Source organism: Pelodiscus sinensis, chromosome 1 (genome assembly GCF_049634645.1).
Source record: "Pelodiscus sinensis isolate JC-2024 chromosome 1, ASM4963464v1, whole genome shotgun sequence".
Taxonomy (NCBI): Eukaryota; Metazoa; Chordata; order Testudines; family Trionychidae; genus Pelodiscus; species Pelodiscus sinensis.
This window is the reverse complement of record NC_134711.1, coordinates 15,745,668-15,817,756: the sequence shown is the minus strand read 5'-3', so window position 1 is coordinate 15,817,756 and position 72,089 is coordinate 15,745,668. Positions and strand designations below refer to the sequence as shown.

General features: G+C 44.7%; 1 long non-coding RNA gene across 1 annotated transcript; it reads right to left on the bottom strand.

Moving 5' to 3' along the window:
• Nucleotides 1-28,523: 28,523 nt before the first annotated feature.
• Nucleotides 28,524-47,258, bottom strand: LOC112544805 (uncharacterized). Its single transcript, XR_003088138.2, has 5 exons — nucleotides 44,918-47,258; nucleotides 44,124-44,285; nucleotides 41,726-41,962; nucleotides 40,541-41,165; nucleotides 28,524-31,729 (listed from the first exon to the last, which is right to left on the bottom strand). It is a non-coding gene; the product is annotated as an uncharacterized LOC112544805 (long non-coding RNA).
• Nucleotides 47,259-72,089: the final 24,831 nt, after the last annotated feature.

Genomic DNA, 72,089 nt, shown 5'->3' with positions numbered 1-72,089 from the left:
GGACACGTGTTCAAAAATAGAAACTCTCTTTATATAACAAAACTGGGGGGGGAGGGGGAATTAACCTCTGGGGAGACTGGGAAAAGGAGGTGGGAGAGGGGAAGAGAGAGGGTGGGAGAGGGGAGGGGGAAACCTGGGAGGAGGGAGCTGGAAGGGGAAAGCCAGGGGAAGAAGGAGGAGGGGAAGTATAAAACTATGGTATGCCATATCTTCAGTACTGTGTACAGATGTGGGCTCCTCACCTCAAAAAAGATATTTTGGCCTTGGAAAGGGTTCATAAAAGCATGAGTGGTGTGGAGAGGGTGAATAAAGAAAAGTTCTTCATTAGTTCCCATAATATAAGGACTAGAGGACACCAAATGAAATGAATGGACAGCAGGTTTAAAACTAATAAAAGAAAGTTCTTCTTCACACAGCGCATAGTCAACCTGTGGAACTCCTTGCCACAGGAGGCTGTGAAGGCTAGAACTATAACAGAGTTTAAAGAAATTAGATAAATTCATGGAGGTTGGGTCCATGGAGTGCTATTAGCCAGGAGGTAGGAACGGTGTCCCTGGCCTCTGTTTGTGGAAGTCTGGAGATGGATGGCACGAGACAAATCGCTTGGTCATTGTCTTTGGTCCATCCCCCCCGGGGTACCTGGTATTGGCCGCTGTCGGCAGACAGGCTACTGGGCTAGATGGACCTTTGGTCTGACCCAGTATGGCCATTCTTATGTTCTTATGTTCTAAGCTCAGGGCTCAGGGTCAGGGGTCTCACTGGACCAACATGATTTTCATGCAAACCTGCTTCTTTCGAACTGCCAGGCTTGCAACTGGCACAAGCACTTTCATGCAAACCTGTGGCCTTTGGTGGCCAATCTGGCAGTTATCCTGCCCTAGATGGCCGCATTCCTGTGCCTAGTGTGGAGGTCCTGGACGCCTCCCCCCAAACCTCGATGAGGTCCACGATCTCTGCACTAGACCAGGTGGGTGCCCGCCTCTTGCAGCCCTGGGCAGGCTCCTGGGAGCTGCCAGCCTGGTCCTGGGAAGAGGCTGAGGGCTGGGTGGCAGTGGGTGGCTGACTGGGTGCTGGCAGGCTTGCAACTGGCACAAGCACTGTAGCCAGACCATGCCCCTTTAAGGGCTTCGGGGCCGGGAGGGGGGCAGAAAAGTTTCCCTGGTTTGGCCCAAAGTGGCCACCAGGGCAACCTGGGAAGGGCTAGCCTCCAACTAGTTTGAATTAAGTGGCTACACAGCCCTTAACTCGAACTAGACGTTAGTCCTCGTAGAATGAGGTTTACCTAGTTCGAATTAAGCGCTCCGCTAGTTCAAATTAAGTTTGAACTAGCGGTTTGTATGTATAGATGCTGTTAAAGTTAATTTGAACTAACGACTGTTAGTTCGAATTAATTTTGTAGTGTAGACATACCCTAGATGAGCTGATAAGCCTCCTAGAAGACCTCTGTGTACTCCCATTGATACATACTGGTTGACTATTGTGACTGACTTCCTATAATTACTATGGATGGATAATTATATCAAAATTAAAGAAAAAAGAAAAAAGATGATGTAACTCAGAGTTGCACATATACGTTTCAGACTCAAATATGTAACATCATGGCACAAGTTGTACCCTGTAACTGCATTTTACCCCGATCTAGATAAACTGAATGTAATGGTGATCCTATTTGTGATATAGGAAAATCCCCATGCAAATGTCCCTCTTTTATAGGTTTCTTATGCAGTTAGGACTAGGCCCAAATGCCCCATTTTCCACTGTACATCTGTATGAATTGTGCATAATTACATTATAGCATTTAAAAAGAAGAGCAATATAATTACCGCCCACACATTCTCCTTCCCTCTCTTGGAGACTGAGGGCGGAGGGTCACAAAGAATACGGAGGTAAGCTTTGCAACCCAGCAGTCGCACTGCAGTCCCGCTTCACATGTTGGGAGGAAAGAACACTTTAAAAACCTCTGGCTCTGCAGTTTGTCTTTTTAACAGCACCAACAAACCAAACCACAAAGGAAGAACGGAGGCATCACATTTACCTTTTGCTGCTGATTAAATATTAGCTTATTAGCAGGGAGCATTTATTTTGTGACGGAGTTTGTTGCCCTTTAATAAGCAGAAGGACAGCAGTGTTTTTCCATTAGTGACTTATTCCTTATTTTTAACATTTCCATCTTATATAATTTTCTTGTGAAATGGCATGGATCTCCTAAGGAAATGCAATCTGCATTTAGGCATGAGCCGTGCAATCTCTTTGCAGTATATTGATCCAACAGATGGTAAAAACTAGGGCTAAATTGGGGCTTTAACCCACAGTCTTGGGAATAAAACTGATCATGAATGCTCTTGGGAGCTTTATTGCTTAGACAGAAGCAGTGTGTGCAGAATGGGAAGCGTAGCACGGCTATGCCTTTTGCTGCGGACAAACACACAAGTACTAAGTAAAATACCCACAGACAGGGAGCTGGGACTACACCACTAATCCTTCTTTTTACAAACAAACAAACAAACAAACAAACAAACAAACAAACAAACAAACAGATATTTACCACATGAACCAATGGAAAATGCTCGGCCCTAGCCCTAACAGGGTACCCTTTATCTGTACTGTGAGCCATCTTCTAGAGGCAGCAAGGCCAATAGAATTGCCGGGTCCCTGGGCAAAGTTGTTGGGGGGGAAGCTCACTCTGTCCTCCCAAAGGGGCAGGCAGGGCCTTGGGCAGAAGGGGTGGGGCCGAGGGCAGCCAGTCTTTAGCACCGCCCAGAGTGTGCCGCCCAGACTCCAGTGGCAATTTAAAGGGCCAGGAGTCCTGGGCTCTTTTGAATCACAGGACCACAGAGCAACTGTTGCCTTTGCCCCTGCCCCCATTGGCCGGCCTGGCTAGAGGGCTCTGTCAGTCACACATACTTACAAAAAGAAAGTAAGTAGAGCTAACACTGTCCACAGCCAACAGGATTACTGGGCCCCTGGGCAATGGGGGGGGGGGGGAGGAGGGAGTTCCATGCTTCTGAAAAGGGCAGGGCCTTGGGTGCAAGGTGTGGGGTTGGGGCATCAACACCTCCCAGAGCATGCTGCGCTGAGCCCCCTGCCCCCAGACTCCCCTCAGAGCTGCCCTGAGTACACTGCCTGGGGCTCCAGCACTGATTTTAAGGACAGCAGCAGCCAGGAGCACGAGTCCCCTTTGAATTGCTGAGCCGGGGGCAATTGCCTTCTTTGCCCCCTCTATCAGCAGGCCTGTCCATGGCCAGTTTAGCTACAGCCTCTCGTTACTCCCTGGTTTCTCCCAACTGTCATGGAACCTCCTATAATAGTTCAACAGGTTTTGCACACTTTGTGTGCAGGATTCCCACTTCCCACACTTCCCACTTATCTCAGAAATACCAAAACACTATTGGCAGACCAAAAGCTGTTTGCAGTTAAGATTGAGAGGATACATCAGTGATTTAGGGTTAAAAGCAATCCAAAAAATGTAGAGTCTCAATAGTCTATGCCACAGTCAAGATCATTCATGACTAAAGAAGGTAGCTGAAAGCTGCAATTAACTCCCCCCCCCCCCCCCCCACACACTATTCTCTCCGGGTATGTCTACACTACCCCGCTAGTTCGAACTAGGAGGGTAATGTAGGCATACCGCACTTGCAAATGAAGCCCGGGATTTGAATTTCCTGGGCTTCATTTGCATAAGCGGGGCGCCGCCATTTTTAAAACTCCGCTGGTTCGAACCCCGTGCAGCGCGGCTACATGGGGCACGAACTAGGTAGTTCGAACTAGGCTTCCTAGTTCGAACTACCGTTACTCCTCGTGGAATGAGGGCTTCATTTGCAAGTGCGGTATGCCTACATTACCCTCCTAGTTCGAACTAGCGGGGTAGTGTAGACATGCCCTCCTTCAGACGAAACAAGGCCAGTTCCCTCAGCTTCTTCTCATATGCTGTATGCTCCAGCCCCTTCATCATTTTCATTGCCCTGCACTGGACTTTCTTCAATTTTTCCACATCCTTTCCACAGTGGGGGGACCAAAACTGGATGCAATACTCCAGATCTGGGCTCACCCACATGGAGGGAAATAATCACTCACCTCAGTCTGCTGGTAATGCTTCTACTAATGCAGCCCAATATGCCATTAGCCTTCTTGGCTACAAGGGCGCACTGTTGACCAGTATCCAGCTTCTCATCTACCATAATCCCTGGGTCCTTTTCTGCAGGACTGCCACTTAGTCAGTTGTTCCCAGCCTTTATCAGTGCTTGGGTTTCTTCCATCCTAACTGTCCTTGTCTGCACTTGTCCTTGTTGAAACTCATCAGATTTCTTTTGGCCCAGTCCTCCAATTTGTCTAGGTTACTCTGGATCTTATCCCTAGCCTCCAGCACATCTACCTCTTCCCCCATCTTAGTGTCATCCATGAACTTGCTGAGCATTCAATCCATCCCATCATGCAGATCATTAATGAAGAATTTGAACAAAACAGGCCCCAGGACCGACCCCTGCAGATCTCTGCTTGATACCAGCTGCCAACTAGACATTGAACCATTGATTGCTACCTGTTGAACCTAACAATCTAGCCAGCTTTCTATCCAATCTTGGGAGGATCCCTTGCATTCTTTTAAATGAATAATTGGGATTTTTTTTCCACATGTGCTTTGCTTTGCATTTATTATATTTAATCTGCCTTTATTACTCTCCACAATCCACTTTGGACTTACCTTTCTTAATTTTGTATTGTCTGCCAGTTTTGTTACTTTATTGTTCATCCCCTTTTTCAGATCATGTCTGAATATGTGAAACAGCAGAGTCCTAAGATCTGTAGTAGGATCAGTGCTATTTACTTCTGTCCATTGTGAGAACTGACCATTTATCCCTACCCTTTGTTTAACTGCCCATGAGAAGATCATGAGCCTGGCCTCATGACTGCTTTTCTCACTGAAACTGGACCTCACCTAAAAAATGTTCCGCTGGTTAAAGGTGCCTATTGTATCTTGCATGACATCAGTCATGCCAAGTGGAAAAGCTGATGTCTGGGTGGATAGCTGAGGTACAATGCTCATATAATGGCAAACCTTGGCTTTGGCCAGCATAGCTTATTGTAGCCCCATCCAAATGAACCAAAGCACAGGATTAGCTGTATCTATATTATGGCCTTTTAACAGCACAAATGTGTTGGTTAAGGATCACATCTCTTCACTCCCCTGACTGGGATAGCTATGCTGGCAGAAACCAGTCATATAGACCTGGCTTATGTGGATTCATGGGGTGCATGAGTAACATTACCATTCAGTGCCAGGGGCAGCAAAGAAAGCCACATAATCTGATCTGTAAGAACCACCACAGGGTTATGTGTAGCGGCAACAGACTGTATTTGTATAATAAAAGGTACATAATTTGGTCCATGTATGTGTTATATGCACCCTCTGAGTCCCATCCACAGATGATAACATTTTACCAGTTGCAGAGGCTGGTAGGAAAAATACAGGAATTTCCTACACTACCTTTGGAAATCTTGTTTAGTTAACTTTAAGTAACTTTATAGTCCATTGTGTTATAAATGCAAACTGTGTGTTTTATGGTGGGATTGTGTGTACCAATGTAAACCCTGGAATACTTTAAGAGCTTCATTGGACTATTTTAAATAATGTGCCAGACAAGAAGGAACTTTTGGGACAAAGCTGAGTGGATTTCCTAAGAAATACTTGGGAGGATGTGAATGCAAATGCCCACTTTTGAACTCAACCATTTGAAGCTATGCGCTGAGGAAAAACCCATTGTCTACTGATTCCCACGTATGCAAGATATGACCTCGCAGTATGTGCAAGGCCATGCTCTTCAGAGGATGGCATTTGGTAGCTACAACATGGAGCCCCCACGTGCATTTGAATGCTGGACGGAATCATCCTGTTGGCACAACCAGTCCTGGGGCATTCAATGCATTCATTTCATATACAGATGTCACAACTCTGTCTCCAGTAAGTTTATTAGCATGAATGGATATTATTTTATTGTTTTTAATATGTTTTCTCTGTAATGCTTTCACCTTAAAAATAAATGTGCTTGCTTAAGAAAGACAGTGTGGTTACTTATGGGCAATTAAGTTCTTTAGAGTCATCTCTTAGAACAAGTACAGCAGTCCAGCTCAGGCAAGCTGATTTACCAGTAACTCACACTGTAGTCAGGGAAGTGTGCATCCTGGAAAACCCCCAGCCAGGAGGGAGAGAAACACAGGTCTCACCTCAAGAAAGGAGACAGCTTAGTAGCCAAGAGCCAAGGTTGTGTGCCCTTGCTGGACCATGAGTGAGAAATACACATGTAGTTGCCCTGAACTGTGACAACTGTCTCTTTAGTTTGTGCTATAGTAGTTCAAGTCTTCAGCTCTGGAGGTTCTTGGTACAATCCCTACTGTTAGACTTTTTAAAAATGCACATAAATGACAATCACCATCTTTTCTATTTCAAATACATGTCCCTCTGTATCAGATGTGCATGCTAATGTCTGCTGATATTTACATGGCTTAGCTGATTGTATATTTGTGCCAATTTGGAGCCACTTTATACATTTGCCTGGAATTTAGAAAATCCTATTTCCTTCGTTGACAAGAGTATCTGACCTTATTTTGTTCCTTGGTGTGTAAAATAGCAGCAGGTTACAAAATAGCTTGCTCCTGGGCATTACTCTTCAAGGAAAAAGGAAAGCAGTTTTTGTGAGTAGGCTGCTAAATGTGAAAGAAAAATTTTCAAGGTTTGAATAATCATTGAAAATCTATCACTTTACAATTGATATTTTGACTGCATTGCTTAATTAAATTCCTTCAAAAACCTACTTTGAAAATAAATTCGAGCCACAAAGGAAATTTCCAAACCAAGCTAATAAATTTTGAGCCACTTTTTCTGATGTCCCTTTTTCAAAAATAAATTCCCACAAGCTGAACAGTGACAAACCTGCCCATTCAGATAAATGAATTTATCATCCCATACCAGCATTATCATCCTGGAGGCTGAACAGAGTTAAATTAAGTGTGAATATTTTTAAATACAAGCTACTAAATAACTGATTTATATCTACAGAATGTAATGTTCTACTCAGAAAATTCTCCTCCCTACCCCAAACCCTACTCTGTTGCCCCCCCCCCCACACCATAAAAATATTTTGCTATTTAGACTGCACTGACAAAGTGTGGTAATACATTTCCATGTTTCTGATAGCAAAAAAAAAATGTGCGTTCTGCAAGGGGATTTTAGCATCTGCAGATTTTGTGCACGTATTTCTATAATGAAAATCACTCCAGGTTTTATGGCTCCTATCCAAAATTAAGGGATGGGTTAGAAACTGAGCACAATAATATTTCCATTTACTCCCCTTCTCTGCGCTCTCCCAAACACCACCACTTGATTTGTCAGAAAGAACAGATGGTTAAGTAATCAACTACGTGTAAAAATATGCAACAACGTTGTTTCACACATCTGATAGCAGTGAAAGCCCTGTTAGAAATATCTCTTGGAAGAAAAGGAAGATGATACTTTTTTTAATTGGATTTATTTTATTGGGAAATATTTGTGGTTTGGATCCATAAGTAATTGGAAATAACCTAATTTATTAATTGTTTCACTGGACTGTCCAAGATAAGTGACCTCATTGTGGTAGGAGCTAGACAAACACATGAAGACATGTGTGCCCTTAAGATTTGATAATTTAAATAGGCAAAGGAAATATTATTATCCTCATTTTGCAGATAAGAAACTGAACCACAGAAATATTAAAGACCACAATTTTTTGGCACTTAGGCCTCTAGTTCCCATAGATTTAGGCACATCAGTACTTTTACAAGTCTGGCTCCCTTATGCCTCATGAAACGAGGTTTACAAGAGCGGTCGACAAAGGCATTCCCTGTCGACCGATCTGCATCTCGACTGCCGCACTGTGCCGATGATCAGCTGAGCCAGCACAGCGCGGCAGCCATTTTTATTTTAATGAAGCCGGGGATATTTAAACCCCGGCTTCATTGACTATGTCGGGTAGTCTAATTTACATGCCTCTGTCAGCAGAGGCATGTAGTCTAGACATACCCTAAAACAAGTAGAAAGATCACTTTGATGCTTAGTAACTTAGGCCAGCTCTACCCTAAAAGGGAAGATCAAATCAATATACGCAACTCCAGCTACCTAATTAATGTAGCTGGAGTTGACGTACTTTGTTTCAAGTTCCCCCATCTTACCCACAGCAGGAGGCAGATGGGAACAAAAGCTCCCGGTCAGCTTCCCTTACTCCTTGCAGAAGTAAGAGTACTGGCCACCAGCAGAAGCACACTGTGAGTTTAATTTAGTGAGTCTTAACTAGACTCACTAAATCGAACTCCGAAAGATCGATCTCAGCAGCATCCATTTAGAGAAGACATGGCCTTAGGTGTAAACCCTGCCCCTTAGCTTTGAAAGCCCAGCATATGTTATTGCCCTGGACCTGGTCGTCACTGGGGTTTAAACTGGGTTGCCACCATTCTAATGGCTGGTAACCAGACCCACATCCTGCCCCCTGCTCTACCTCTTTCCCAAATCCCCCCTCCCACTCCACCTCTTCCCCCAAATCCACACCCCTAATCTGTCACTTCCTTCCATATAAAAAAATGGACATCAGGACTTGTCAAATGGCCAATCAGCCACACAAGCCAAAGCTTGGACAATCTAGGTTAAAATCAGATGGGAGGCAGCCTTCATTGCCACAGTTCAGAACGCCACCTTTTGAACTAAAGTAACAGCTGAATGAATGCTTGCATGGTTGGTGAACAAAGTAGGCTGATTTGTCTATGTGGGATAGCTGCTGGAGGGGATGCCATTCACAGTGTCAGCATAGTTACAGATGTATTTGGTTGGCCTGGTAGGGACCTGCAGCTTGAAAGGCTAAGGAATAAATGCCATGAATCTATCCAAAGGGTACATGGTATATAGCTGGGGTGGGCAATAAAACAGTCCTTGGTATATAGCTGGGGTGGGCAATAAAAGCAGTTCACCACGGTTAGCCCCTGGTGGGCCACTGCCACTATATTTACCTGCACCTCCACAGGTAATGTGGAATGGCAAGCCGTGGCCAACAGGAGCTGTGATCCACCATACTAGTGAAGGCGCAGGTAAATACAGTATTGTGGGGCCCACCAGGGGCTAACCCTGACACACCGGATCCAGTCCACGGGTTGGTATTTGTCCTGCCCACCCCTGGTATATACGTAGCTCCACAGAGGCTATTTCTGCACCATTGTGGAGGAGGGATTTTTTGCTGGGGAAGGGTAAACTGGGGTGTGTTTCTCTTTTTTCATCCTACCCACGCTGGACAGTGCAGGCACTACAGTTTTGAGGCTCAGTTAGCAGCCTCAGCTGCCACTCTCATCCAGGAGAGAGGGTGACCTCTCCCTGACCCTAGCTGACTGCTTACATCTTGCAGCCTCCTCCCACCTTCTCTGATATACCAATGGTGCTTAGGGCACCATCTAGCCCACAGTTTTTACTCACTCTGGGTACGTCTACACTAGCTCATTAGTTCGAGCTAGGTAGGGTAATTAGGGTAAGAGGAGTTGCTAATGAGCTAGTGTAGACGTACCCTCTTTCCTCTGACAAAACCACAAGTGATTTGAATAAGGACAGTGAGATGGCCCCTTGTAGCCCGGTGGAGGGGCGGGGCAGTGGGGGGATGGGGGAAAGGATTTGTGTGCCATAAAATAAGATGTATGCTGCATCAGTTCATATAGCCCATGGGAATTAGAGCGGGTATTAATTGTAGACTAGTAGCTGTCTGATACTTTGTAGGAAACCCTTTCCGTTACGAAGAATGCTTTTAGTCCTACACTCCAAGCTCTCGTTTCCATCACAGTAAATTTAGTTCCTTGCTATACCCCGCCAGACAACCCATTCAGGAAATTAGGATGGGAGGTTTCCTTTGAGAAACAGAAGGCCAGCCAAGCTTCTTTGTCAAGTAATAACCAGCTAATTGGTAACCCCCAGGTTGTTTTAAAACAGACATGGTTTTTGCGTTCCGACAGAAGTGTTTGTAGGAAGTAGGGAGGAGAAGAAGTGGCTCTGCCATTGGCCAGCCAGGTGTCTGTGGGCAATTTTTGTCACTTCTCTGTGCCTCAGTTTTCCCACCTGTAGAATGAGAATAATTACTTCTTTAGCACAATTTCTATAGAGTCTTAGGGTACGTCTAGACTACATGCCTCTGTCGCCAGAGGCATGTAGATTAGGCTAAGAAGACAATCTGAGGGAAATGGGAGAGGGGTCTGAGAGCCAGCTGCAGGGAAGAACACTGAGATTGGATGATTAGCCAGCAAGAGGGTCAGATTATAAATCAGGCTGGATTTACACTTGAACTGTTAACTTGAGTTAAAAGCTGAGTTGTTGCATCTCACCTGCCATTTTAACATGTTAGCTAATGTGGATTAGCAAATCCAAGCAAGGACCACATCCCTTTCTTCTGAGTAAACGTACCCATATATAATGCTAAGTGCTACACCATGCTAGGTAGGTTGTTGGTTTTTTTAATCAGGTCCTCACGTGTTTGGCTACCAAAGTTAGTAAAGTGGTAGAAATGTAGCCGTGTTAATCTGGTGCAGCTGAAACAAAAAATAGGACTGTGTAGCACTTTAAAGACTAACAAGATGGTTTAATAGGTGATGAGCTTTCGTGGGCCAGACCCACTTCCTCAGATCAAATAGTGGAAGAAAATTGTCACAACCATATATACCGAAGGATACAAATAAAAAAAATGAACACATATGAAAAGGACAAATCAATTTCAGAATAGAAGGGGGATGGAAGGGGAGAAAGCGGAGGAGGTAAATGTCTGTGAGCTAATGATATTAGAGGTGATAATTGGGGAACCTACAGGATCTCCTCTCCAGATCCAGGAATGGGGGCATAGATGGCCAGATGGCCAACAGCCTGGCTACAAATGGCCAGACCAGGACCCTGGAGCAGGTCAGCAGTAAAGTTAAGGAGCTGCGGGAGGCCTACACCAAGGTGGGGGTGCAGCCCCTTCCCCATCCCTCGTGGTGGACTCGGGGCTGGAAACGTCCGTTGTCATCCGCTTGGGGGTCCCAGACAAAGAGAAGGAGGACAAGGAGGAGGAGGAAACTGAGCACCGCGGCCACCATCATCCTGGAGCTGGTACCCCATGGCCTGGATGTCTCCCAGGCATCCTCTGAAGCCAGAGAGGGATCATCCATGAATGCTCTTAGTTTTTCACATACACAGGGCAGGAGTGGCGGGTGCTGAGGGACTGTGGTGCAATTGTCACTCGGCCCCTGGGCTCCAGCTCACAGGCTCTCAGGAGGCCCCAGAGTCAGGAGCGGCCCTTGACTATAGAAGGACTCGGCTGCCGCCTAGAGCACCGCCTTCAACAGGGCGCCCGGGGCACCCGATGATGATGTCACAGGGCATCCGGGGCACCCAATGATGATGTCAGTCCATTGACGGCCCTGCAGGCAGGGGCACCGATCGCGCGTTCCGCCTGGGGCACCAGCTGCTGCAGTCCGCTTCGGGCCGCTCCTGACCAGAGTAATGCCCTCCCACCACCAGCCACTGCTGGAAGGAGTCTAGGGACAAGGGCTCATGCCCGCCCACATGCAGACTCTGGAGTGCCACACAGGGAACATGGGCATGCCTCCACACTTGAGGCAGCACCCGCTCCTGGGAACATCGCTACCAGGCGCAGGTGTGTGTGCAGCACCGGTGGAAGCCCTGGCAACTCAAAGCCCCTCTCCCGCCCATTGGATCCCAGTGTGGCCAGACACTTCTCTTGCCTGCTTGTCTGTGAGGGGTGGGGGAAGGGGATCATGGTTCCCTGGGGATCTCTGGGCCCCTGTAGTACAGGGCCTGCTGTCCAGGCCACACATGGCCTTGCTCCCAGGACATCACCTTCCTCTGACCAGAGAACAGTTACTCTCAGCTCACTGATGAGGGCAAGGCCTCAGGGACGGTGTCTCCAGGGATGACTGAGCACCTCTCTTTATTCTCCCCAGCCAGACCAGCCATGACTGACAACTGTCTGTAGCCGAGCCAGCTGCCCAACCTCAGGAGAGCCGCAGGCGTCCGAGGATCCAGGAGGACCTTTTGAGGGAGTAGAAGGACTTTATGAGGGACCATGTTTGTCCTCTGGGACATGCAGCAGACACTGGCCCAGAAGGTCTGGGACAATGCACAGTGGCAGGCACAGATGTGGACTGAGCTGCTGCAGCAGGGATACAACATGTGTGTAACTATCTGGAAGATGATGACATAAATGACACCGGTCCCTGCTCCAGCCCCCACTCCCTCTCCCATGACAATCCCTGACCCCTCCCATGCCTGACCCTGCTCTAGGCTCCCCTCCTGCATATCCCCCTATCTTCCCAGGACCCCTCCACCGCCAAGGTCCCCAAGGTCTATGGACATGAGGCAGATGAAGCACCTGAATCATGCAGCAGTCTCAACCCCAGCTCTGAGCCTCTCCTCCCTCCTCCAAGGTTCTCAGCCCGCCTCCTACCCGGTTACTTCAATCCCAAATAAAAAACCAGTTTTTTCCCCAAACAAAACAGTTGTTTTTATTGTGTCTGTAGTGAAGGGGGGGTGAAGGGTGGGGCTGTTGTGGGAAAGGAAGAGAGGGGCAAGGTACAGGCCCATAATGCAGAGGCCCTGGGGAGAGTTACCGGGGTCCTTCAGAGAAACTCTCCCTCAGGGCCTTTCAGATGCGCACCATCGCTGGATTCTCAAAGTCCTGTCTCTCCCGGACGGTCTCTGCCCCCCACCCCGGAAGGAAGGCCACCCACTATCTCTCCACAGTGTTGTGGAGAATACAACATGCGGAGATCACCTGAGGGATGCTCTGCTCCCCCACATTGAGCCGGGTCAGGAGGGACCTGAACCACACCTTCAAGTGCCCGAAGGCACATTTGGCCTGGATGAGGGCCCTTCCCAGGTGGCCATTGAAGCAGTCTTTGGGCTGGTCCAGCTGGCCGGTGTATGATTTCATCAGACATGGCATGAATGGGTAAGCTGAGTCCCCCACGATGCACAGTGGCATCTCAACATCCCCAACCCTGATATTGTACTCTGGGAAGAATATGCCAGCCTCCAGCTTCTGGTATAGGCTGGAGTTGCGGCATACGCAGGCGTCATGTGCCTTCCCTGACCAGCCAACGAAAATATCTGGGAACTATCCATGGTGGTCGACCAGGGCCTGCACGACCATAGAAAAGAATTCCTTTCAATTAATATAACTGTGCTGCCTGGTGGTCAGGGTATGGATGGGGATATGGGTTCCATCAATAGCCCCCTGCAATTGGAATAAAAGCTTATTCTGAAAGAATCTTGCAGTTTAAACGTACCCTTACTCTTTTCATGCCTCAGCTCCCCACCTGTAAAATGGGGATAATCTCACCCCCATAGCTTTACAGGGGGGTTGTGAAAATAAATTAATTAATGTTTGTGCAGCACTCAGAAGCTGTAGTTTTGAGATCCACAGACTAGCTAATGAAGACATTAAGAATTCTGTCTTCAGAGCAGGATTTGAATAGTGAACAGTAAATAAGGCCTGAGGCCACACACTGAGCCATGATGAGAAAACAAGCTATTGAATAGCTGCTTATTAATTGAGCACCATCCATTCTGACCACTAACTGTGACAGGGGGCCTGTGAAAAAAAAACAACATGGTATTGAAACTAAAGCTTGTATCATAATGCATACACAAAGGGGGCTGTCATTTTGTAAATTGTGAGGCCTTGACATTGCAGTCTTACTAATATTACTCGAAAGTAGCTTTTCTATTCATAATGCATATTATGATAGAGTCCTCAATATATAGGCATTATCCAAACATACAGGCCATTGTTCAGGTTGAACCTCTCTGGTCTGGGACTCTCTGCTCTGGCAACATCTGTGGTTGCTGAGGGCTGGGAGCAGGACCATGGATATTGCTGGATGAGAGAACTCTGAGCCAGAGAGCCCCAGCTGCTGTTGGCTGGGAATCTGGCAAGAGGCCAGCAGTGGAGCCCAGCTGCCAGTTGCTAGGAGCTGGCAGGCTCCGGGGACTGGGAGCAGAACCTGGCCAGCCACCAGGGGACAGGAGCAGGGTGGCAGCCAGGAGGGTAGCCAGCCGGTGGGGGCCGGGGGGGGAGAGGGGAGTAGCACTCCTGGAAGAGCCCTAACCTCCCCTGGTCTGGCAAACTCCCTTATCCGGGAACCCATCAGGTCCCGAGCGCATAGGACCAGGGAGGTCCAACCTATATTCTATGGAACTGCAATAAAAACCTATTATATTCCTGTAGAACCCTGTAGCTTTCATCTCCACTTCATTTGCTAGGACTTTTCTATTAGGGTTTGAGGTAGTTCCTTCAGATCAGGATTGAGGCACGTTATGAATTGCCGTGTGGGGGAGAGCTTGCTTGGTCATTGCCAGCTTTGCTCTTCTTTGTATAAACAGAGGTTATCTTATCCAGAGCTTTCAATCTACTGTCTGTCAAATGGAAGACAGTAGATTGACTGGCAATATATGACTCTCAGCTTGGATGCAGTATAAAGCTGTGGCGTGGCCACTACATTACTCCTTTTGAATATGACACGTGTTCTCTTTTTCCTTGTCTTACTCTGTTGACAGCTTTTCAGTGGATGGTGCTGTCAAGAAAGACGTCACTTGCTTTGCTTGAGAGAAACAATGTCAACCTGATACAGGATAAAGCAGACAGCAGAGGGCAGAATAACAGCTGAGGAAGTTAAACCTCCTTACACACACACACACACACACACACACACACTTGTTGTCTGTCCATGTCTTTATCTTCCCGGGGGACTTCATTTTAAATAGAATATTAGAATATTACAGCTCCAGGAAGGGAATAGGTGCAGTAATACTGACAGCAGGCAGGTAGTCATGGTGAAAGGCAAAGCTCTGCTTTTCCCTAGGAGAGAGAAGTATTTTTATCCTGTCTTTGAAAACAAAGAGGGTATAAGCAGAAGGACAAGTGAGAAAAATGTTTTCTAAGGCAGCGTTCCTCGAAGTGGACTGTGGGCTGGCTTTGGGAAAGCTGCTAGGGAGCCCGCACTGCTTTGTTTACCTAAAGGCTCCATTACCAAGGAGCTTTGTGGCTCCCATTGGCTCTGATTCACCATTTCCAGCCAATGGGAGCCATGAGGCTCCATGACTATGGACCCTTTAGATAAACAAAGCAGCGCAGGCTTGCTAGCCACTTTCCCAAAGCTGGCCTGCAGCCCACTTTGAGAAACACTGTTCTATGTTGGCTGACCTCCTGTATGACACAGGCCAGAGGACTGCCCCAGAATCAGGGCTGGCCTTACCATGAGGCAAACTGAGGTGGTCACCTCAAGTGCCAGACTGTAGGGGGCGCCACTAGGATCCAGAGTATAGAAAATTGTGTCCGCTGCTGGTGCACATGTATTCTCTCTGCTCTAGATGCACAGAGATGGTGGAGTGCTGTGCTGGAGGAAGGAGGGCACAAGACACATAACAGTCAGGCAGGAGAAAAGAGGGCATGGGGGCATCATTTGAGCTCCCCGCCTCAAGTGCCAAAACATTGTGGGCTAGCCCTGCCCAGAATGATTCTTAGATCAGATCCTATTTTGATTTTAAAATGGGCAGTGATGGAAAATCCATCATAACCTTTGATACAGCGTTTCAATGGTTAAGTACAGTATGTACTCTTTACTTCCAGTCTGAATTTGCTTAGTTTCAATTTCCAGGCATTGGATCGTCTTATATCTTCTGCTAGACTGAAGAGCCCATTATTAAATATTTGTTCCCTCTGTAGATGCTTATAGACTGTAATAAAGTCACCTTTTAAATGCTTTCTTAGTAGAGACATATGAATCAAAAACTAATGTCTCTGAATTGACTTAATGCGTGCCCTTAGGCAAGCCATTTAACCTCTTGCTTGTGAGACATAGTTAATGTTTGCCCAGGTATTTTCAGAGGTAAAGTGCTCTGTAAGCATTAAGCAGTGTTGCCAATTCAGCAGGGATGGCCGCTCACTGACCCTGAGGGGGAAGAACCCCTCTTTAAGCCTGGGTGGGCCCTGAGCTCCCAAGCCAGGAGGGCCCTCCGGACCTTACGCAGGCTGAGGACTGGCCTGGACTGCCGGGCCCCTGCTCCAAAGAGGAGACCTTACCCAAGGGTTCAGACTACGATGACCCCCAAGAACTGGCAGCCAGTGAGGAGTCAGGCAGAGGCCAAGGGGAAGTTAAGCAGTAGCCCAGGGGAAGCTGGCAGTGGTCAGGCTGATCTTATAACACGTCAGAGCAGGTCAGTGTGTTGCAGGTTGGATCCCCACGGACCCTAGTTGCAGCCAGGGCTGCCACTGATAGGGCCCTGGGCTAGAACGTGGTAGAATAGGGAGGGCCCATGTTCCCCCTGCCACACTACATACTGGGGTGGCAGTCTCCTCCCCCCATCCCCTCTTGCCTGTGGAGCTGCATTTGTGTTGCTGCCCCACTTTGAACCAGGGCCTAAGCCTTACTGACTGCGGGACTGTGCTTGTGCTGCTGCCTGCTCTTTAACCCCCTGGGACCTGCAGTAAAGGGAGCTGCTGGACATTTAGTTCCAGGTCTGAGCATAAGTCAGGGACCCAGGACCCAAGTGGCCGGCTTACACCAACTATCACAATTTTCTCACAAACTCGTGATATTTGATGGTTTTTTTTAAAGCTTCAGCTCCTAGAGTCATGTGATTAAGTGAGAATTCAGATTTTATTTTTTCTATAAAATAAATGTCTATTCCTCCTTGTTTGAGAGAAAAGCTTGTAAACTTGACTCCAAAGGCAGAAACCACAAAAAAGAACTTAGGGTAATTAGGGCAAATGGAGTTGCAAATGAAGCCCGGGATTTAAATATCCCGGGCTTCATTTGCATGTTCCCGGGCGCTGCCATTTTTAATTCCCCTTTAGTCTGAACTCTGTGCCCGCGGCTAAGGGGGATTTAAAAATGGTGGCGCACGGGAACATGCAAATGAAGCCCGGGATATTTAAATCCCGGGCTTCATTTGCAACTCCGCTTGCCCTAATTACCCTAACTAGCTCGAACTAGCGAGCTAGTGTAGACGTACCCTTACTTTTTAAACCAGGGTCAGATTGTGGGGGGCCTGGTTCACAATGTTGAAACATTTGGAGTTACCACTACCGTAATCTATCTTAATTCATTTGAACAATTTATTTTATTTAAACAAAACTTTATTGCTTTTGAACTTTATAACAAGGCAATACAACTGTCAACCATCTACAGATGAGGGTCGTAATTCAGAATCAGTAATTCTGTGAGAATGTAAGCCCTTTTTCTTCTTGTTCAAAAATTATCCATAAACAAAGTGCAAATCTGTCTGCTTTGTTCAGACAAGTGTCAGGGGACTGCGACCTCTCTCCTTTTTTTATTGTTCTTGGTATTGAATGGGGTAAGAACCTCTACCTTAATGGGTGTGAAAATAACATTCTAGAAATTAGCCAATTCTCTGGTTTAAAATGATTTTGGAATTCAGCTTAGTATGGTTGGCTCTCTACCTCTGTGCTGAATTTAGGAAGATAATAGCCAAGAACATTGTAGTACAGGCAGTCCCCGGGTTACGTACAAGATAGGGACTGTAGGTTTGTTCTTAAGTTGAATTTGTATGTAAGTCGGAACTGGTACATATTGTAGGGGAAACTCTAGCCAAACATTTCTCCAGAGCTCAGTTTTATTCTCCCACACCTCACTTCCCTCAGTCCTTTATTCTCAAGCTGAGGTGTCTGCTGAGAAAAGCCGCTCCGCGTCTCCATGGTCTGCTGGGGGGCGCTAGCTTCGCGTCTCCCTGGTCTGCTGGGGGGAAGCAGCTAGTGCGGGGTTGCCTCACCCCATTTGTAAGTAGGGATCCGATGTAAGTCAGATCCATGTAACCCGGGGACTGCCTGTACATAGGAATAGAATAATATTCCTTTAAATAATTTGTGAGCCCTCTAGTGGCTGTCACTGCATTCTCAGACTTAAAAACAACCAAAACCAGTCAGAGTGGCATTATGCATGCAGCTAAGTTTGATGTGGGTGTCTACAGTTTGTAAACAGTTTGTTTGTGACCCAATTGTGCCCAGGTGGTTTCTTCATACAATGAATAAAGAGCCATCATTGCATGGAACATATTAACTTTAAACCAGCTACACTTTACCAAATGGTTCTTTAAGGTTTCAAGCTGATTTTCCTTTTCTCCCATGCTATTTAGAGAACATGCATATGGCACATCCTTGGAGCAGACACTTTTAATAAGGTATTTTGCACAAAGTGCCACTTCAGCAGGAGAATGGCTTTTGCTCAGTGAGTTCAGGCCAAAATGTTTTTACTTTCCTTTGTTCAGTAAAAACTTTTAAGTTAAAAAAATGTGCAGAGAATTTTCCTGGAAAAAATGCTTCATCAGCGCTGATGTCCTCATGTATCTGCTTGGCCTCATTCAAGGGGTTGGAAGGCAAGCACAGAGATAATAGAATTTTGCCCTCATGCTTGAATGTCAGGCTTCCTCCTTTTCCAAGTATTGGCAGCTGAATTCCAACATTGGATGAGAAACCATCAGCCAGATGCAATTAACAGACATTCACAAGCAAAGGTGTATCATTGTGTGATATCCTTGCAAGTGTTTCTGTCTATGCTATTATCTAGAGAGGCTGTAGGACAAAGAGCTATAAAGCTGTTCCAAGACCTCATAGATTGTAATTTTGTATCCAACCTGCAGACATTGTCACCTTGCTTTGAAGGATGTCACTCGCAGGTGTTGGGTCCCTTTTTATTCCTTTAAACTAAGACAGTATGCTAATGATTGATGAGGTGGCAGAGGAAGGAGCATGTGAGAAGACCAGATATACAATGCTTCCTGCAGGGAAGGCATGTAATGCTAAGGATAAAACAATGCTTTCTAGCTCAGTCTTTAGCATAGCACACGGCAGCTCTGCATGGGAAACAAATGTCTGGGTGTCTCACACCTAATGGTGTAGAGGGAAGAGTGAGAGCAAGGTATAAATCATCAATGGGCAACTTAGGCAAGAGTGTGGGCCACATGACTGGCCCTCCTTCATCTCAGCGAGCCGCAAGATTGTTGTAACCAAGATGGTCTCCTGGAATAGGATAGTTTTGCTAACTGCACTTCCGTACCTAGAATTTCCAATTGAACTCTAACAGCACTTTGGCTATGTCTAGACTGCAGGCTTCTTTCGAAAGAGGCTCTTTCGAAAGCATCTTTCGAAAGAGCCTCTTTAAAAAGATCGCGTCTAGACTGCAGGCGGATCTTTCGAAAGAGAAATCCGCTTTTTCGAAAGAGAGCACCCAGCGAGTCTGGATGCTCTCTTTCGAAGACGGCCTCTTTACATTGAAGAACGCCTTCTTTCGAAAGAGGAACTTTCGAAAGAAGGCGTTCTTCCTCGTGAAATGAGGTTTACCGACATCGAAAGAAAAGCCGCGTTCTTTCGAAATAATTTTGAAAGAACGCGGCTTGAGTCTGGACGCAGGGGAAGTTTTTTCGGGAAAAGGCTACTTTTCCCGAAAAAACCCCTGAGTCTGGACACGGCCTTTGATTGGATGCAGAGGGAGCACTTGGCTGTCACCCTCAGTGTGGGCAATCAGCGTGCACCCAGGGGCGGCCCGGGAGCCTAGGTGAACTAGGCAGTTGTCTAGAGCGCTGCTGGCCCGGGCGCCCGGTGATGACATCTTGGCCACTGATGGCCATGCAGGTGGGGGCGCCGAGGGGGCTCTGATTGCACCACCTGCGTGGGGCGCCAGCTGCTGCAGCCAGCCTCAGGCCGCTCCTGCATGCACCTCACTTCACGTGCCCTTGCTTTACACGCATGTCACTTCCGCAATCCCCGTTGGAAAAAAATGACATGAATGGAAGCCAGTGAAATCGGGCAATCCTACATGTGAGCAATGGTAAACCAAATGTCTCATGGGCCATCCATAGAACCCCGAGGGGCTGCATGTGGCTTTCAGGCCAGAGGTTGCCCACCATGGATATAAATTATTCCCAGAGATGATAGGAAGCTGACTCACCCCTCCCAAGTGGTACTCAACCCTCCATGCTCAAAACTAGTTTAAAATAAAAACACGATGCAAATATTTTACTGTCAGCCATTACAATCTGCTCCCCTTCCTTGTCCCCAGCACATGCTGTGGGCCAAATTCAGTCATACTCACATGTAGTACCTTACGCCACCCTTAGCCATGTTTTCTTTAATGGGACTGCTCTGCAAATTTGAGGCTTCTCAACTTGTTAGTTGAATGTAAATGTCTCCCCGGGGTGGAAATGGTTCTGCTCTTAGATTCAGGAGTCACATTTATTTAATGAGGAGAGACTGCACATCTAGTTTCAATATTTGCTGCTTTGCCATTTTCATGCACCAGCATATTTATTAAGTGCTTGATTTGCAGCTCCTTCTCTTACCTCTCACAGAAAACCACTAGGAGATTTTCTGCAGGGGATGAAACCAGTCCTACTTTTTGCTTTCTCTCCATCGTGCAAAGAGACGAGATAAAGGAGAGGTTACTGCTGGTGAGGCCACTTGTGAATAGCCGTCACTGGAACTCATGAAAATAAAGCATTGTGCTGCATACAATGCTCCTCCTTGCCCTGGTGGCTGCACTCCTCTCTCTAGTCAGCTTGGTTACCTTTGAACCCCCACAGCAGGTGGTTCACCCGACCCTTAAAACAAAAGAGCAAAATTCTGCCCTGGTTCAGATTCCCAGGGAGCCCTGGAGGAACTGGCAGGGCAGAACTCAGCTCAAGATTTACAGGCACAATAAAAACAGAATAAATCTAGCGAGCAATGGCTGGCCTCCGTGGTGGTTTCTGCATGAGTAATCTGTAAAGAAAGAAGTACCGCCATCACTAACCGCAGTGGGAGGGGCTAACTTGATTTCTTGTCATCAGCAATGGGTCACATTGCATTATTAAGTCTATACCAATGTAGTTTCATACACCACCAAGGTAATTCAGATTGGTCCCTGGCCAATGCAGCCATTGTACATCCCCCAGAAAAGTGCAGTATTGGGGCCACCTTCCTCAAGCTCTGTGAGTGGTTCACCCCTGCCCTCAGGTGACAGGACACCCGCACGAGACCTGCCGCCCCCTTGCAGAAGCAGGTCACCATTGCCCTGTGGAGCTTGCCATGCTGGACAGCCACTACTCCATCAGGAACTAGTTCAGTGTGGAGAAATCCACAGTGAGGACCATACTCCTGCATGTAGCCAAGGCCATCAACCAGATGCTGCTACAGAGGGTCATCACTCTGGGCAACATGGACACCATTGTTGATGGCTTTGCTGCCATGGGCTTCCCTAATTGCAGGGGGGCACAGACAGCATACACCTCTCCTTCCTGGGTCCCCGACCACTGTGCCTCAGACTACATAAACGGAAAGGGGTATTTCTTCATGGTACTGCAGGCACTCATGGATCACAAAGGACGCTTCACTAACATCAGCTGCTTGGAGAAGGCACACGACTCCTGCATCTTCTGGAACTCGTTCCTGTTCTGAAAGATGCTTGCTAGCACTTTTTTCCCCAGCTGCACCAACAGAGATGGAAGTGGACATGCCCTTTGTAATCCTACACCGGCAGCCTGGACCCCAGCAAGGAGCATTTCAACAGGCTCAGCAGGTGCAGCTGAGCATGGGGTAAATGTGAATGAAGGGACCTCTCCGTATGTGGCGATGGGAGGAGGATGCAGGCCAATGGGAGGATGTGTTGTCACCACTGAGCTGATCACCTTAGGGCTGGAGAGTGTTCAGAATCCAGACCTGAATGTTGTGGCTTGATCTCATCTCTATATAGAACAAGGCTGGGCAAAATACGGCCTGGGGGCTGGATCTGGCCCACCAAGATACCGGATGTGGCCTGCAGATTACCCCGCTGGGCCCTTCAGGAACGCAGCTGCCATGGTTTAAAGAGCAGTCTGTGCGGCTCTCTGCTCTGCAGGCAGGGGGAGGCTTTGTGTGATCTCCCTGCCTCCAGCCCACTTTCATGGTACTGTCCCTGCCCCTTGACTCTACAGAGGGTGTCCCGTGGCTGTCACAGAGCTGCAGAGCGAGGGGGCAGTTTTATCTCACCCCAAATGTCCTGTCCTGAGCTTCAACCCAGGATGGTTTTGACTCTCTTTTCATCAATGTAACTGCACTGCATTTCTACTACTTCGGTGCATCATATGGGTGTGTCCTTTTCGCCTGTGCCTTATACCCCGCCAAGTTTATAGTCTCTACTCAGGGGCAGTATCACCCTCATCTCCTCGCTTTTTTTCACCCCTTTGTGCTCTTCCCTATTGTATTCACAAGTCTGACTTTGTACAAAGATGCGCGCAAATTGTGTTGATGACCATGCATAATTTACATTGATAGACAGGTGAATAAACCTCTGGAAGAATTCCCTTTTTGTCAACTCTACTTTCTGCAGACTTTAAAACATATTTTCAGTATATAATATATATGCTTAACTCCCTACATATAATCTGTACATACATTTCACAATGATAGGAATGACCCAGGTTTTATGACTGGCTTTTATTGTGAACAAGAATGTACATAGCAGGATCAAGATATTCAAGTAACTCCCTTGCTATTTGGCTCCAAGGTCTTCTTACATCACACACCATTAGAACTTTGTGGTAAGAACTCCAGGACTGGATCCTCAGGAATATTTTTTCTGGGTTTTCCCCCTTTTCCCCTCCCCCCCACCGCATATAGCAGGAGATGATTTGGGTCATTATAAATGCAGTGTAAAGTGAGAAGTCATCCCTGAACTAGAACTTGAATAAGCCACGTGTTGATGAATCATTGTTGTAGTAGGATTCGGTCAATTCACAAGCCTTGCAGGAGAAACAGCAGCTTGGAGTTCAGCATCAGAATGTGCCTGTTATAATGCAGAAGGCACAATGCATCAGTGAAAATTCAGCACTTTCTAGTTAGTACTCTGTCATGGTGAAAAACATAGCTAATACACTTAGTACCCTCCTTGATGATGTAGAATTTGCCTGCACAGCTATAAGCATAAGCTTTTGAGAATATGAGTGTATTTTAATCACTAAGGGTATGTCTACACTGCAGCCTTATTTCAGAATAACTGACGTTATTTTGAAATAACGTAGTGCACGTCTACACTACAAGCCTTTATTTCGAAATAATGCTGGGCTGGAGGACTTCTTACTCTGACTCATGGTAACCTCATTTCATGACAAACAAGGGAAGTCGAAGGAAGAGTGTTCTTCCTTTGCCTTCCTGCTGTGTAGACAGCTCCAAAAGCTAAATTAAGCTATTTTGACTTAAACTATACAATTTCAGCTACATCAATTGCGTAGCTTAATTAAACTTTAGCCCTGCTGTGTAGACGTACCCTGAATGAATAATTCACTACTTTTCATACCTTAGCAAAGAGTATTAATATAGTAAAAGGTGAATAATGATGTGCATTAACCTGTCCAAAGTGCTTTGAGACCTATGTAAGAAAAGCTTTGTAAGTTTAGTGTTGATGACAATGCAATAATAACAAAAGAATAAAAAAGGGAGAAGGACATTTTATAAAACATCCAAGTCACACTTTCTTTCTTTTCCTGCCCCAAGTATTATTGCTTTATAGCCAGAGCCAGCAAATCACTTAAGCACATACTCATCAAATTAAGTCTATGCGTGTTCAGCAAGTCACTGAACCATATGCTTAACTTTAAGATGTAGTTTGCTGAAATAAGGCTGTAATACACAGAGAGAAACAGCAGGGACTAGTTGCTGGTGTAAACTGGCACTGCTCCACTGACCTCCCTGAGGCTCTGGATCCATATTCTTTGGCATCCTGGCCAAAGCATTGTTTCAAATTGTTTAAATGTCCTTATATTGTCTTCTGAAAATGACACACTGCTTCTTTTTAGAGTTTCATCACTAAGAACTGCAACCTTATAACTATACAGTTAGCCAATATGTCTAAAAATTAACTTGCATGTTATCATAATATGCTTCTGTCACACTTCATCAGTCCTTATTATATGAAACATCAACTGCTGCCTTAATGGTTTTATAATAGTTCCTCTTGTACAAAGTGTGTCTTTGGCTGGATAGAAATCATTGTAATATGAGTTTTACATAAAAACCCTTTGTTGAGTAGAAAAATACAAAAGGAAGATGCAGGAGTCTTCTCCTATTTACAACAGTTAAAATGAACCTGTTTCATTCAATCATTCACCTCTTTTCTGTTCTTCATTGTTCTACAATAGACATGTGTCACATTCACAAATGTAGGTAGGAATAGTTCTTTGAGCCTGATTCATTTTAATCATTCATAAACGTGGTTCCTTTTCATGTATATATTTAACTCTTCCTCTTCTCAATAGAAATGCCACGTGCTTTTTGAAGCAATAATTAATCTTTAGGGGAGTGTGCAAATTCTTTAAGTGGTACTGCTGCATTATTAGTTGCAATTTCCACAGACTTTTTACAGACTCTGAAGTTTTGGATAGTAGAACATGCTGAGAAAACCAGATTGTGTGTTATTTCTGTCCCAGAAATAGAGTTATGAGCCAATATTGCCCAGTCAAAACACAAGTCTAAATACAAATACTAAGATATTTGTGTTTTCCCACTATCTGATATATTCAAGTTGCTACAAAGGAACAAACTAATGTGTTTCCCATTACATTTAACAAATATAGCCAACTTTGTTCTTGGAATTATTTTGGGGAAATTGTGTGGCCCATGTTAGACACAAGGTCAGACTAGATAATCACAGTGGTCTCTTCTGTCCTTGGAACCTCTGAGTGATGCTTCTATAGTGCCTGCTTTAAGGTTCACAATTAGCACTTACACCACCCTACCAAATGCCACATCTCCCAAGGTATGCTATTCCCATGATATTTGCAGTATGTGCTGTAATAACTTTTTACCAATAAAGTCTCTCTACTTTGAGCTACCCATAAAGCATTGTTTTCACAAGATGCAGAAGTTACACTAAAACAACGAGGAGTCCTGTGGCACCTTAAAGACAGACAAATTTATTTGGGCGTAAGATTTCATGGGGGGAAAAAATCACTTCATCAGATGCATCCCACAAAACCTTATGCCCAAATAAATCTGTTAATTTTTATGGTGCCACAGGACTCCTCATTTTTCGGATACAGACTAAGACAGCTACTCCTCTGACAGAAGGTACACAATTCACTTCTGAGACATTTGGCTGTAGCATTCTGTCACTGAAGAAGGGTAAATTATCATAATAATGAGTCCTTTTCATCAGTATATCTCAAAGTGCTTCATAAGGGAGGGAAGAATCTTTATCCCCATTTTACAGGTGGAGAACTGAGGCATCAGGAGGGGTTGTGACTTGTTCAAGGTCATTCAGCAGGCCAGTGTCCGAGAATAAAAAGTAGGCAGCATAAGTGCCATTCCCAGTCTCTATCTACTAGGCAAGGGCTACTCAACTTTGGAAGCCCTGGGGGCCACAATGATACTCACAGTGCATGCCGAGGGCCGCAACTTAAGTGGGGTGGAATATACATGCAAATAGCTTCTTTCACACTGACTGGCATGAATACAAAGATTAAGCCTTAAGCCACAGCTCCAGACCCAAACATAGCCAGTGTGAGACAGTCAGAACCTCACAGGCTCTGCAGCCAGCAATTTCCACAATGCCCCAGTGCTCCCAGCATCTCCTCTCTGCGGGCTAGAAATGCCGACATCCTGTACCCATCTGTTCCAGCTACCCCATCTGCTTGTGTCTTTCAGTTCTCACCCCACCTGGGAGACACCTCTTTATTGTGGAGCATGTTGAGCCCCGCATAAACCCAAACTGCACCATGTGCTGCAAACAAACAGGCCGTGGGCCTCATTCGGCCTGCGGGCCACGTGTTGAGTAGCCCTGCACTAGGCCTTACTATCCCATCTTGATTTTACTTCAGCATAGACTTAAGAGAAGAACATTTTGGTTAAGAGATTCAAAGTCACCAAGGAGGTTTAGATACCTGGTTTATATTAATTGTAATAGGAATTAGATGACCAAATCCCTTGGGTAGCTTTCAAATTTTCAACCTTTCCATGTGTGGAACACTTGGGACATAGATCTGAAGATATGTTGTTGCTTCTATCTTAGACTCTTAGTTGGAAGAACTGATCCTGATACTACAGAACTATCAAATATAAACTGTACTTGCATGTGTTCCTATTTCCATAATTATTGTCAGCTGGAACATGCATTTTAAGGCAGTTATGCTGCTTCACCAAACCACAAAACCAATGGTCTTTTCATTATTTTGTCTTCTGCATTATACATTCCTGCTTGGATTAGCTATTTTGGGATACCTTTGGTATCCCGAAATAGTGCTGCAGTGTAGATGTAGACAGAATGTGGATATGTTACTTTGACATAGAGCCTCAGGAAGCGCTGGGGAGTAATTACTTTGAATGACTCTGGGGAGTAGTTATTTCAAAATAGCAGCAGGGGAGTGTCCACACTACTGCTATTTTGAAATAACTATTTCAAAACGAGCCTTATTCCTCGTGGAAATCAGGAGTACAGATTTTGAAATAACCAGTCCCTTATTTTGAAATAACAGTCTTGGTAGTGTGGACACTCCACTTATTATTTCGAAATAAGAGGAGTTATTTTGAAATAACTCCCTAGTGTAGACCAGGGCAAGGTGAGAAAAGTTTGAACTGAAAACAATTATTCCCACCCTGAGCAAAATCTACATAAAGGCATGAAACCAAACAATGGGGGTTACTGCCAGATGCCCGGACACCCCTAGTTACTACCTAAGATGACTGCTGGAAACATCTAAGACTGAAGAGGGTGAAAAATGTAACCCAAGCTAAGAGGCTGCCTACCTTGTGAAAAAAGATGATTAGAACTACTTTTAGGGTAAGAAATTATACGTAACATGTATGCGGAATAGCTATTTTTGGATACTCCAAGATCCCGAAACAGTGTTGCAGTGTAGACATAGCCTAAAAGTGCTATGACAGGGTGCAGTCACAGAAGACCCCTTGGGCATGCTTCCTGGAGTGCTGACAAGACCTCTGCCACTCACCTTCCTACTCTCTGAGGTTTCTCACTACCCTGTCCTGATGAGCCAGCTCCCTGGTCTCCCCCAGCCAAGGCACAGAGCTGAGATCACTGTCTCTTCACTGAAACTCTTCGGGGTGTATTAAACTACATTACTCCATCGACGGAGCCATGTAAAGTAGTTTACTCGAGATAGTCAAAGAGCAGGGATTTACATAATCCCTCCTTCATTAAAATAAAAATGGCCACCGTGCTGTGCCGACAATCAGCTGATCCGGCACAGCGCAGCAGTCTAGACGCGGAGTGGTCGACAAGGGTCGCCTTTGTTGACTGCTCCTGTAAGCCTTGTTTCACGTTTCACGAGGCTTACAGGAGACGTTGACAAAGGTTTCCCTTATTGACCGCGCCACGTCTAGACTGCCACGCTGTGCCAGATCAGCTGATTGTCGGCACCACATGGCGGCCATTTTTATTGTAATGAAGCGGGGATTATTTAAATCCCTGCTTCATTGACTATGTCGAGTAAACTACTTTAAATGGCTCCATCGACGGAGCCATGTAGTCTCGACACACCCTTCAGATCCAAGGAAAATGGAGTTTTGGGCCCAGCTTCTTGGGATACCACTCCCCAGATGAGATCAGAACCCCAAATGAATTCTTTAGGTAAGCCCCCTTTAACAATGAAAGGTGAATGTACACACTGATTGCTCTCCCAGGTAACTTACACTGGGTTTGATAGTAAATAAAAGTGATTTTATTAAATACAAGCAGTAGGATTTAAGTGGTTATGAACAGGCAGAGCAAAGTAGGTTACCAATTTAAAACAGAAAATGCTTAGCTAATTCTAAAACTAAAACCTCAGTACAAACTTATTACAAACTCACCCTAAAATTGATTTTATTCCATCTAAGCCTCCAAAACCAGGGAAATCCCCTTTTCCCTGGAGCCTTTAGGTATCCTCCTGAGTGTACCACACCAGATAAAGACAAAAACGCCTAGCTTCCTAGGGTATGTCTACACTACAGGGTTTTGTCGACAAAAGTGGACTACAACCCTGCGTCTAAAAGATCGCTGAGTTCTGTCGACATAATGTCAACAGAACTCAGCAGTTTTGTCGATGGTGGATTTAAATAAACATGTCCGCCGCTTTTTTTCCGGCTTGGGGAAAAGCCGGAAAAAAGCGTCTAGACTGGCGCGATCCTCCGGAATAAAGCCCTTTTCCGGAAGATCTCTTATTCCTACCTGAAGGAATAAGGAATAAGAGATCCTCCGGAAAAGGGCTTTATTCCGGAGGATCGCGCCAGTCTAGACGCTTTTTTCCGGCTTTTCCCCAAGCCGGAAAAAAAGCGGCGGACATGTTTATTTAAATCCCCCGCGGATTTCCCTATTCCAAAGTGAGAAATTAGCATGCCTCTTCCGGAGAAGGGGCCAGTCTAGACGTAGCCTCTTTGTCCACCGAAGCTTTGTTGACAGTATCTGTCGACAAAGCCTCTGTCAACAAAAGCCTGTAGTCTAGATGTACCCCTACCACCTTTCCATGGACAATTACTTGGTCCACCCCTACCAGTTGTGATGGATATGTGACTTCCTTAAACCAGCCACTGCTAAGACTTTACAATCAAACTGTTTACAGGTGATTACCCAGACATTGAGGTGTCCCAGCATTGGAAACAACCTTGGTGGCTCTCATTTGCACATTTGGAACCATAAAGCATTCCATACTCAATATGTCTAATTTTACACACAAGAATTATACGTATGCCAAAATAAGATATACAAACCAAGCAGATGATGACATTAAGATCGATAGGTTACATGAGGCAATTTGTCCCAAATATCTTTGAGTTATTCATATTTGTGTCCGTAAATCCATTTTGTAAAACATGAGGTGGTTCCGTCACAGTGCTGCCCCTCTGCAGATTGAATTATAATTTTTAAAAGGGCAAAGAAGCCAAGATTTCTCAGATGCTTTCAGATCCCTCATTCTCAGAACTGACTCTCAGACTGCAGACTTCTTGTCAGAAAAGCCTCATAAACTGGCAACCTAGCAAAGTGCTCTAAGAAGATTTCATTCTGTCTTCAACACAGAAAGCCAAGCAATATATCTCTGCCTCTCATCCTCCTGATGCCTCCAACACTGCACCCCAAATTATTCTTGACTCTCTTCAACATTGTGGAAAATATTTTATAAGTTGAAAAAACATGACAGATTTTCAAAAGTAACTGTTCAACTTTTTATTTTAACCAAAACCTGATAAAAGTGAGTGTGCATGAAGGAAGCTAAAAACAAATTTCTATATAGAAAAGTTAGCCAATATCTCATACTTTTCTTTATAATGGGGACTCTAAAGACTGACACTGCTATGCTAAACAACCATAGGTTTTGCTAATCTTCACTGGACTAAAATGCTCAGTGCTCTAACCTTCCATGGCAATGGGGCATGTTGACTGCTCCATCTATTCAATTACTGAATGACCTTCCACAGCATTTAGCCAGAATGTTGCTCTGACAGCTTTAACCAAACATAAAATGTTAGACAGAAGATACGCTAAAACTTTCAGATAATTTTGCACAAGCATTTAGTCTTGTCATAAACAATATATATTGTGTTCACAGCTCATTATTCATTCATCTAAAAGTAGCCTTAGTGGTGGGGGAAGCAGGATCTCTCAAATTAAACTGAGCTTCAACAAAGGCTGCTGGAATATGATTAATTAAACCTTTTATCTCAAAACAAAGGGAACTTGTAATACAGAGGGAAAGAACTGGAGAAAAAACATCCTATAACACAAATTAGGTTGGAAAACTATCTCAATGAGAAAAAAAATATGCTCCAGGTGCCAACTGTGCCTACCAGATAGGAACACTTATATACAATACACAGGCACTAGACCAAGACAAGTGCAATCATAATGTTTCTCTTTGCTCTGATAAGGTTTGTCAGCAAGCATGCTTAACTTTATTATTCCTTTCCTCTCTAATATCTCCTCCTCTTTAACCAAGGGAAGGCACTGTCAGGGGGGTTAGATCATTGCTAAAGGACAATGTCAGTTTCTTATAAAATTAGCCTACAGAAATTTGTGTTGATCTCCTGCCAGAACTCAAATCTCATGAAAACATGGACTTTAAAGCCAGAAAAAACAATAATGATCTTCTAATCTGACGTCCTACATATCAAATGTCATAGTTCTACAGGAACATTCTGAAATTGCATTCTGGCACTTTTTTTTGGAGGGGGGGAGCCAGAATAGTCTGGTGCAGTGTGGTGTCCCAGTTTGCCTTTGTCTTTCCTCATGACAGGAGTACAACAAAAGCAGGTGCACAGGGGGGAAGAACTATTCCAGAAGGACACAGAGGGTACATCTAGACTACAGGCTTTTGTCGACAGAAGTTTTGTCGACAGATACTGTCAACAAAGCTTCTGTCAACAAAGAGCATCTATACTACATCCAATTCTGTTGACAAAGCAAGCCGCTACAGGACAGTGTAGATGCAATTACGCCTTCTGTCATCAGAGCTTTGTCGACAAAAGGCGTTATTCCTCGTAGAATGAGGTTTACAGCCATCGACAAAACTGCTGAGTTCTGTCGACATTATGCGGCAGTGTAGAAGCAGGTATAGTTTTGTCGACAAAAGTCCACTTTTGTCGACAAAACCCTGTAGTCTAGACACACCCAGACACACCTGGGCTGGGTCTAGGAGCAGAAGAGGTAGAGGAGGCTCTGTGAGGAGATGGTGTCGCTGCCTTACCGGATGCATAACTGGTCCCTCCATGGAAGCTCTGGCCAATGGCTTGTACAGCTAGTCAGTCTGACTGGACATGAATGAATAATTGATATTTGTTTCTGTGGGTGAAGCAGCTATAAGCGACAAAGTACACAGGGATTTTGTCCTATTTTTCTGTTGCTTGCAAGAAAACCAAACTTGATATTCAAAGATAAATTTGGTATTTTAGATGGTTTCTTCCATGACTACTTGGAAACCATCCTTTTGATTTCTGGTTGGGTACCAGTATTTACTATTTTATTTTATGTCAAAGCTGTATACACCATTAGGTTAAAAAAAATTGCAAAAGAGTGGGGAAAGGCCACATAGAAAAACTCCAGAGACTTGAAATGGGGAGAATTTTCAAAGTGGTTCCAGGGGTAGAGGCCATATTACATGGCATTCAATATGTATCATTGAGTGACGTCAATCTACTTAGTTGTAGTTATGAAGTCTTAAAGGGGGGATACAAAAGTAGTTCTGGAGGATGTTACATATCATTTGATTTGTCCCATCAAATTTTGAATGAGCATGTGGTGTATTTAGCATCTTTCATGTATGCAATAAAAAAAAGTTTGTTACAACTATCATTGTGGTTGAAATTGTGACTTCCAGGGCTTATTTTTTTAAGACTTGAGCTTTCTCCCCTGTCTGGGCACAAGGCAAGTCCTATTAACTGAGACCAGCTCCAAAAATCCAATAGGAGTGCTGTTCTTCTGTCCCTTATGGCATGCCATGTGAATCTCTCTGACAATCATTGTATGACACTTGACAGCTTTGGATCTGGTACTCTCATTGTAGAGGCAATCTAACAAAATTCTGCATGTCTCAGGATGTGTTCAAGTTGCTGCAGATGAATTTGCATCCAAGTTAAACAGAAGGGATCATATTCATAAGATTAGAACCTGCCCAGAGGAATAGATTCTTCACAATCTCCTGCCCAGAAGTGTAGAGATTTAGTTTGAAGGTTGCCTGCAATGGAAAAAATAAAACAGGATTTTTATACTTGACATTGCATCTTTATGTGTAAAGAACCTCTGAAAGGATATTTGCTGTTTTTTAAAGTTTTTTTTTCTGTTGAGATGATATTGGAAGTTACGATCTAATATTTTTCCTGGAAGACTCTGTGGATGGTTGCAAAACTTATAGCATTATGACATCAAAAGCACTGTGAAGTGAAAGAGGAAGTGATTTTTAAATAGAGTACAGGCAGTCCCCGGGTTACGTACAAGATAGGGACTGTAGGTTTGTTCTTAAGTTGAATTTGTATGTAAGTCGGAACTGGTACATATTGTAGGGGAAACTCTAGCCAAACATTTCTCCAGAGCTCAGTTTTATTCTCCCACACCTCACTTCCCTCAGTCCTTTATTCTCAAGCTGAGGTGTCTGCTGAGAGAAGCCACTCCGCGTCTCCCTGGTCTGCTGGAGGGGGTGCTAGCTTCGCGTCTCCCTGGTCTGCTGGGGGAAAGCAGCTAGTGCGGGATTGCCTCACCCCGTTTGTAAGTAGGGATCCGATGTAAGTCGGATCCATGTAACCCGGGGACTGCCTGTACATGAATCTATAGGGCACAGTTCACCATTCCTGGCCAATGGAAGCTGTGGGAAGTAGCAACCAGCCCACACCACTTTCCACAGTTTTCATTGGCTGGGAACACAGAACTGCAGATATTGGGAGCTTGGTGAGGGCATGCCTGCTGGCAGTCAATATAAACAGTGCCTTGCAACCTAGGAGCAGATTACTCTGGTGGGGTGCAGTGTGTAGGTTGCTGACATATGCTCTGTCATTACCTGAATAATTGATGAAGATATTGAAGCGAACCAAACCCAGAACAGATTGCTGTGGGACCACTCTCATTATGGCCTTCCAATATGGCTGTGAACCACCCATATCTACTCTCATGGAATGGTTGTCCAACTAGTTTTGCATCCACTATTAGTAGCTTCATTTAGGTTGCATTTCTCTTGTATGTTTAGGTTATGCAAGACGGTATCAAAATCTTTACTAAAGTCAGGCCCGCCAACAGGGAAGCAATTCAAAGGGGCCTGGGGCCCAACAATTCAAAGGGCACTGGGGTTCCCAGCCACCACTCTTGCTATTGTGGCAGCTGAAGCCCCAAGCCCTTTTAATCGTTGCCTCGATACCATACCGCATACTGTGGGCATCACTGAGGGCGGGGGTTGGGCATGCGCCTGGTGGCATGGAGGGCTGGCACCCTCGCCTTGCCCCTTCTGCCTGAGGCCTCGCACCTTCTGGGAGCACAGAACTGCCTTCCCACCTTGTTCAGAGGCCCACAAATTCTGCCAGCAACCCTGACTAAAGTCAGCATATACCATGTCTACTGCTCCACTCCTCCGTCCCCCATCCACAAGGCTTGTTATCCTGTCAAAGAAAGCTATCAAGCTGGTTTGACATGACTTGTTCTTGACAAATCCATGCTGACTATTTCTTATCGCCTTGTTATTGTTTATATGCTTGCAAATTAATTGCTTATTTGTTTGCTCCATTATGTTTCCAGGTTACAGGAGTTAAGATGATTTGTCTGTAATGCTGCAAGTTAAACTTCTTTCTTTTATTGATTGTTCTATATTTGCCCTTTTCCAGTCTTCTGGAATCTCTTTCGTCTCCCATGACTTTTCAAAGAAAATTGCTAATGGCTCAGATATCTCCTCCGTCAGCTCCTTGACTACCCTACAATGCATTTCAATAGGCCCTTGTGACTTGAAGACATCTAATTGGTCTAAGTAATTTTTAACTTGTTCTTTCTTTACCAGCTAATTAGCCCGTCATAAGACGGGATTTTCAGGTCTCTCCTCCACATCGGTCTTCTCTCCTGAGCCTCTGTCTCTCGCTCTGTCTGTCTGTCTCTCTCTTTCTCTTCTCCACTCCCTCCTGCCTCTCACTCGGGGGACCGCAGAGCTCAAACGGTTGCTTGGGCCATTTGGGCTCCCCACGGCTGCTTGGTTGAGCGTCACAGAAGTCAGCCGAGCGCCACTGCAGGAGGCGAAGGGGGGCGGGGCAGTGATGTTCACAGCCAGGGGCGGGACCTGGAGCCTCTGTCACGCCGCACATCACAGCCCCACCCCGCCCCCCTTTGCCTCCCACTGTGGTGCTCGGCTGACTTCTGTGACGCTCAGCCAGGCCACCGCAGGGGAGCAAGCAGAGCAAGCGGCCATTTGGGCTCCCCCACAGCGGCCCGTCTGAGAGGTGCAGAAGTCAGCCGAGCGCCACAGTGGGAGGCAAAGGGGGGTGGGGCAGTGCCATACATGGCCAGGCCCCACCCACTGGCAATGTATGTCACCACACCGCCCCCTTCCCTTCCCGCCGTGGTTTTCGGCTGACTTCTGCACCGCTCAGCTGGGCTGCCGCCGGGGAGCAAGTGGCACGGGGGTGCTGCATAGGGACTGCAGTGCCCAAACGGCCGCTTGTGCTGCTTGCTCCCCCGTGGTGGCCCAGCTGAGCGGCGCAGAAGTCAGCCAAGCGTCACGGTGGGAGTGCCGCCCAGAGGGAACAGCCAGCGTTTCAGCGTTACAGAGTCACAGACATTGGGCTACTATATATATGATTTTATGCTCTGGTCCTACACTGTTTTCACTGGCATTCCCTGTGTTGGATGTCCAATCACAACCAACCTTCTTGATAAAAACTGAAACAAAGATGTCATTAAGCAACTCAGCTATTTTCACATTTTCTATTATTGCCTTCCCCTATTCAGTAGTGGGCCTGCTCTGTCCTTGGTCTTCCTCTTGCTTCTAATGTATTTGTGGAATGTTTTCTTGTTACTCTTTATGTTTCTAGCTCGTTTGAGCTCATTTTCTAGTTTGGCCTTCCTAATTTTGTCCCTACATGCTTGTGCTATTTTTTGTATTTATTCTTTGTAATTTGATCCAGTTTCTAGTTTTGTAGGACTCTTTTTTATTTTATTATTATTATTATTATTATTATTAGATCATTGAAGATTTCTTAGTTAAGCCAGGATGGTTTCTTGCCATTCTTCCTATCTTTCCTATACATTGCATATAAAAAGAGTGGGAAATTGTTCATCAACTTTTTGAATTTTTTTTAAATGTTGGCCAGTCTATAAGCTGGTCCAATAAACACACAGACAGGCAGCTACACTTCTGAAAAAAAATTGAAATATTGTTAACATTTTTAAAATATCTTTTATTAATTAGTAAACTGATTACCAGTAGGGTTGCCAGGTATCCGGTATTTTCGCCTCCTGTCTGGTAAAAAAAATCAGAAAATACGGGACACCTAAAATGTCCGGTATTTTCTGATTTTTTCCTGGCCAGGAGGAGAAAATCCCAGGTGCTTACCTGGTTCCTCAGGGGAACTGTGTGACCCGGAGCAGGGACGGAGATGGCCGCCGGCAGCTTGTTAGGGCCAAAAAGCCTCACAAGTGTTTCTTAAAGGGGCCACGCTGTTTTTTTAAATTTTTTAATTTTGCTTAACAACTCTTGGGGGTCCTTTTTTTATCAGCTTTGGTCTCCCCCTTTTTTCTCAACAGAATTTATTCCCTGGTGTGGGTTTTTGGGGGGAGAGGGTCAGTATTTTTGATTAAATCATCTGACAACCCTAATTACCAGGGCTAAGGCCTGATTCAAAGTTCACTGAAGTCAACACGAGTTTTTCCATTGCTGCAATATGTTTTAGATCAGAGCCCAGGAAAGTAACTATATGCAGCAAAGTCTGGAATTGTAAAGACCCCACTATACCAAAAAATATATATTTTTGCTGGAATTAATATTATTGATAGATGAGTAAATCCCATCTATTGTCAAATATGTGTCAGTATCTTGTGTCAGAATGGCTGTAGCAGTAATCAGTAGAGTCATTAGACCTTTGAACTCTGAGCCCAGTCAGGTGATCTTGGCCAGGATACTGTGTTCAGTTGTGTTTTCCCAGCACTCCAGTATGTCACACTGTTATCATGTTGGCTTTGAGCATATGCTGCCATTAGCTGCCAGTGCTGCTTGGCAGAAGATCAGACTCACATTATTCTGCTCAAAGAAGTGGCAATGTATCACAACAGTCTACACTGCCACAGCAGAATGTTTCCTACACCAGACACACAAGAGGCAGCACTGCTCCCCCGGCTGCACTGGCTCTCTTCAATCAAGCCAAAATTTAATCCAAAGGCAATACAGAAATATTTCTATGCCCTTGTGTGATGGATTTGGAGTTGACAGTCACTGCTTATGAATGCTACATCTAATATATATCTGTCTGCACATTGTAAATGTGTTTACTGACTACAGTTGTTGAGTTAATTCAGTATAGCACTGTAAGGGAATATGCCCTTATGTAACCTCCCTTTTCCTCCCCGGGTTACTGGGGAGGAGGTCACACTCACAGGTGTGCCTGGGCGCCTGATGTTTTAACCCAAAAGAGATCCTGAGCACCCCAGTAGTGATGGTGTTTAGTTGGGGAAAGCCCTATCCACTCCCTTGCTGGTAATGAATGTAAAATGGCGGTGCCTCCACCTGGCTGGCCTTGTACACACTCACTGATGTGCCTTGAGAGCCTCCAGGAACATACTCATTCCAACATAAATCTGGATCTAATTCCAGAACAACTACAAATCATATACATCTAATAGAATACTTTAAAATAAATCATCTTTACTTAACTTAAATAAACAGGGATTAACAGATTTAGCAATGAACAGCATTAACAAAACACATAACAATAATTGAAGCTTACACAGCTAACATTTGTACTACCAGTGACCCCACCCCAGAGTGTGCACGCCCCTGGACTCACAGTCCCAGACTTTTGCTTGCGTTGGCGTGCTGATGTTGCAGCTGTAGTGGAGATTGGGTCCAGGCTAGACAGCAGCTCTGTCCCAGGTAGCACTTTCCCAACAAGGCCCAAAACTTACTGCCTCATGCTGTGCCTATCGGAAGCAGCCTGCTAAATCCCAGTTCCAACAAGAACTCTTGTGCAAAACAGTTATTGCGCAAGAAGACTGCAGTGTAGATGTAGCCCTATTGTTTTAAAAAGACAGTTCTTGAAGCAAGAGGTAGACAGGTTTTGTTGTGGCCTCTCAGGAAGGAAAGAAAGCTGAAGAGAATGGAAACTGAGGCTTAGAGTCCAGAACTCTCTGTAGTTTCTGAAGAAGTGGGTCTGCCTAGGTTATCTACATTAGTAGGACATGTCAAATTAGATCAGCCTCTAGGACTTCGGTTGTGTTAATTCTTTTTCTCTGAAATACTTTGTTCCTCTGCAAACAATATGCTAGTTTTAAAAAGATGTGTTTGTTGGTCATGGCAATCCATGAAAATGGTGATTGGGGCTTTTTTGCGGACAAGCGTGTCTAGATTGGCTGGGACGCTTTTCTGCAAAAAGTGCTTTTGCGGAAAAGCGTCCGTGCCAATTTAGACGCTCTGTTCCAAAAATGCTTTTAACGGAAAACTTTTCTGTTAAAAGCATTTCCGGAAAATCATGCCAGTCTAGACGCAGCCAAGGGCTATTAGAAGAGCCAACTATGGAGCTATAGTTAAATCACCTTAAATCACCATTTTAACAGTCAGACACAGTAGTTTTTTCTGATGCTGTTATGAAGTAGTGTGTCTCATGTGTATGGAGATTAAATGTCATAGATTATTGCCTTCTGCTGTGAATTCTCTGATAGCCAAAATAATGTGCCTCATGCAAATGTGACTTAAATATGGGTTGTTTTTGCCTTCCATTCTGAATTTGGTAATTTTAGGTGTAATCTAATAAAAATACTCTATGTTTTCAAAAATAGAACTTCACTGAGTGCAAATACATGGGCAACAAATGTAAGTAAAAATGGAAGAACAGTGAAAGTAAATAGTAAACGTTTATATTTATGTATATATGTCAAACTTACTGCAGTGTAGTAAGTTTTGTTTGATCCTGTGATTGTACAAATATAACAGACTGGTCAACCTTGCTCTTTAACATTGGCAGTAGCTTTGCCCCCTTCACCTCATAGATACTATGTAGTGCTATAATAATGCAGTTATAATAATGATGAGGATGTTTGCCTTCCTGAGACCAGGGAGGAAACTGCTCTAGCAACCCTTCAAACTTCCAAAAGCAAATTGAACAGCAATTCAGCCTCTGCTGAGCTGGGAGTGGCAGCCGGTGCTCTTGAGGTGGCCAGTACAGCTTCATAAGTCAGGAGAGATAGGAGTAGACTAGATTTCCCAAAAATATCACTAATTAAATTGCAACATTGTCTATTATAATGCAAGAGTCAGAGAAGAATGTTCCTGCATGCAACTGTTTCTGAAAGCTGTGAGCATTATGCACCTTCCTACATTGATATTAATGAAGTATTCCCCATAACCCACTAGTGCAGTAATATCAGGTACCTGCAGCCCAGAGGTACGTCTAGACTACAGGCTTTTGTCGACAGAAGTTTTGTCGACAGATACTGTCAACAAAGCTCCTGTCGACAAAGAGCGTCTAGACTACGTCCAGTTCTGTCGACAAATGAAGCCGTTTTGTCGACATGACAGTGTAGACACAAAGGACAGTGTAAATGCAATAACACCTTCTGTCAACAGAACATTGTCGACAAAAGGCGTTATTCCTAGTAGAATGAGGTTTACAGCCATCGACAAAACTGCTGAGTTCTGCTGACGTTATGTCGACAGAACTCAGTAGCAGTGTAGACGCAGGTATAGTTTTGTCAACAAAAGTTCACTTTTGTCAACAAAACCCTGTAGTCTAGATACACCCCAGATGTGATACAACAAGACTTCCTGTGTGGCCCACCAGCTCACCTTAAAACCATGTTTATCGTTAAATTCATGAACAGTGATGTGCTGTCTATCCCTTGCCTATTATTTCCTTAGGCTGAGTCTACACTGCAGCACTATTTCAGGATACAAAGGTATCCTGAAATAGCTATTCCGTGTCCTTTGAGTGCACCGGTTATTTTGAAATATAAATGATATTTCAGCCATCAAGTAACAGTCCCAAGCAGGTCTCTGCAACTGAACCTGTCACAGTTGGTTTCAGAGTTGGACAGCTGGAAAACTACAGCTGTTGGTTGGGAGACACGAGGTGCCAGATCTATGAACCACAAAGCCTGGAGGTGCTAGGGCCCATCCTCAGGAAGCTCTGGCACCAGTCCAGAACTGCTTCCTGAATCTTAATCTCTCATGATAGCATCACTACAACAGAACTAGGTCACCACCCATTTTTCCATTAGTGATAGAAATGGAGCCAAAAATTGAATGCAATTGAAAGAAAATGTTGTAAATTCAGTTGCAAAAACTGAGTTTTAACCCAAACTATATAGCAGATTGGGGTTTTTCTATGACACTTCATTTAAACACAAAGCCTTTGTGTTGAGTGTGCCAAACCGTTGCATACATCTGTAAGGTCATAAACATGAAGTGCCACAATGAGTCAAAGCACGGTAATGGTAACTTGAATGTGACCTATGGTTCTGGCAGTATTTCAAGACCTGACAAAATTGAAAATCTGAAGTCTTAGTATCACATTTCAAATATCATTTGCATCACATCAGTGATTGTACGGGGGGGGGGGGGAAGCAACAGCTGCTTCTCTTTGGATAATGTTGTTGGTACTATCTAAAGAGCCTTTCCTGTATGCTAGATTTGGGAAGGAGTCCATGTTGGAAATGCTGGAAGAGTTTTTTAACAGAGATAAAAACAGAGACATTGGGAACTGTGTGGAGCAAGTTTCCCCGTCACATTCCATAGCAGTGCAAAGATTGGAGGTAATTTCCGAGGATTGTTTGTCACCATTGCTTTCCAGTTTTAAAAAAATATCAAATATGTGTCTCTTACAGGGGCTGTATCACGCAATTTAAATGACACGGCACAAGTATTGCTGTTTGTTTTATGATGATGGTGACATTTTCAAGGATGAATTTTTGGGCTTAATACCATTTAAATCTATACCACAGGAGAGATTATGAAGTCCCTCCATGACAGGGAAAGAGAAGGGCTTTGCTTCACATTTGGCAGTGATACCCTCTTCATTAAATACACTTCACTGCTTCACCAGAATGTCCTGTGAAGTAATTTGTCTGGGGACTTTTAAAAAAACAACCAATGGATATTGAGATTAGTTAACGACCTATGCTCAGATTCTAGCTTGCAGTGTCATCTTTTTAAAGCTTTTACAAGACTTTTCAGGCATATACAATGTACCAGCACAACGTTCACTCATTAAGTAGAGGGCACGTGATAGAGAGGTTTTATGTGCTTCATAAAGAAAGAAAAGTTCTTCTGAACCACAAGACGAATAAGGGTTGTGAGTTTCTGGAATTTATGAATGGTGTCACCTCTAGGTCACAGGACACTTCTGTTTGATATTAGTGCTCAAGGCATGCAAGAACTGTTTGAAGGTGTGTACTTTAGAGGAATTATGAAATCCTTCAGACAGCATGAAAGATGTTGCACTCTCCCATACTGTGTGTAGTTGCTACAGTGAGATCTTGATGAAAACAGTACAAGAATTTCTAACCGATGTGATCCATTTTTTTTAAAGTACAATTTGCGAATTTTAAAATTCCAAAGGAGTTGCTTTTATGTGTTTGTGATCCATTTGTTGCCTCTGCCAACAGATCTTACTTTTCTGAAGCAAAGAACGTTCTTGATTCATTTGATGAAGGTGCCTTTGAATTATAAATTTTAAGGCTCCTGAGCTCAGATGTCTTGAAAGCAAAATTCAAACAAGTGAGACTTTAGGATTTCTGGCCTCAATATACTGCCCTGTTTCAGAATAGCCAGCATATAGCAATCTATCTTGTAATGATGCTCAGGTCAACATACCTTTGCAAATCTGGGTTTTCTACAATCAACGTTATAAAAAATATCTCCACGATCACTTGATAGATGAGCATCTTCACCAGTGCCTTAGTCTGAATTCCTCCAAATCACGTTTCACAAAGCTTGCCAGAGATCATCAATGTTAACTTCCCTCATTACAGATTGCCACAATCACAGACAATAATGGTGATCTATAAACTTTGAAAAAGATAGAAACACTAATATTTATGTTGCAGTCAAGGTCTTTATTTATTAGCAACTGAAGGGTTTTGTATTGTTTTTGATTTTGTCAGCCTTCTGTGTAAATAAACCCGCCTCCTGTCATAAAATTCTGAAATCAGCCTACAGGTAGGTCTAGTTGAGTATCACTGCACTAGTGCTTGTATAAACATGGAAAGTATCTCTTTCTGTTGAGGCATTCACTGGCAACATGGGCTGGTGCCAGAACAAGAAATCCTTCTGTCAGATGGAGCCAGCAGCAGCCACGATCAGGTTCAATATCTAGAGGTACCTCTCCATCCATCCGACACAGAACAGGCTTCAATCTCCACCCAGTAATCTGGGAAATTCACACACCACCCCTGGGCATCTCTGGGAGGCAATGCTTCCCCACTCGCAGGCACAGCGTCTGAGTGTAAAAAAGAAACTTTAAATAGAACAGAGGGACATAATGTGGCATTAACTTGGGAAAACACCACAGAGTTCATAAACAAAATCCACGAGTAACAGTCCCACCCCAAGTAGGTTGAACAGTGTCCTTTTCCTCTCAGGGCATTAATTCCAGCAATCTTAATACCCACTTTGCATCTTTAAACATTCACTGCACCCCACACAGGATACGGCTAGACTGCAGGCAGATTTCGGGATACCAGAAGTATCCCAAAAAAGCTCCATTGTGTCCGGAGAATGAATTTGCTCTTCCTTTTTTTTGGGGGGGGGGGGAGTGGAAGAGCAAATGTGCACTTCTGGAAGCCCCTGTATTCCTTGTTCTACAAGGAAGAAGGGGGCTTTTGAAAGAGGTGGGGTTTCCAACATTTGGCCCAGTCTAGATGGGCCAAATGTTGGAAAAGCCTCTTCCAACAAAAGAATCTGAAAAAGATACGCAAAATGCAGAGCACACCCAGAGGCACATCCATAGAGTTCACCTCCCATCCTCAGAGAGGGAAGGGAAAGAGGCATCTTACTCACTCCGCTGGTCACTTGCCATCCCCCTGCTCATTTTTCTCTGCTGCCTCCCTATTGGCCATTCATCAGACTTCTCTGGTGCTGCTCTGCTGGCCACTCATTGCATCTCTCCATTGTTGCCCTGTTGGCTGCTTATCACATCTCTCTGCCACCACCTTGTAGGCTCTCTATCACCATCTGCTGCCATCCACTTCTTGGCTCTGACTTATGCCCATCAGTCTCAAATGATTTCAACTCTTACTAAGTAGGTAAAAGAAACACAAATCCAACATAGTTAACATGATAAAAGAGGCACCTAATGATACCTATATATCTCTGCTCTGTCCTGACCAGAATAGCCTTCCCTCACCCCTTACCTCTCATAGACTCTGAAAGTTGAGCCCTTACATTAGAAAGATTCTTTCTACTAACTTTCATCTGGAGCAATTTAGCACAGTTCTACTTTTCTGTATTCCCACAAAATTACAAACATAGATACCCATATTTTAGCTACCCCTGTATTTAATACAAACATAGCAGGTACTGAGTCACAAATTAAGTTGACTAAAATGAGCAAAATACAACTCTAACTGCTGGATAACTCACAAGCGGAAAGCAAACTGTAATTACGTAAAAGTGGCGAGGAGTCCTGTGGCACCTTAGGGTATGTCTACACTACCACCCTAGTTCGAACTAGGGTGGTAATGTAGGCAACCGGAGTTGCAAATGAAGCCAGGGATTTGAATTTCCCGGGCTTCATTTGCATAAAGCCGGGCGCCATCATTTTTAAATGTCCGCTAGTGCGGGCTCCGTGCCGTGCGGCTACACGCAGCACGGAATCCGCACTAGCGGACATTTAAAAATGGCGGCGCCCGGCTTTATGCAAATGAAGCCCGGGAAATTCAAATCCCGGGCTTCATTTGCAACTCCGGTTGCCTACATTACCACCCTAGTTCGAACTAGGGTGGTAGTGTAGACATACCCTTATAGACTAACTGAAGTATAGGAGCATAAGCTTTCGTGGGCAAAGACCCACTTCATCAGATGTATGTAGTGGAAATTTCCACTACATGCATCTGACGAAGTGGGTCTTTGCCCACGAAAGCTTATGCTCCTACACTTCAGTTAGTCTATAAGGTGCCACAGGACTCCTCGCCGCTTTTGCAGATTCAGACTAACACGGCTACCCCTCTGATACTTGTAATTATGTAGACACACCTAATGTCTCTCCACACTTCCAGCTAGCTGTAAGAACCACATTCCTTCAGATCCTGCTTACATACTTGCTTTTCATCACTCCATTGCAGTTTGGGAATCCCATTGCTGCAAAGCTATCCACCATTTCCTGAACATTACTGAACTCCCAGTCCTGTGTAGCAGGAGATTCTTAATGGCGTTACATATTTTACAGTCCCCACTGTGACCTTTCCTGCTCCAAATTGATTGTCCATTGGTTAACAGCAATTTAACATTCCAATCTTCTCCATTATCACCGCCATTCTCATTTTGCTGTCTCTGTTCAGGAGGTTTGGGATGAAACTGTGAGTCAGGAATATAGTCTTTCCCATCCATAATTCTGCAGCCATAGATCATCATCCCAAATCCACATTACAGAGTGATCCTATCTCAGACATAGCAATTCACAATATGGAACTGCTCCATGAATGTCTGCAACAAACTGGCTTTTTCCCTCACATCTTCTTCCTTATATTCCTGAGTGTAACAGTGCCCATTCAAGTTCTGCAAATTCAAAAGATTATCAACTCTCTGGATTAGCAACTCCCAGGAGAACTAGCTGAGCTGTACACGGTTCATGCTTCTTCCAGAGACATGGTGGAGTTTGAAAAGCAGCACATGGGACTATGGGAGTTTTTAAAAAGTCACAACAATTATGGAATGGGAAAAAGCATTATGGGATGGAGAAAGTGGTATGGTGTGAACTTGATCCCCATGCCCTAAAAAACCCTGGGAAAATCACTGGTCTCCCACAAAACCCCTGGGGAAATGACCCCAAAATTCACTGAGCCAGACAGCAGTGTGAGAGAGACTGCCCTGCCGCACCACATTTTACAACATTACAACCACTTGTACAGTGTGCACAGTACCAACACAAACATCCAGGGATGCACATGCCCAAGCAATATAAAAAAGACAGTAGCTGTACACCAATGTAACTATAGTGTAGACATGTACAAATGAGCATTGACGAGGTTGTAACACTGAGAAATAAAAAAACAAATCTATTCAGAAAAGCACCCTGGAATAGGTTTTGCAGAACAAGTTTCAAGTTCAGAGTGAAAATGTTTCCAACTCAAGCATGAGGGGAAAAAAATAAAGGAAAAGCAGTCAGTGATAACAATAGCAGCGTTAGTAGTGAGTGAGTGTCACTGGATTTGAACAATACATAATGCGGCAACATTACCTGCCTCAACAGCATCATTTCTGCCACAGGCAATGAATCACTTCACAAAGTCTTGTACTTGAAGGAGGGATTTTTTGAGAGCTTTCACAATGATACTAATGTAGAAGAGCTTGCAACCTCCTTGTTAGCTGCTTGTCTGAGCTTGTCTTCCTCAATTAGTCTCTGCCATTAGAAGAAGGATCATTTGGTGGAGCATAAGACAAAAACTTAGAACAATCTAATAAATGTACTTCAAAATTCACACCAAACAAGCATTTTAATCCAGTGTTATAGATTTGGTGTATGGATAAAGTTATTATTCCACAATGCTACATATTAAATTACAATAGTTACAGCCATTACTAAGATGGGCAGTCAAACATTTTCTGCGGGAATTTTTTTTTTTTTACAGAAAATTGGGTTTTCAACTAAATGAAAATTCCCATTAAAAGTGTTCAGGGACTGTGAGAGAGAGATGACAGAAGAGGACGGAGTTGCTGCCTTTGGTTGGCTTGGGAATTTTTTTGGGGGGGATTGGACTTTTGGAAATGTTTATTAACACTTTTGAGCAAAATTGGAAGTTTTAGAGTTTTTGACGAAATGTCAGTTTATTCCATGAAAGTTTTGAAAAAAACTAAAGAGATTTTTTTCTGTTTTTGTTAAAAAGCCCACATACTTACCAGTTCTCCTTATCAATAATAAGTCATTCTCATGGTCCACTTTCCATTTGTGGATAAATATCATTAGCCTCCTCATTTTGAAGAGGGGAAACTGAAGTATAGACACAAGTTAATAAAACATAATGAATCTTTTACCATGAGCATATCCAATGACTTATGACTGTGAAGATATTAGGAGTAAATTCAGAAGACCCATCAAAGGCAAGCAAGCTCCCGGGTTTCTCAACATCGCCATCCACAGCAGGAGTCACAGGAAAGAAAAAGAAACATGGGTATGATCAGGAATAGCTCACTCTAGGAGGTAGCTGTATAGCCTGGCAATGCTGTCCCTAGGAATGGTTGATTCCATCGCTGACAAAAACCAAGAAACCCAATGAACCAACTGAAACCCAAACTTGGCAGCTAGATATCCACTGAGACCCATGTAAAATTAATAAAATAAATTAATGGGATGAGAAATCCTCACAGCAAGCAGCCATGAGAACTCCAGCTACCTCTCATGTGGCCTCAGCTTAAAAAAATCTCCCAGCCTTAAAAAGGCTTTGATAGAAACCAGATAATACCTCAACACTGAGGCACACGGGGTCTAACAAAAAGGTTCCTAAGCAAAACCCTATCCCCCTGCCCATTGACAATGACTTTAACAGCATATATTAAGAGAAGCATTACAGGGTCAAAACCAACCCGCGCAACAATTCCCTCTACACCCACCTCCTCAATGAGGCTAAGCATGGCAACCAGTTCACAACAGTCTTTCTCATAAAGGAGGCACACCTATAAGTGCTGACTTCATGAGTGCTCTAAGGCTAGGGCACCCCTGGGGAAAAATTGGTAGGTACTCAGCAGTGTTCCCTATAAGCTGTGCACTTGTGCAGCCACTCAGAAGAAATTCAAATGCCCCCACACTGATTAGCAGAGTGCCCACTGCTAGGTTTTTTTTTGTTATCGTTTCTACTGGTGGTGCATGTTCACACATAAAACATTATTCCACACATAGATGGAAAAAATAGATGGGTAGCAAAGATTAGAGGGAACATTGGTGCTCCTCACCCAATGGCACCCAAGTTCCCCCTCCCTCCCAATACCTCTCACCTACTGTGAACAGCTGTTTCACAGCATTCAGAATACTCCTGGAGGGAGAGGAAGAAGCAGGGATGGGATGCACTCAGGGAAGGAGAATGGGAAGAGATGGTGTGGAGGCAGGAGCTTGGGGATAGAGGTGGAATGGGGCATGGCTGGGATGGAACAGGGACATAGGAAAGAGGTGGAATGGGGTGGAGGTTTGGGGACAGCGGTTGAGTAGGAGCTGGGCCCGGGGTGGAGGGGGCTTGAGTATCCTCCAGCTAGAGGTGGAAGTCAGCACCTAAGGGCATACCTACCATTTTAAAACCCAGTCACCTTCCCCACAGCTAGAACACACTCTTCCAAAGAGGCAGAGTTTGGAGGTGAAATCTACATCCTATGGCCATGAGTTTAATCCTCAGAATCCACAACAAATGCAGGTCTCTATCCCCCAGAGATGGCCATACCAGCCCAGAGGGCAGACAAAAGCCTGCCAAAACAAAAGAAATCCTGAAATCAAAGTCACAGGTTCACTCCCACAATCCTCTGAGCGTGAAAAATAGAGACAGGGTTCTCCCAGGTCTCTAGTACCAGAGGAGTCCAAAATATAAGAGGAACAGTGCCTTGAAATAACTGTTCTCACATTAGTGGACACAATATCTCAACTTAGAGCCCCAGGAAGCATTGGGGAGTAGTTGTTTTTAAATTGCAGCAGTGGAGTGTCCACACTACCGCTATATCAAAATAGCGATTTTGAGATAAGGTTTATTCCTCGTGAAAAGTTGTTGTTTCGAAACAACCAGCCGCTTATTTCAAAGCTTGGTAGTGTGGATGCTCTACTTGTTATTTCGAAATAAGGGGGATTATTTTGAAATAACTCCCTAGTATAATCATATCCTTTATAACATAATTAATTCTACTGTAATTTTAGCAACAATACATCACATGACCTATATTTCAGGTTCAGATATTAAACTACATTGTTTGCGTGCTAGACCATAATGCCATCATACTGAACTGTGGGGGTCCGGTCCCACCCCCTTCTCTGGCCTTTATCTTTTTAACACTCCCTAGCTGTGATTGGCAGCTGCTCCCAAAGTTTGTTCCGCTGGATGTGCGGGGTGGGGGGTCTGGGCCCACCCTCACTCCCAGACCCCAACCCAGGGCCCTAAAGACAGAGTCTCCCGGACCTGTCTCACCAGAGGGGGTATGTCCCCTTAACCCACCGGTGCGCCGGCTCCTTGCCCTGCCCTGGGCTGCTTCCACCCCGCCTCCTTCGCGCCTCTTTTTATAACTGCCCGCTCCGCCTCCTGCTTCGCTCTCCCCAGCTCCCTTTCCTCCCTCCCCCCTTTCCTCCCACCTCAGGGCTTTTTATCCCCCTCCCCTCGCCCTTCCTCCTGGGCGTCTGACGTCACTTCCCCCCCCCCCCCGCCATCACTTCTGGCCGCCAGTACCCTGCGGCCCGGCGCCCCGCGTTGCTCGGCAACGGTTGCTGGCCCGGCGCTCAGCTGACGCGCAGCGGCGCTACACAGCCCGCACGTCAGCAACCCCCGTGGTGTTGCCCCTACTAGCGAGAGGGCAATCGCGGGGTCAGTACGGGGTGGGCCCGTTTTGGGGGGGTAGGTGGGCCTCACCCCGTCACATGAACAAAGAAGGGTTGTGGTATAGGGCTTTGACATTATTTTGTGCTGCCTTGCTGAATTTTCCTATCAAAAATATTTGACAGAGCAGTGTAGGGATTTGTGTGGTAAATTAAAACTTAAATTTCTAAGGAATAATAATACTTCTTTAATCTCCTGACAGGAGCAGGGTTATTTCTCATATTTCTTCTTGCATAGTTCAATAAAACATATCCTCTGGAGACAATATATTCCACTTAAAGCACTGAACCGAATTAATGTATTAAAATATTGGAAGGACTTTTAATAATGGGGGATAACATAGGGGCATTTTTCACTCCTTTGACAAGTTAAGATAGAGAAACTTTCCTGTAGTAAGGTAAGTCTTTACTGGGCCTCATTTTGATAGGTGCTTACTGCTAAGCAGTTGCTCTGAACCTCACAGGACTGAACCCAAAGTCAGTTCATGTCTGAAAGCAGGAAAAGAGGGGACAGATTTCTTGAGTATATGTGCCATCTATATTTTCATGCCTTACTGACAAAATCCCATCGAGCTGCAACAGGCTCTTATAGTCACCCAGCTGGTGATATGAGTCTTTAATTCTGTATGTTTATAGCCAGGACTCTTATGCAGCACAGAGAGCAGCACCAGGTGTAATGACAGGATTTTAATCTGTGGTTGTTTTATGAGGGGGGAGCTTGAGCCTGGAACCTCTGGTGCAAAACACATAATCCTCTTTTCTTATGCTACAACAGCAATGGACAACCTAGGCTAGTGAGTGGGCAGTATGAGATTGGCATTCGCCGTCTACAGTTCCACTGGGATAGGGCAGTTTTGCTAACTGTGCTTGTGTACCTAGCAGTTGCCATTTGAGTGTGTAGCTGAGGGTGTGCCGATTGAGCCACAGCAGCACTTTGGTTGAATGCTGTGGGAGTGCACAACTCTTCAGCCAAGGTTGTGTGCAATCAGCATGCACCTCACTTTATGGGCCCTTACTTTACATGTGTGTCTCTTTAGTAAATAGCCAGTTAGCCCATCATGAGATGGGATTTTCGGGTCTCTCCTCCACGTCCTATTTCCTTTCTAGCTTAGTCTTCTCTCCTGAGCCTCCGGTCTCTCGCTCTATCTCCCTCTCTCCCCTCCTCCTACTGCCTCCCCTTCTCTCTCAGCTCTTCTCCACCTCCTGCCTCTCTCTCCCTCTCTCTCTTTCTCTTCTCCCCCTCCTGCCTCTCACTCTCTCTCCGCTCTCCTCTCCCTCCTCTCTGTTTCCTCTGTTCTCCTCCACCCTCCTCTCTGTCTCCGTCGGGGATGCACACTTGTCCAGGCTCTGCCTCCTGGCCGTGTATGTCACCGCCCCGTCCCTCTTCACCTCCCACCATGGCGCTCAGCTGACTTCTGTGCCATTCAGCTAGGCCACTGCGTGGGAGCAAGAGGCGCAAATGGTCGTTTGGGCTCCGTGGTCTGCATGGGGACTGCAGAACCCAAACAGCCGTTTGCGCCACTTACTCCTGTGCGGTGGCCCGACTGAGCAGCACAGAAGTCAGCCAAGTGCCATGGCAGGAGGCGAAGGACTTTACAGAGGCAACAGCGCCACCCAGAAGCAACAGACAACATTACACCGTTACAGAGTCACAGACATTTGGCTACTATCACACAGGCACACAAGTACCGTGTATTGTGCGCCTGTTACCCGGGGCACAGGAATAGCTTGAGCCGGCCCTGTTCCCAACCTGCCCGGCCCCTGTGTGTCTCACCATCTATCTATGAGCCTGATGCAATTCCCACTCATGCCAGTGGAACCCTTCCCATTAATTTCAATCAGGAGCCATGGGTCTATTTCTAGCATCTATAAAGTCACCTGGAAAGGGACTGACAGTCAGGGGTGTCGACAGCCTCTGCAGGCCCCTGGGCCAGGTAAGGGGGAGGCTGACTTCACATTCCCAGAATGGGTGTGGCCTCGCATTGAAGGGGTGTGGCCTCGCATTGAAGGGACGGAGTTAGGGGCAGCCAACCCTCCACACTGCTTGAAGTGTGACACTGCCCCCCCAGCACCCCTCAGAGCCGATTTAAAGGGCCCAGGACTTCAGCCACCACTGCTGCTGCAGTAGCAGCAGCTGCAGCCAGTAGGTCTAGACCCCTTTGAATTGCCAGGTCATGGGGTAACTGTATCCTTCCCACCCTCCTCCCATGGGTGGGCTTCATGACAGGGTTTTTTCCTGTACTACAGCAAGTACATTGGCAGCACTGAGCACATTAGCAGCACCGAGCAAAGAATAATAATTCATAATAAGCTCATGGCTGAGTCACTATGGGTATGTCTACACTACAAAGTTAGTTCGAACTAACGGATGTTAGTTCGAACTAATGTTAGTTCGAACTAACTTTCATAGGCGCTACACTAGCGCTCCGTTAGTTTGAATTTAATTCGAACTAACGTAGCGCTTAGTTCGATCTAGGAAAACCTCATTTTACAAGGATTATGCCTAGTTCGAACTAGCTAGTTCGAATTAAGGGGTGTGTAGACCCTTAATTTGAACTAGTGAAAGGCTAGCCCTCCCCAGCTTTCCCTGGTGGCCACTCTGGCCAACACCAGGGAAACTCTATTGCCCCCCTCCCGGCCCTGGACCCCTTAAAGGGGCACGGGCTGGCTACGGTGCCCGTGCCAGGTGCAAGCCTGCCAGCACCCAGCCAGCAGACCCTGCACCTGGCACAGATCGAGCCAGCCACCCAATGCCCCCCAGTCCTCCCCCTCTTCCTGGGACCAGGCTGGCGGCTCCTGGGAGCTTGCCCGGGACCGCAAGAGGCAGGCACCCGCCTGGGCTAGTGCAGACATCGTGGACCTCGTCCACGATCTCCGAACTAGGCACAGGAAAGTGGCCGTCTAGGGCAGGAGAGCTGCCAGCCTGGCCACGCAGGAGCAGGTGTGCAAGAGAATCAAGGGGGTCCAGTGGGACCCCCGACCCTGAGCCCTGAGCTTACAATGGCCGTCCTGGGTCAGACCAAAGGTCCATCTAGCCCAATAGCCTGTCTGCCGACAGCGGCTAACCCTAGGGACCCTGGGGGGGATGGACCGAAAACAGTGACCAAGCCATTTGTCTCATGCCATCGCTCTCCAGCCTTCCACAAACCTTGGGCAGGTACACCACTCCTACCCCCTGGCTAATACCACTCCATGGACCCAGCCTCCATGACTTGATCTCACTTCCCTTTAAACTCTGTTCTAGTTCTAGCCTTCACAGCCTCCTGCAGCAAGGAGTTCCACAGGTTGACTCTTTGCTTTGTGAAGAACAACTTCCTGTTACTACTTTGAAGCCTGCTACCCATTCCTTTCCTTTGGTGTCCTCTAGTCCTTCTTTATGGGAACTAATGAAGACCTTTTCTGTATGCACCCTCTCCACCCCACTCATGCTTTTAGAGACCTCTATCCTGTCCCCCCTCCATCTCCTCTTTTCTAAGCTGAAAAGTCCCAGTCTCTTTAGCCTCTCTTCACATGGGACCTGTTCCCAACCCCTGATCATTTTAGTTGCCCTCCCATCTCCCACCCTCTCTCTTTCCCTCTCCCACCTCCTTTTCCCAGTCTCCCCCAGTTTTGTTCAATAAAGACAGATTCCATTTTGGAAGACACGTTATCTTTATTTTGTACATCAGGAAGGGGGGCTAGGGAAGGAGTTAGTAAGTGGAAGGTGGTGAGGGAGGAATGGGGCACGAGCCCCCGATGGGGAGGACTGGGCTGGCTCTGCGGGCTTCTGGGGGTGGAAGCTCTCCTGCGCCCCCCGATTGCCCCCTCTCCCCAGATGGCAGCCTGCGGCAAGTGCAGCCAGTCTGATGGCCGAGTGCTGTGATGTTCCCAGTGTGGGCACTCAGGGCACTCCAAGCCAGGACTGCTTTTCAAGCAGGGCACCCCTAAGAACTGTCTGTCCGGGGTGGGGGCCAGGTCCCTTTAAGCACAGCCCTCGGCTAGCCTGAGAAAGCATCTCCACGCTCTAAGTCCTCATCTGATGCCCTGCCGGCACTGCTTCCGGCCATCCTTAAGCCTGGTTCAGGGTCCACTTAATGTGGACATGCTAGTTCAAATTAGCAAAACGCTAATTCAAACTAGTTTTTTAGTCTGGATCCATTAGTTCGAATTATCTTAGTTCGAATTAACTCAAGCCGCATCCAGACTCAAGCCGCGTTCTTTCGAAATTATTTCGAAAGAACGCGGCTTTTCTTTCGATGGCGGTAAACCTCGTTTCACGAGGAAGAACGTCTTCTTTCGAAAGTTCCTCTTTCGAAAGAAGGCGTTCTTCAATGTAAATAGGGCTTCCTCGAAAGAGAGCATCCAGACTCGCTGGGTGCTCTCTTTCGAAAAAGCGGATTGCTCTTTCGAAAGATCCGCCTGCAGTCTAGACGCGATCTTTCGAAAGAGGCTCTTTCGAAAGAAGCCTGCAGTCTAGACATAGCCTATGTGTTTACTAAGTAGTCCATCAATATTTATCAGCACACCAGCCTCTATCATTATAAGGATGGCTCATTGAAATTGATAGCAAATCTCCCATTGACTTAACATTGCCAGGGTTTCATCAGTTGTGTGCCCCTCCTCACCCCCGTCTTTCCTCCAATGCTCCAAAATTCTAAGCAAATAGGCGTCTCAGAAAAACACCCATGCTCAGCAAGCACCATCAGCCTTCTTGTAGTACCAAAGTCTTTGAGGCTCTGTGGCATCTCTAATATTATGCTCAGAACAGACAGCCCAAGTAATTGACACACGTACAGGGATCACTGCATGGGGTAACTGAATGGGAAAGGACATATTTTTCTTAGAGCTATAACAAGCTGCTGACTACAGAATCAAATTCTAGTGAACAAGCCCCTGTAGGCTTCCTCAAAAAAGTTCATAAATTTCAGTGTTATCTGCCTGTTAGCCTCAGCTGGAAAAGGAAAGTTAAAAACTGCCACTCTTTATATACTAGGTTTGTTGTGGAAATCTTATGCAAAAGCAACTAGACAAAGTTCTGTAAGAAATAAAAAACGGTTTTTAAAAGGATTTGAAAACAAGTGTAGCAGCAGTTACAGATGGAAAATGGTATCTCTGGGCAGAAAAATCTTGGAATATTGGTTCAGTCCAAAGGCCCAATCTCTAGTACTGACACTGAGTGATAGTGTTGGCCAGGACTTCTTTTCCTTTCTAGTTCCTTATAGCATTGTTGGAGGCATTTGAGGCAGCCAAGTGACAAGGCTTTGTGGTATGGGGGTTGTTTCCATATCACAAAGGCTGTGTCTAGACTACATGCCTCTGTCATCAGAGGCATGTAGATTAGACACATAGGCAAAGGCAAATGAAGCCGCAATTTAAATGATCGCGGCTTCATTTACATTTACATGGCTGCCGCACTGAGCCGACAAACAGCTGATCAGCTGTTTGTCCGCTCAGCGCGCTAGTCTGGACGCTCCCCTGCCGACATCAAAGCCCTTTGTCGGCAGCCCCATTATTCCTCGTGGGATGAGGTTTACCGGGGCTGCCGACGAAGAGCTTTGATGTCGGCAGGGGAGCGTCCAGACTAGCGCGCTGAGCGGACAAACAGCTGATCAGCTGTTTGTCGGCTCAGCGCGGCAGCCATGTAAATGTAAATGAAGCCATGATCATTTAAATCACGGCTTCATTTGACTTTGCCAAAACAACAAATCTACATGGGTCCGTTGACGGAGCCATGTAGTTTAGACGTACCCAAAGTGAAAAGTGATGGCAAGTTACTAAAGCCCAACGCCTGGTCTATGCTTTAGCAGTGCAGTATTTGGAGTGTAGACATACCCTCAGGCTGTCAGTGTGTATTAAAGGGAGAGAACCTGTACGAGACTTGCTGGGCCCCTCTTGTCTCACCCTCCTCCCCAACTTAGGAGAACCCCCTGGACCTCCATGAAATCTGGAATGAAGTCAAGGCATGTTGTGGGTTGGAGTCCATCCACCTATGCCTCCTGGTTTCCCACTACACACAAATTCAAAAGAGCATGGTGCCCCCATACTCCTGATTCCCAATGCCATATCTGACTATCTACCATAGTAGCTATGACAATACCTTTAAGAAATGTAAGTTACTTTCACCTCTGTGGAGAAGCATGACTTGCCTGGCTCCATCCACTAAGGGGTGGAGAGTGGTCACACCCTTTCACTGCACTAATTAACTTCAGTGGGAGTTTTGATTGTACAATGAATGCAGAGTGATTATGTATGTGCAGTGAGTTGCTAGCCTTAGTCTAGGTATTTTCCCTGGTGGCAGGTTATTCTATAACTTTGTACTGCAAGGTTGCTTGCAAATTCATCAGAAGCAGCTAGAAATGGCCACTGTTGGAGACAAGACACTGGATTAAATTGACCACAGATCTGATCCTAGGGGACAGCTGTTAAGATAGGTTGCCCTTCTCACAAGACCATGATCACAGTCTGTAGTGCCTGCTTTCGTATTTCAGGACAAATCAATCTGATGATTCTTTGATGTTTCTCTTTCAAAATTCAAGGAACCAATAGCTGAAGGCCCAACCAAAGAAGTCTAGGGCGGTTGTAAACAATGACACCTGACAAAGCACGTTGGCAGGAAAATGGGGATGTTTTCACTGCTGATGTCCAATCCCCAGCACAATCAATACGGCACCTTTTTTACGTGTAATAGCTCTGACTGTGCAAGCCTGACTTTGGTGAGCACAATCTGACTACGTGAGACGATGCCCGTGACTAAGAGCTCTCCCGTTTGAGCTCTAATTGATCTTTTAAATTAACGCATTGAATATATCAAAAAGCAAAGGCATTGGCAGACAGTTCCATGCACAATGAACTGTGTGGTTTCTGTGCTTCTGGGTTCTTTGACTAGATAAACTGAAGTCATACAGCTGTACTATGTGTGTGTACAGGGCCTCGCGCAGAAGAGTCCCCATCTCAGTGGACATTTGTAAACGCTGCTGTGATACAAATAAATACATTGTTATTGTTAATATCAATCTCTGTTGGGTATTTATATGGCCCTCATTACTCTAGTATCTGAGCACCTCATATATTTTAATGCATAGATCCCCACAATGTTCCTGTAAGGCAGGCAAGTGGTATAATATCCATTGTACAGTTGGGGAACTGAAGCACAATGAGACTAAGAGGCAGGTTTTTAGAGGTATTTAAGGGCATAAAGATATAAATAGGTGCCTTATGGGACGTTCAAACATGGAAATCCCATGATTTCAATCCTACTAGGTGCTTATCTGCATCTTTAGGCACCTAAGTGTCTTTAAAAATCTGGTCCTAAGTGACTCACTCAAGGTCGCACAGGAAATCCAGGGTAGAGCAAGAACCTGAACCTCCCAACTTCTAGCCTAGCAAGCCGATTACTGGACCATCTGAATGCACACGAATCTGCTGTTGCCTAAATAGCTCTGCTCTATACCGAGCCCTTCCTTTTAGTCCTAAACAAAGTTTTAAAAGTTTTCAGAAGAAAATCCATTTGGCAGCAAATTAAAGAAAATAAACTATGTGTTAAAGTGATTAAAAACATCTTTGCCTGCATAAGGGGTATCTAAGACGGCAGCTTCCAGAAGGGGAGGATATGCTTAATTTGAAGTGAACTTCCCTTCTACAAATTATGAGCATAAACACTTTGGCTGGAGCGAGCTTACAGAAAGGTAATTTTGTTTTATACACGCAGCATATCCAGACGCATCCAAGCTTGGCTCCAATTTTTGGCAGCACCTCATCTAATTCCAGTTCAGGACTTTGCTTGTTGTACAGATTTAGCGTGAATAGACACTGCTCACCAGTGGTACGAATAAGATTGAATTCAGGCCATCCATTACACTTTGAATTAATGTGCAAGTACTTCAGTTTCCACTGAGAACTCAACCATAAATTCTCAATTAAGGCCTGGCTAGGGCTCAGTGAAGCATGAGTGGAGATTTTCTTATGTAAATAAGATAGCACTCAACTAATTTAACTAAACATGAACATTAATTGAGCAGCAACTGGTTCATATTGCATCTTTCACCTCATCTTACACTTGATCAGATTGATGTGGGTTGCATTTATTTATTCTACCAAGTTGTTACTTGTCTGGTATCATTTGAAAGATGGTAATTGTTCTTGATACATATCTGTGTCAATCTGTTCCCATAGTTTCATCTATATCTGCAGGGCAGCTGCTGCCTCGTAGGGCAGGGTCTTGCATCACTGGCGTGTAGGCGAGTTTTTCCCTTTTGCTTCTATGAGCAGGGATCAGGACTTTTTTTTTCTTCTTCCCTGCATAAAAAGATTTGCATTACTATTTTTAAATTGTTGATTTAAGGATACTGTGTATTTTCCAGGTTAAAGAATGCATGGGACATTTTTGTTGCAATAATTAGATCTGATTGGACCAGATGCTCAGAAGACGTATAGGACTAGGGTATACAAATCCTATGCTGATCAAAAACGGGCTAAGGAGCTGCTCTGGTCCTAGTCTGTCACACCTACAAGGGGGGCACAGTTATACCCTGAGATGGAGGTGTTTCTCCCTCTTGCATAGTGACACAGTTTGTGTTAATTTCTCTTGTTTTGTGTATGGACTACCCCGGAAGGAGAAAGACATAGAACTGAGCTGCCTGGAGAGCCATTGCCTGACAGGAAGCAGCTTCTGTTCCAAGATGAAGAGTGTTACCATGCCATGCCAAGCCATCAAGAGCTGATCCTTTCATGCTTTCCCTGAGAACAGTGGTCTGAAGCAGCCCAGGAAGGGCAGCCCTAAGGTGCTCTTGAGTATCAGACTCTTTTGCCTCCCTCAAATGGCCCTGGGCTAGAGCCTGGTGCAGTGGGTGGGCTTAGGCTCCCCTACCAAAACCCCTCTGCAGGTTGAAGGGACTAAACCCATAACCACTAGCCTCAAGTGAAGACCATCACAAGAGGTATGGATAACTCTATTGATGTCGGTGGCTCTAAATGCAGATTTACACCAGCAGATGATCTGGCCCATTGAGTTTATAAGGATTCCTAGTACGCTCTTTACCGGGCTTGTGAGTATGTCTGCAAGTGTGTGAATACATATGTTTTCACTGCATACTATTATGCAGATGTAACAAAAGACCCTATTTTCTGCTGAAAAGGTGAAACTTGCAGGCTGGGAGACTATATATAGCATATACTGCTATTCAAATTCAATACAAAAGTAGCAAAGTCTCCAAGGGGTGTCTGTACACTACAACAGTCCAGTCTGGTTTTCATGTTAATGCTTTGCATCACTGAAGAAAAATGACAGAACTAGAGACAAGGGAGGGTAGAAAAATAAGGAATAAAGGCTTCCCAGTTGAAAGACACCAAACAAAAAGGCTGTGTCTACACTGGGCCACTTATTCCGGAAAAGCAGCCGCTTTTCCGGAATAAGCTGCGAGCGGTCTACACTGGCCCCTTGAATTTCGGAAAAGCACTGACGATCTACTGCAAGAAATCAGCTGCTTTTCCGGAAAAACTATGCTGCTCCCACTCGGGCAAAAGTCCTTTTTCCGGAAAACTGTTCCGGAAAAGGGCCAGTGTAGACAGCACAGTAGTGTTTTCTGCAAAAAAGCCCCAATTGCGAAAATGACGATCGGGGCTTTTTTCCGGAAAAGCGCGTCTACATTGGCCATGGACGCTTTTCCGGAAAAAGGGCTTTTCCGGAAAAGCATCCTGCCAATGTAGATGCTCTTTTTCCAGAAATACTTATAACGGAAAACTGTTCCATTTTAAGCATTTCCAGAAAAAGGTGCCAGTGTAGACGCAGCCAAAAATCATAGTTTGAGCCCAGGAAAACGTATTGTTATTCACTACTCAGCCAATTTTTAAGGTAATAGGGGTTTGTGCTTTCTATAAAACATTCAATTATATAGAGTAATTGGCTTTAACAACTGGACTGAATTATTCAGTTCAAAAGTGGGTGTGTGTGTGAGAGAGAGAGAGAGAGAGAGAGGGAGAAATAATGTAGAACTTATTATTTATATATCCCAGCAAAGGCTCAATGCTTTCACTTACGGTGATAACACAGATAGATCACCCAAACTGATTCAGACCTGTTGAAACAGCCCTCTGCAAAAGAAGTAAATAAATACAGAGATTATTCATACACTGATAGCCAGAAGGGACCACTGTGATCATCTAGTGCGAATGTTCTAGAACTCCCCCAACAAAATTATAATATTTCCTTTTTGTACTCTAGAAAATAGTTCCAACCCTGCAAAAGCTTATGCATGTGCTTTCAGTTAACAGTCCTGAGTAATCACATTACAGTCAATAGCAATATTCATGTGCAGAAAGTAAAACCTGTACAAAAGCCTTTACAGGGCTAAGGATTACCTCGAGAGCAAAAAGCTAATGATATGATTACAAGTCTGAAGAGTTCCCCTTCAAAAGAGCACACAAGAACTTCCTGCACTATAGACTCCAACATGATGGATGCAGAATGTGAACCAGATTAGAATTCCTTCCCTTCAAAAAGTTTTAATACATTTATAATATTTAGTCCTGCCCGGAGTACAGGAGGCTGGCCTAGATGACCTCTCAAGGTCCCTACCAGTCCAATGATTCTATATATTATAGATGAGATTGGTAGCATTGCCTGTTATTAAGGTTGCCTGACACATTCCATTAAAAGACCCTGTTTTCAGTATATAACTGTCAAACTTTAAGTATTTGGGCTGACATTGTCCATGCTAGATGTCCACCTTAGGCTAATTATGATCAAAACAGCCCAGATGTTTCTGAGAATGAAACTAATAAAAACCAAAACTAGATTACTTCATACATGTTAAAATATCCAGGCAACCTTTTATCTGAGAAAGTCTAGAAGCTCCTGACTTTGGAGCAGAGATCTGAAATTTGGCAAAGATATGACTTTTGCCATCTCCATAAAAACACAGCTAAATGTAGCCAATTCCTTTAAAATATCACAATTCTCCTGTGCTCAGTGAAGACTTGCTGAAGCTTCACAGATAAATTCCTCAAATGTTCTATCTGACATGGGTTTGCTACAGCCTAGAGCTGAGAAGGGTTCCCCCTGCAATTGCTGGTTTGAGCTGGTGCTGTGAGTGTTGGACCAGGCACAAGTATCAGGACTGAGAGCAGGGAAACACATTCCTGTGCTTTCAGTGCTCCCCCTGTCCTCCTCCAGCACTCAGCATGTGGAGGAAGCTGTCTGATTTGCATGCAGAAAAGAAAAGAGCTGGACTTGAAGGGGAAAGGAGTCTGGGGAGGAAACTGGGATTGAAGGCAGGGTAAGGAAACCTGGGACTGGGGGTTGAGGTTGCAGAGACTGGGTTTTGGCTGGGTAATAAGACTGGGGCTGGGATCCATGGAGGGAAATGGCAGAGGAAGACTGGGCTGGAGGGAAGGGGAGACCTTCAGATCAGATGAGAAGCTTGGGTGAGGAGAGTGGAGATTATCTGGGTGAGAAGACTGAGGATCTATGAGTATGGGGAAGGGAGACAAATCATATGAGCCGTGGTGTAAAGAGTGAACTGAGACTGACTGGGCAAAGAGAGAAAGAGCAGCAGGAGGGAATGCAGTGATTCAATGAGGGCAGTAATGTAACACTCCCATCCTCGTATATTTGTATAAATCCCTGCCAAACTGGAGCTTCCACTTCATGCTTTTGAAGAAAGATTCTACCCAAATCCATGGGACTCCCTGTTATTTTTATATCATTGAAGATCTCCTGGATAAGCCAGCATGGTCTCTTGACATACTTAGAATCATAGAATAGAATCATAGAATCATAGGGTTGAAAGAGACCTTAGAAGATGGAGTCCAACCCTGTCCAAAGCAGGGCCAACCCTAAATCATCCCATCCAGGGCTTTGTCAAACCGAGATTTAAAAACCGCTAAGATGGAAGCAGGCAACCCAGTCCAGTGCGTCACCACCCTCTTGGTGAAATAGTTTTTCCTAATATCCAACCTAAACCTCCCACACTGCAACTTGAGACCATTGCTCCTCATTCTGCCATCTGTCACCACTGAGAACAGCCTCTCTCCTTCCTTTTTGGAACCTCCCTTCAGATAGTTCAAGGCTGCTATCAAATCCCCCCTCACTCTTTTCTTCTGTAGACTAATTAAGTCCAAATCCCTCAGTCTCTCCTCTCCAAATCCCTCAGCCTGTGCTCTAGCCCCCTAATAATTTTTGTTGCCCTCTGCTGGACTTTCGCCAATACATCCACATCCTTTCTGTAATGGGTGTCCAAGAAGATGCAGTACTCCAAATGTGGACTCACCAGTGCCAAATAAAGGGGAATAATCACTTCTCTAGATCTGCTGGCAACACTCCTTCTAATTCACCTAATATACCATTAACCTTCTTAGCTACAAGGGCACTCTGTTGACTCATATCCAGCTTCTCATCCACTCTAATCCCAAGGACCTTTTCTGCCAAACTGCTGCTTAGCCACTCTGTCCCCAGCCTGTAGCAGTGATTGGGAGTCTTCCCTCCCCAGTGCAGGACTCTCCACTTATCCTTGTTGAACCTCAGCAGATTTCTTTTGGCCCAATCCTCCAATTTGTCTAGGTTACTGTGGACTTCATCCCTACCCGCCAATATATCTACCTCTCCCTCTAGTTTAGTGTCATCTACAACCTTGCTGAGGGTGCAATCTATCCCCTCATCCACGTCATTAATAAAGATGTTGAACAAAACCAGCCCTAGAACTGACCCCTGGGGCACTCCACTTGATACTGACTGCCAACCAGACATTGAGCCATTGATCACTACCCATTGAGCCCGAGAATCTAGCTAGCTGTCTGTCCATCTTACAGTCCATTTATCCAATCATATATCCTTATCTTGCTGGCAAGAATATTATGGGGAGGCTGTATCAAAAGCCTTGCTAAAGTCAAGGTATATCATGTCCACCACCTTCCCCATGGCCACAGAGCCAGTTAGTTACTTTGTCATAGAAGACAATCAGGTTAATCAGATATGACTTGCTCTTGATGACTATTGACTATTCATGTTGACTATTCCTGATCACTTTCCTCTCTTCCAAGTGCTTCAAAATGGATTCCTGAGGATTCCCTCCATGATTTTTCCAGGGACTGAGGTGAGGCTGACTGGTTTGTAGTTCCATGGATTGTCCTTCTTCCCTTTCTTAAAAATGGGCACTACATTTGCCTTTTTCCAATCCTCCGGAATCTCCCCCGATTGCCACAAGTTTTCAAAGATAATAGCCAATGGCTCTATAACCACATCAGCCAACTCTCTCAGCATCTTTGGATGCAATAGATCCAGACCCATGGATTTGAGTATGTCCAACTTTTCTAAATAGTTCTTAACCTGTTCTTTCTCTACCATGGACTGCCCACCTCCTTCCCATACTGTGTTGCCTAGTGCAGTAGTTTGGGAGCTGACCTTATCTGTGAAGACAAAGGCAAAAAAGCGTTGAGTACTTCAGTTTCTCCCACATCAGCTGTCACTAGGTTACCACCCTCATCCAATAAGGGTCCCACACCTTCCCTGACCACCCTCTTATTGCTAACATGCCTATGGAAACCTTTCTAGTTTCCCTTCACATCCCTGCTAGATACAATTCTAATTGTGCTTTGGCCTTCATGATCACACGCCTGCATGCTTGAGCAATATATTTATACTCCTCCCGAGTCATCTGTCTAAGTTTCCACTTCTTGTAAGCTTCCTTTTTTGTTTAAGCTCACCAAGGATTTCACTGTTAAGCCAAGCTGGTTTGTTTTTCTTACTGTGCATTGGGATGGTTTGTTCCTGTGCCTTGAATAAGGCTTCTTTAAAATACTGCCAGCTCTCCTGGATTCCTTCCCTCTTCTTGTTAGCATCCCAGGAGATCCTACCTGAGGAAGTCATTTCTGCTTTTCTGAAGTCCAGGGTATGTATTTTGCTGCTCTCCTTTCTTCCTTTGATCATGATCCTGAAATTGACCACCTCATGATCACTGCTTCCCAGATTCCTCTACTAATTCCTCCCTGTTTGTGAGTAGCAGATTGAGTTGTGCACGGCCCCTGGTTAGTTCCTTTAACACTTGTACCAGGAAGTTGTCCTCAACATTCTCCAAAAACTTCCAGGATTGTTTGTGTACTGCTGTGTTGGTCTCCCAATAGATGTCAGGGTGATTAAAGTCTGCAGTGAGAACCAGAGCCTGTGATCTGAAAGCTTCTTTTAGTTGTCTAAAGAAAGCCTCATCTACCTGATCCACCTGATTTAGTGGTTTATCCTTCTTATGCAGTAGCATGGTTTGCTCTTGAATGTCTCTTCGTAAAACTGCCAACTCTCTTAAACAGTTTTTTCCCTTTAGATTCCCATGGCGTCTTATCTACCAACTCTCTCAGGCTATGTGTACACCACAGAATTTTTTTAGAAAAATGGCCATTTTTCCAAAAAACTCGCAGAGCGTCCACACCACAAGCGTGTTTTTGCTCAAAAAAGTCAAAAAAACAAAGGGGTTTGTCCGGTGTAGGTATTCCTCATTCTATGAGGAAGAACACGTTTTTGCGCAAGAGCTCTTTCACAAAAAGCACAGGTGCCCTGGTGGCCATTCTGGGCATAACAATCAGAGCTTACTTTCGAAAGAGTGTCCATGCAGTCTGGATACTCTCTCGCAAAAGTGCATCACATTTTCAATGCGCTTTCGCAGTGTGGATGCGCTCTTGCTCAAGAAGTTTTTGCAGAAGATCTCTTCTGATAAAAGCTTCTGGTGCAAAACGTAGACATAGCCTCGGTTTGCTAAAGTCTGCCATCTTGAAATCCATTTCCTGCTGCTTTCCCTGAGCCAGCCAGAGCCTTAGCCCTCCTGCCCCCAGTGGCTGGAAAAGCCCCCAGCTGGCCAGAGCCTTGAAACCCTCTTCTACCTGCCTATGGCTAGAGGAGCCCTTGGACAGCCTGACACACCCTGGCCATGCCACACCTTTCCTCCCAAGCATCTGAGCTGCCCCATGGGGAAAGTTCTTGTCTTTTCCTGATGAACTTGAGCTTTTTATATGCACCATGCAAGATCCAGGACATCTGAGGAGGTGATGTCTGCTGCTCAGCTTGCTGGGTTCGTGGGTTCAAGAGTCCAGGGAGATTATTGATGAGCCCAGGAAGCTGAATAACAAACACTGCCTCCTCAGCCACCCTAGAATCTACCTGGGGCATAATAATAAGCAAAAACTATTCCCCAATGCAAACCATCAAACCTGCATTCAGGTGTCCCCTGATGGAAGTTGTGCCAGGGGAGCCTTTGCCTCTCTGCCTATTACACCCACCTCCTATGACAATGGTCCCGTCTGACCTGGGAATTTATAAATCTATGAACTGAAGTCTCCCAAGTGCCACTCAGCATAGTGCCTTACCTGCAGAACCTTTCTTCCTGGATGCATTTCACTTAATTATATGGAGATTAGAAACAAAAAGAACAAAGCTCTCCATGCAGTGATGGTGCTCATGACATTTCTTTATAAACAGAGAGCAAATGTAGCGCTGCATATCAGCAACTGATGCATTTATACTGGGAAGTCTAAGGTCATTACTGGCCCTTGACTTAGATAAGAAGTGTTTTACAATATTACTGTAATAGTCATCCATATGTGATGGGCTAAGCACCACTTTTGAAAGACTGGCTGAGTCTTAAAGCAGAGTTCAAGATAAAGCAAACTGAAACTAAACTGAGAGACACTTGGATAAAAAGGAACACGGTATTATTAATGCTTATCACTCTTTAGGCCCACACAGTTCAGTGACAGTTTCAAAAGGACGTACAGATAAAGGATTTCCTCAAAGTCTGACACAGTATGTGGTGGTTCCAGTAAGCCTCTTGCTTAACAAAGAACACTGAGAAACTTCTGAAGTTTGAATGGATGAATGACAGTGTAGAGCCTGAGAGGCAAGCATTTTATCCAGTCTTTTGTCATTTGTTAACCAACTGCATTAATACTTGAGCTCCCATCTCAGTAATTGCCTCATAGGCAAGAGCATGAAGCTAATTCCTAAAAGCATGCAGAGGCTGTGATGCTTACCAACTTGATTTTTTGGGACTGCTATAAACCAAAGAAAGAGAACCATGGGTCAGACAATTAACCAAAGCAAGACAAGCATCTGCTTGGGAGGAAGGAGACCTTTGCCATTTATGTGATGAACTAGTGTAATGGATAGGAGAAGTGCTGGCCAGCATTAACCTGACTAAAGGGTTAAACTCAGGTAGCTAGGGGGTGTTGGCAGGGAGCCAAGAGAGCCAATGGGAAAAGGTGTTGAGATATGAATTAGAAGATATATGTGTCTTCTGGGTTTTTTTGTGACAGTTTTAAACCAGGAGTTGAGAGAACAAAGATGAATTGAACCAGACAAAATTACCATGCCTACAAAGAATACTGGGCTTGGAAATGGACTGGACATTGAAGCACCTGGCAGGATCATGAGTAGAGAAGAAATGTTTTGTAGTTAGATGCGATCTGGTAATTTTCTTTGTTTTGTTTGGTCAAAGTTCTCTATGCTAAGTCCATTTGCACCCCCTATACACTGTAATTAAGCTGAATCCCAGAGATACAATTTCTCTGTGTTTTACTCTGTTCTTTTCTGAGCCCCTCTGTAACATCTAGCAACCAAGTATGCTTGACCAAGTATATCTTTTTGTTTTGTTAATAACATCACTTTTTAAGGCCATGATTTGATTCTTGTTTCCTGGATTGCAGATTCTTTGGTGCAGTGCCTGTTTCAAACAGTGGATGCACTGGGGGGTGCAGATGTACAGGGCCTAGCAAAATGGAGCCCTGATTTTAGGAATAGGAACAATTTTGGGTGGAGCAATGGGAAAAATTAGTTACAGGATTGTGAAAATGCCCCCTCTAAGGGATTTTAGAACTTCCACTGAAACTATAAGGCTATGTCTACACAGCAACATTATTTTGGAATAACTGACATTATTTTGAAATAACAAAATGTGTGTCTACGCAGTAAGCCATTATTTCAAAATAATGATGAACTGGAGGACTTCTTACTCCGATTCCCGTAACCCTCATTTCATGAGGACTAAGGAAAGTTGAAGAAAGAGTATTGACAGTGCCAAAAGCCAAATTAAGCTGTTTTAACTTCATCTATGCAATGACATAGCTGAAGTTGTGTAGCTTAATTCAGCTTTTGCCCTGCAGCATAGACATGCCCTAAGACCATGGTTTTCAGCAAGTACTGGTTTGAAGCATTTATAGTAGTCCGTCATCAAAGCAGCTTTTGGTTTGGCCTAGAAATGCACCCTAAGTCTGAACAGTTGAAAACTTCAGTGGGACAGAGAATACAAAAGCAGCTCCACATTTTACAACTGGTTCTTTATCACTACATTGAGACAGACTAAAATCCTGAACTCTCTCCAGTGTTCAGTGCACTTGGAACCTGGATGTGAGTTTTGCTATGGGAAAATCTGTGGCTTTTCACATTTGAGATAAAGTAGCCCATTCCCCTGACGATTTTACCTGCATTTGTATCTTACTTCTCCTGAAGCTGGGGCTTTCTCATAGAAAGAATCCTCACATTCTGCAAAATGCTGATTTATTGCAATTTAGGAGACAAGCTGATAACTTGAGGTGAAGCATTTCTTATTGCCTCAGGGGAATACACAAGAGGTAGAGAAATTCTCATAGTCTGAGGTCTGGACATCTTTGTCATGAGAAAGGGAAATAATAAGAGGATAATTAAAATGAAGATTCATTGAATCATGACAATTCTGAACCAGAGTCATCACAGGAAGAACAAAGAGATTTACTGGATCAAGGCTCTGCTTATGAAGATGAAACAAATGAAGAAAATGTACCACAAGGATTAACACTGAAAGCAAAGCTTAACACCAACCCAGTTGAAGGACAGAAAGTAGAATGTAAAAAATAGAATGGAATAGAAAATAGAATGACTATGTCAGGACGAGATTCTGCCCTCTTACTTTCTGACTGCTTAGTCACTACTTCTGGAGTTAAGCACTACTCAGAGTAAGTAAGTGCTGTATCATGCATGCAAGGTAGTAACAAACTTCAACAGGCCTTTATTTACCAAAGGTGAAACCTCTTTACAAAGCTGCTGCTGCTCCCCTCTGTAGCTCTCACTCAGGCCTGGCCCATCTCCTCCCCACTCCTTCCTGTTTCCTGTGTTTCCAGATTCCCAGCAGCCTGTGCTCCCTGTTCTAATAATTACAAGCAGCATCTAAAACACCACAGTAAGCTGGACAGAAACTTATCAGAGAAGCCCGCAGCCATCCCTGGTACCTGGGTGGGGGGGCTTCATGCTCGTGGAAGAGGCAGGGCATCAGGCAGAAGGGGCAGAGCTGGGGGCTGCTAGCCGTCAGGACCTCTGGGAACGTGCCACACTACCTCCGCCTGTCCTTAGAGCTGCTCAAATCATGTGGTGTGGCACCCTGGCAGTGATTTAAAAGGATCAGGGCTCTGGGTGCCACCACTGCTTAGAATCATTAGGCTTTCCCCCACTCCTGCCCACCAGCGGGCCTGAATCTTAGCTACTAAGAGATGCGAGAGGACTGTGTACATTGTCTTTTGCTCTTTCCACAACACACATAACAGGAAATAACCATGTGGGCAAAATGAGACCCAAGTAATCCTGTTAGCTAACTGCATACAGCGTGAAAGGCCCAGTTACACCCATGACTGCCTCTGTGGTGAGTTTTGCATTGGCTTCCAAAATACGGAACACAGTGAGGGCCCCTGCAGACTCTCAAACTATTTAAAAGGATGCTATTCAATACCGATGTATCCTTTCTCTTTCATATAGAAAGACATACTTCTAAAAAAACAAAATAGTTTATAATAGTAGACCACAAGCTAAATATGAGTCAACAGTGTGACACTGATGCAAAAAAAAAAGCGAACATGATTATGGGGTGCATTAACAGGAGTGTTGTGAGCAAAACATGAGAAGTCATTCTTCCGCTCTACTCTGCACTGAATAGGCCTCAGCTGGAATATTGTGTCCAACTCTGGGCACCACATTTCAAGAGAAATCTGGAGAAACTGGAGAGGAACCAGAGAACAGCAACAAAAATGATTAAAGGTCTAGAAAACATGACCTCTGAGGGAAGACTGAAAGAACTGGGTTTGTTTAGTTTGGAAAAGAGAAGTCTGAGAGGGGACAGGATAGCAGTTTTCAAGTACCTGAAAGGGTGTTACAAGAAGGAGGGAGAAAAATTGTTTTCCTTGACCTCTGATGATAGGATAAGAAGCACTGGATTTAAATTGCAGCAAGGGAGGTTTAGGTTGGACATTAGGAAAAGCCTCCCAACTGTCAGGGTGATTAAACACTAGAATAAATGGCCTAGGGAAATTGTGGAATCCCCATTATTGGTGATATTTAAAAGATTAGCTAAGCATCTGTCAGAGGATGATCTAGATGGTGCTTGGTCCTGCTGTGATGGAAAAGGACTGGATTTGATGACTTCTTGAGGTCCCTTCCAGTTCTGGTATTCTATGATTCAATACACTGCATCCAAACTGGCTATCATTAAATAAATAACATTTAGCAAATCAAGACTGTGAGGTGATTTGCGTTCTCGAGTTAACATATCATAGGCACCACAATTGGTGTGGCCACAATTCATAACTGAATCTTTGAAGAATTCGTATTTGTCTTTGTTTGCACTAAGAGCATGCTCAGACCACATCCCTGGAGCCATTCGGAGGTTCTTGGGTGCTTCATCCCTAGCTCCTGTGATCAGCGTACCATCCAAATAACAGGGAATACCAGCAAACTCTGTAATAGCTGGCCCACTGTTAACCTCTATTCCACAGACAAGCCTTTTGTGCTGAAATGAGCCCTACAAAGTGTTATGGGTAGGGTACTCCTTGTCACTGTCTTCCAATCTCCATTTGTAGGGAGGAGAAAAGAGGCAAGCACATTCTCTAGTCTAGGTAAAAGATGTGGAATCATATTCAATGCTGGGTTAAATAGTCACCTCAAAATCACTACACATATAGACAATTCCATTCTTTTTTTATCACTGGCATGATAAGAGTGTGTGATAGCATGTATACCTTACACTAACTCTTTTAGAGTCAGTGTAAGGTATACATGCTGGCTGTGTCTAGACTGGAAAAACTTGCCAGCTGTCTACACTGGCCGCTTGAATTTCCGGAAAAGCACGGACGATCTCATGTAAAATCATCAGTGCTTTTCCGGAAATACTATACTGCTCCCATTCGGGCAAAAGTCTTTTTCCGAAAGACTTTTGCGCAAAAGGGCCAGTGTAGACAGCATAGTACTGTTTTCCGCAAAAAAGCCCCAATCGCGAAAATGGTGATCGGGGCTTTTTTGCGGAAAACCACGTCTAGATTGGCCGCGGATGCTTTTCCACAAAAAGTGCTTTTGTGGAAAAGCATCCTGCCAATCTAGACGCGCTTTTTCCGAAAATGCTTTTAACGGAAAACTTTTTCCGTTAAAAGCATTTCCGGAAAATCATGCCAGTGTAGACGTAGCCACTAAGTGGAGCTGGAGAACTCTATTTGGGTGACTGGCTGCACCTGGAGGGTGGGCCAGGCCCTATTAATAATGAGTCCCAGCTGGTTGCAATAAAGAAAGGAAGCCCAGGATGGGTAGGTATATAAAATAACTCTTCAGTACTACTCTAGGTAGTAGAAGGACTCTTAGAGCAAGAGGGGATAAGTAGGTGTTGGGTTCCTCTTCTGAGTAGAGGGGGCTTTGCTAAGAAACTGAAAAAGACATGGAGAAGTCTGGGGAAGCTCTGGTGGAACTTCTGGAACTATAGACTGAGAGTCCTTAGATGTGTTCAGTGGGACATCAGAACATAAGGCCTGAAAATCTGAGCCTGCAGGGGAGACAGCCCTGAGAGATGTTCCAGTGAGCATCAGAGCAGGGGGAAGTGTCAGGGGGATGGAAGCTCAAGCCTGAGGAATGCAGAAGTGGCTTGTTCATATTTTGATTTAGGACTTGATGGGGAACACCAAGGGGGAAAGCTATTTGAGTTCTTTCTCTCCGTGGAAGAAGAGAGAACCTAAAACGGCCCTGGGACCTGGGAAGACAGATCAGTTGTGAAGCCTCAGAAGAATGCAGATATACAGTAAGCTCAAGAATGAACCATGGAAAATATCTGAACATAGGCAGAAGTAGGAAGAAGTCCAGGAAGGTAGCAGGGTGTGGATCTGAGTGGGCAGATCTTGCCTGCTCACTGCTGGATCCCTGCTCTGAAACCAAGAGGAAAGGGGGAGCCTGGTGTGAAGCCCCTTGATTTGAGATAATGACTTTGAAAATCCCTGATACTAGAGTGTAAAGACCATGGATCCCGGGAACAAGAGCTGAAGACCTGACGTAAGAAAATGGTCTTTAGTGGTACCTTGGCTCTATGCTTTTCTGCACCCTGGTGTGTTTTACTCCGAATAAATAGCAAAGGTGCTTTGAACAAATCAACCAGCTCTCCGACTCATCCTCCTCCCACAGAAGGAACTCTAAAGTGATGCCAACCATCTGCAAGCACAGAGAAATTAGAGAATAAATGAAAAACAATGAAACAGACTCCTCTACTTCCTCAAATGTACAGATGAAAATGAGAATAAAGGTCATGGACTGAGCCGTACATAAAAATTAAAGCACATAGCCACTCTGGTTTGATCCTACATGTAAATGATTAAGCTAGAAAGGAAAAAAGGAGGAAAAGGAAGACAGCAAAACCAGTTACAGCATGAAAAAGCATCTCTGTGCAGCCACTAAATTACTGCTCAGTAGTAGGAGCAGGGGCTAGGTGGAAAAGCACATCCAGGCACTATGAGGCTGTGTCTAGACTGGCAAGTTTTTCCTCAAAATCATCTGCTTTTATGGAAAAACTTGCTGGCTGTCTACACTGGCCGCTTGAATTTCCGGAATAGCACTGACGATCTCATGTAAGATCGTCAGTGCTTTTCCAGAAATACTATGCTGCTCCTGTTCGGGAAAAAGTCTTTTTCCGAAAGACGTTTGCACAAAAGGGCCAGTGTAGACAGCACAGTAGTGTTTTCTGCAAAAAAGCCCTGATCGCAAAAATGGGGATTGGGGCTTTTTTGCGGAAAAGCGCATCTAGATTGGCCACAGACGCTTTTCCGCAAAAAGTGCTTTTGCGGAAAAGCATCCTGCCAATCTAGACATGCTTTTCCAAAAATGCTTTTAACGGAAAACTTTTCTGTTAAAAGCATTTTCGGAAAATCATGCCAGTGTAGACGTAGCCTGATAGTTTTATCAGGACTAAGGATTAACTTGTATCTCTTCAGAAACACCCATTCTCAATCCCCATCTGGCCCAATTTTAACTCTGCACTCTTACTAGTAAGGGAGCTGAGGCACCGTTGAAGTTTGCTACTGCTCAGAGCTGTGTTCTGTGCTTCATCTCTCTGCCCAGGTACAATCTCCTCTGTAGAGCTGGTAAAATATTTTCCATCACAACCCAAGTTGTTGTAAAGTGGCCTTTTCTCCTCTAAACAAACATTTTTGGCTCGTGCTCAATTCTGTGTGTGGCTTTCTTTATTCTTGTTTACAAACATTTGTTCACTTACCTGTGAGGGATGAGGCTGGGCAGGAGGGGGGTTGATTTTTATTTGTAGGTTTGGTTAGGCTTTCTGCAAACTGACTACTTTTTACAGAAAATGTGCCGGGTGATATTTATTTATTTATTTATTTATTTATTTTTATTTTTTGGTGCATCATCAAAACACAACAAATGTTCATGGTTCTATTTATAGTTTGAAAAAAATTGGTGAAAATACTGGCAATTTTTCTGAGCAGCCCTCCTCCCCTTGAACCTACTTGAGTGTGCAGCAGCCTTTCCCTTTCTAATCTCTGTACAAGGACTTGTATGGCTGAGGCATCATTCCTGGAAGTTACGTCTAGACTGCGGGGGTTTTCTGGGATACCAGAAGGAAAAAACTCTGCCGCGTCCAGGGAACGCGTTTGCTCGTCCGCATAAAGCCGGCATCGTCAATTGTGAAGATACTATGTGAACTGTGCATCTCAAGCAAACAGGAAGAGGAAATTCAAAATGTCCTAGGCCTCTAATTGAGAGAGGGGCACATACCTGTGTACCTTCAGGGGAGCAGAGGTTCAAACTGCCAACCAGAGCAATGACAGGCATTGTGGGATGCCTCCTGGAGACCAGTTAGGGCGACATAACTGAGTAGAGTGTCTACACTGGTGCTGCATTGCTCTATGTCACAAAAAGTATAATGCGGCTCGTTGAAGTGGTTTTATTATGTTGGCACAGCAGGGGAGTCACAGCAGCAGAAGGGGCATTGCAGTGTACACCTCCACTGTTTTGTTGATGAAAGCCAACTGTGTAGTGAAGGCAGGGCCTACGAGTTTGATATAAGGAACTATTTAAGAAGGGAATGTGAACCCTTACCTCCCTCCAGTGAGCAGCTAATTCTATAAGAGCAGTCTCATTTGCTCCAGTGGGTATACTGTACTCAACTGTAGCCACTCACCACAGGGAGTAAAGGACTCACAAGGAAGCTATGACAGAAAGGATAGTCTTCTGAGCCAGCCCGTGTGGAGCCTTCTATAACCTTTATGCTGAAATATTCCCAATTCATTTTAAGCTGTTAAAGACCAGGGTGCAATAACCCCCAATTTAGTTCCCAGGTTGGAACCTCTAGGTTGGATACAGAAAATGAATTTAGTAGAGGAACATTTGGCAACGTCTGGATTGATACAACCAAAATTTATTAAACAGAAAAAATGATTAGTTAAGCAAACAGGCCTGCAATTACCACTTACATAATCGCTACTATTAAACTCCCACTCCAAGATTAAATGGGTGATCAGTCCAATGACAATAGTGTTCCTCATAGTCCTAGAACCCAATAGTATTTTTTGGATGTTAATTGGAGATCTCTTGCAATTCAGCAAAGCTGCACTTTTTATACTCCATTATTTACTAATTAACATTAAACTGCCCTTTACCATACTCCTATTTCTGCCACCTTCTTATTGGCATTTTACATCACCCATTATTTAAATTAACATCTGCACCAATGTCCTTCCCGTACTCCCAATATATATAACATTTTAATAAAACATTCACAATTCTCAAAAGCACTCATTAAAAACCTTTCTTAAACTAGCTATAGCCAAATTATAATGGTAACATAATCCTGGGTCATGTCCTTGCTAACTCTTACTTTCCCATAACACTCTGTCTTCAGCTTATCTGTAACTTTCTTGCACTAGCAACTTCCATTTCCCATACTCCTCTACACTTAGGCTAACGTATACCAACACCTAATTTCTACTTCTTTCTTCATCCAAACCATCCTATAATACACATGAGCTGAGCCTTGGGAAATCTATATTCACACCCTCGCTCTGCCACAGGTTTCCTGTGTGATCTAATGTATAAGATTGTAGATTCTGAAACTACATATAGATGCACAGTGCCTAGCACAAATGATACCCTGATCTCGGCTGGAACTTGGTACTACTGTATTATAAATAGCCATGATTTATAGATGCTAGCTACACTATTGAGATATTTACAATCTCTTTATCTTGGAATAGAGCAGGTATTGTGAAGTGTACATGGGCAGTTAATATCATAGGCACAGCAAGTTCTGCCTTCCCAAACTGCCTGATGAGTCTCCACCCATGTTCCACCTCTAGGCTCCCTCCTGCCTGCTGTTCCTTGCCAGAAGCTAAGGCAGGCAGGATGGG